At 35.8% G+C, this 61,590-nt stretch overlaps 5 protein-coding genes and 1 long non-coding RNA gene across 7 annotated transcripts; 4 read left to right on the forward strand and 2 right to left on the reverse strand.

Moving 5' to 3' along the window:
* The first annotated feature begins 4,734 nt into the window (after positions 1–4,734).
* Positions 4,735–21,752, forward strand: LOC129895500 (uncharacterized). Its single transcript, XM_055971223.1, has 24 exons — positions 4,735–5,131; positions 5,899–6,258; positions 7,005–7,134; positions 8,566–8,741; positions 10,207–10,280; positions 10,444–10,479; positions 10,573–10,663; positions 10,737–10,796; positions 11,765–12,029; positions 13,254–13,453; positions 13,598–13,699; positions 13,973–14,083; positions 15,417–15,482; positions 15,576–15,674; positions 16,597–16,827; positions 17,159–17,281; positions 17,593–17,679; positions 18,359–18,670; positions 18,821–19,008; positions 19,086–19,188; positions 19,271–19,416; positions 20,429–20,508; positions 20,789–20,964; positions 21,268–21,752. The coding sequence occupies exons 1-24, from the start codon at positions 4,817–4,819 to the stop codon at positions 21,367–21,369; spliced, it is 3,633 nt and encodes a 1,210-aa protein (XP_055827198.1). The 5' UTR covers positions 4,735–4,816; the 3' UTR covers positions 21,370–21,752.
* A 722-nt stretch (positions 21,753–22,474) lies between these two features.
* On the reverse strand, positions 22,475–31,965 carry LOC129893774 (uncharacterized). Its single transcript, XM_055969160.1, has 8 exons — positions 31,606–31,965; positions 29,976–31,193; positions 26,630–28,315; positions 25,322–26,407; positions 24,858–24,962; positions 24,677–24,766; positions 23,291–23,401; positions 22,475–23,218 (listed from the first exon to the last, which is right to left on the reverse strand). Exons 1-8 carry the CDS (start codon positions 31,663–31,665, stop codon positions 22,679–22,681), a joined length of 4,896 nt encoding a protein of 1,631 aa, XP_055825135.1. The 5' UTR covers positions 31,666–31,965; the 3' UTR covers positions 22,475–22,678.
* A 5,634-nt stretch (positions 31,966–37,599) lies between these two features.
* Positions 37,600–43,294, forward strand: LOC129894290 (heparanase-like protein 1). 2 transcript variants are annotated; one of them, XM_055969906.1, is made up of 10 exons: positions 37,600–37,690; positions 38,842–39,100; positions 39,228–39,264; positions 39,367–39,550; positions 40,041–40,189; positions 40,298–40,531; positions 41,212–41,401; positions 41,484–41,609; positions 41,752–41,851; positions 42,744–43,294. In XM_055969906.1, the coding sequence occupies exons 2-10, from the start codon at positions 38,891–38,893 to the stop codon at positions 43,134–43,136; spliced, it is 1,623 nt and encodes a 540-aa protein (XP_055825881.1). In that variant the 5' UTR covers positions 37,600–37,690; positions 38,842–38,890; the 3' UTR covers positions 43,137–43,294. The 2 variants fall into 2 exon arrangements, with proteins under 2 accessions (XP_055825881.1, XP_055825880.1); XM_055969905.1 differs by having other exon boundaries at positions 37,606–37,893.
* A 344-nt stretch (positions 43,295–43,638) lies between these two features.
* On the forward strand, positions 43,639–44,922 carry LOC129895930 (uncharacterized). The gene is made up of 2 exons (XR_008767881.1): positions 43,639–44,063; positions 44,373–44,922. It is a non-coding gene; the product is annotated as an uncharacterized LOC129895930 (long non-coding RNA).
* Positions 44,923–52,213: 7,291 nt separating this feature from the next.
* On the forward strand, positions 52,214–52,849 carry LOC129895411 (uncharacterized). Its single transcript, XM_055971127.1, has one exon. It carries the CDS (start codon positions 52,323–52,325, stop codon positions 52,587–52,589), a length of 267 nt encoding a protein of 88 aa, XP_055827102.1. The 5' UTR covers positions 52,214–52,322; the 3' UTR covers positions 52,590–52,849.
* A 1,714-nt stretch (positions 52,850–54,563) lies between these two features.
* On the reverse strand, positions 54,564–59,123 carry LOC129895765 (SNAP25 homologous protein SNAP33-like). Its single transcript, XM_055971528.1, has 6 exons — positions 58,963–59,123; positions 57,739–58,295; positions 57,212–57,305; positions 56,922–57,052; positions 55,037–55,134; positions 54,564–54,873 (listed from the first exon to the last, which is right to left on the reverse strand). Exons 2-6 carry the CDS (start codon positions 58,231–58,233, stop codon positions 54,774–54,776), a joined length of 918 nt encoding a protein of 305 aa, XP_055827503.1. The 5' UTR covers positions 58,234–58,295; positions 58,963–59,123; the 3' UTR covers positions 54,564–54,773.
* Between the last annotated feature and the right edge of the window lie 2,467 nt (positions 59,124–61,590).

A 61,590-nucleotide genomic window follows, 5' to 3' on the forward strand; every position in this document is an offset into this window, starting at 1 on the left:
TTGAGTTAGGACGGTGGGAGGTGACTCACAATATTTTTCTATTAAGATGGGACTACATCAGGGATCTATACTGAGTCCTTTTCTTTTTGCCTTGGTGATGGATGAGCTGACGCGGTCTATTGAGGAAAAGGTTTCATAGTATATGCTATTTGTGGACGACATAGTTTTGATTGATGAGACTCGGGACAGAGTTAATGATAGGTTGGAGGTTTGAAGACAAACGCTGGAGTCCAAAGAGTTCAGATTGAGCAGGACCAAAATAGAATACTTGGAGTGAGAATTTGGTGCTGCGATGGATGAAGAGGGCACAGAAATGAGGCTTGTCACTCAACCTATTCCCAAGATAAAAAGCTTTAAATATCTTGGATCCATCATCCTGAGTAGTGGGGACATCGATGATGATGTCACGCACCGCATTGGGGAAGCGTGGATGAATTGGAGGCTTGCCTCTGGAGTCATGTGTGATAAGAAAGTACCACCTAAACTTAAATGTAAATTCTATAGAGTGGTGGTTACACCAGTATTGTTAAATGGAGTAGAGTGTTGGCTAGTAAAGAACTCTCATGTTCAGAAAATGGATGTTGCGGAGATGAGGATGTTGAGATGGATGTGTGGACATACTAGAAGTGATAAGATTAGGAATGAGGTTATTCGAGAGAAGGTGGGAGTGACATCTGTGGCAGGCAAGATGAGAGAAGCAAGACTGAGATGGTTTGGCATGTGTAGAGGAGGGGTGTCGACGCTCCATTTAGGAGGTGCGAACGGTTGGAGTTGGGGGTTTTGCGGAGGGGTAGGGGTAGATCGAAGAAGTATTGAAGAGAGGTGATTAGACAAGATATGACACTACTCCATATCACTGAGGACATGACCTTAAATAGAAATGAGTGGAGGTGGCAGATTAGGGTAGAAGGCTAGTTGAGATATAATGGTGTCTTGCAGTGTGTCGGTTTAGGGAGTCGTAGGTCTAGGCGTGCCTTTATAGTTGCGTTGTTATTGCATTTGATTATCACATTATTTTTCTATTGTTATTATTCGTGTCTTGTAGAATTTGCATCGCTTTTTTGCCATTATGCTATATATATTGTTTGATTTTCTCTCTTAATTGGGATTGTGACTTTTGAGCCGAGGGTTTTTTGGAAACAGTCTCTCTATCTCCAAGAGGTAGTGATAAGGTCTGCGTTTATCTTATCCTCCCCAAACCCCACTTGTGGAATTTTACTGAGTATGTTGTTGTAGTCTCAATACTTTTTCTAAAATAAACTATAACCTATTATTTTTTGGGCCTAAAACGCTTGCCCTTTTTTCTAACTCTATCGAGCTACCCCTGTTGCCAACAGTGGTGGCTGTGGATTTTAGTTGCTTCGACCTGTGACCAACAACTATATATCCAAATAAGTTGACTGTATTATATTTACTGAATCTTCAAACATTTAGATGTCATGTCCATCCCATACTTAGGTCCAATACATGGCCGGCTACAGGGGGGTGAAACAACTAAAGCATGGGTTTTAGGTCCCAAAATTTTGGAGGCCCCATTTTTTAATTATTTTTTAAAAATTCTATGTGGATATTTGTATTAGGGTCTCTAACAAATTGGAATTCATGTCTCGTAGTTTTTGAAATTAAATAGGAAAGTAATATCGTCTGCATCTATAACGACTTCTGATTTATATACACTGCTAAAAGGTTGAATTACTCCTTTATAAGATTATTTTTATTTTTGGACTCGACTTTGATATCTCTGATTAAAATATAAAACAATAAATAAAAAATTTTGTGGCAATTATATATCTATGGTTATGTCTTGTCTCTCTCCTCACTGATTTCCAAGGGATGTAAAGATCTCAGCATATAAAATTGAGAATTCTTTGTCAACATTTATTTATTTGGACAATGGCGCTACGAGCTAACTTGTGCACAATTATTCTGTCATGTATTTGTTACCCCTATCAGTACATATATCAAGTACTATCAGGTAACTCTACTCACCTAAAGTTCGGCAAATTGTAATGGATAGATGAAGATTACAAAGGCTGCTTTACTTCATTACATGTATTGGCATATCTCATATTGGGAAACAATTGACACATATGTTCTTATTAAATCACTTGCCAGCTAAGCTTAGACACCAGGAAGAAACAGAGACACTCTGTAAAAATTAATTAGGATCCATCCTTGTGGCTAAAACTTGTCAAGTAGATTGGTAACATTTTGTCATCAAGTGCAAGGTTGGCTGATAATTTCTTAGTTATGAATCCTGCCTATTTAGTTTGGTCCCCTGTCCCTACTACTATTGTCAATTTTGCAACATGTACATGCATCACATTCTAGTCTCTTCTAAATGGATAAATTTTGTGAAGTTTTTAGCTACAAGAGCGAACATTTCAATAATTTTGTGCGTGTGCTTAGATTTCGTCGTGTGAAGGGTATGTCATGGTGGGCACCTCCTAATTAATTCCAGAAGTGGATTTTTTTTGTTTTCACATTTTCTTAGTGTTTTCATTCATGTTTCTTGGATTGGTATGAGAAAGATTCTTATCTTTGTTCTCCATATTATCCATACTTTAATGAAAGATGCCATCAGTCAGTCATTTATTAGAAATGATTCAGGATGTGCATTTGGACCTCACTTCGTCAGATTACACTCGATATGTCGTTTGTTGTTGATTCAGGAATGACACGTACCTCATTTTCCTCTCAGTGATCCTCCTACAACTGGCATTTGATTGAGGTGGTTGCCTTAAGGTTGAGGAGATGAGAGGGAACTTAGCCATATGTTTATATACATCAAGCCTTGAGCTAATGAGTGTCTTCAATTTTTTGTTTTAGTCTGGTAGCACTACTCGAACGAATAAATGATGGTATTCTTCACCAAATGAGATTATTAGACTTCCTGTCGCTGCCATGCTGATTTCTGGAGAAGCAAATTCATACTAATACAGTTACTAAATCTCATACCATTCCATTTTTGTCTGTTTGACGACCCTCGTAGCATGTGTCATTTTGGAATATTAGTAACATTTTGTTCGACTTAGCTGGTATGTCACATGTTGCAGGGGTCGTCAATAGACAAAAATGGGACTAGATGTGGACTCTGCATCCCTAATACACACTCTATTGACTGAGAGCGACAAGTTTAGAGTATTGGATGCAGGGGCGGAGCCACCTTACAATCAGGGGTTCATCCGAACCTCCTTCAACGAAAGAAAAATTATATTGGTTAAAATAATTTTTTATGTATATATAGTAGATGTCGAACCCCTTTGACTGACTCCGCTACTGATTGGACAGAATATTTCAATGAAGTTAACGAATGTCAAATAGAGATAGACGAAGATAGTAGATTTATTCGAGTGTCATATGGAGAGTTGGAGACCAATAATAAAACTGTTGGCCAGTTCAAAATTTCAGTTGGCACTGCTTAAGATTACATGTATCTGACGGAGTGAAATTCATCCGATAAAGTGGCTAAAACTGCAATGATTTTTCTGTCTATGAAATTAAAGTTGAAACTGCAAATTCATACTATTACAGAGTTTCGTCTAAAAAAAGTTTTGAATTCTAATACGCTGTGATAAGTTTTTTCTTATTTTAGTTAGGAATAATTTTGTTAAAATTTTATTTTTTCTATTAAAAGTTGGTTATTCTTACTCATACTTGGGATTACTAGTATTTGAGCTGGTAAACAAAGCTAAGCTACCATTTCAAATGTAATTAGAATTAATGGAGTGGCAGTAATAAGAATTATGATGGAGTGGTAAGTACTCGTTTGGTGAGATCGCGTTTGGGAGTTCAAACTCTGGATATGAAATTGCCTTTGTTAGAAAATGATTAACCTCAATTATAAAATTTTGACAATGTAGAACTCCAACACTGATATGACATGAAATTTGAAATAGGTACCATATGATACAAGTATGTAAAATGATGTGAAAATGAATATTTTATTGATGATAGATCCTTTGAACTCAAAAACATGGCGAAGTTAAAGGTTGAAACTTTGTGACAATAATTTTAGGTTCGGACAAACTTTGTTATAAAAATTACAACAATGAAAAGAAAACTCTAGCATAATATATTGAAATTTCACTTTAAAAATTTTGGAACTCCAAACACACTTTCAATTTCATCATAATATGATGGAGTTTCATTTTTTAATTTGAACTCATAATACATTGTATTTTCATCTTTTAGGTATAAAATAAGTGAATTAATAAGTGACTAAACATTAAATAGTTTTGAGATTATAACTAGTCCGTTTCCGAAGTATTGCATTTGTTAAAGGCTTAATACATAACAACCTCCTAAACTTCTCATGATATTTTATTTAAACATTCAAAATAATTCATGTTTCAATTAGACACTTTCAGTTTAATTTTTTTCCAAAACCTTTAAGAGGGTTTTTATTTGTTTGTTAGATATGTAATTAAGTTAACCATATGAAACATGTTATCTCCTCTAATTATACATACTAATTAAAATATTCAAATCCTATTGACTTATTGAGACGAGTGCATATAATTAAAAAATATGATATATTTTATGTAATTAAATTAATTATATAACAGATGAATGAAATACATAGATTTTTTTCTTCTAAATATTAAATTGAGAATATTAATTACTAACGTTTCATTAGAAGTTGATGTGTTCAATTAGATAATATTTAATTTAGATGTTTAAATATAATAACTTGACAAGTTTAAAAGACTGACAAAACCCACGCGACGCGGTTCAAATTATAAATTGACAAAACAAGAAATCAAGAATGCCGCGCGGCTTTCACCTTCACTAGTTCCTCTCACCCATCGGAAAAATGGAAGAAGAAATCACTGAAGAGCAAAGAAATAGGGCCGAAGCCAATCGTCTTGCTGCATTGGCGAAGCGCAAAGACCGAATTTCTGAACCCAATAACAACTCTTGGAAGCTTTTCAAATGCAGAAAGCTTTCCGGTAATGATGGTTTCCATAAGCCTCAAACACCCTCTCCCGTCAATCCACCCCAAAGATTTAGGGCCAGGATTGAAATCTGCTCGCCGGACTCGTTCTGTGTCACTCCAGCACCTCTGGAAGGGTTTACTTATCCGGGTGAAAAGAATTGTTTGGAGAAACTCAGAGATTGTCTCTCATGTGTAAGAACTTTTTTCAAGATAGTATGTTAGTTTTAGCAGTGTGAAATTATATGTTGCGTTTGCAAGAATTTCAACTGATAAATGGGTCTGGGTTAATTTTTATGTCCGCAAGAATTTCAAGAACTTGTATGCGTGAGTTGATTTCGTTTCTTCTGTTCATTTGACATCTATGGTATGGATGTTTTTCAATTTTCATATGTTACTTAAAAATGACTTCCCCAATGGAAGTAGGGAAAACAAGTTGATAAGTGATATTTCAAGTTTATCCCAACCCCTTCAACCCCCACTCCTTTACCATCCCACCCCCGAATCCCCATTTCCCAAACACTAGAAAATAAGTAAGAAACACACTTGTTTTCCAGGAAAATATTTTCTAGGAAGTCATTTTCCGTGGAAAACATTTTCCTTCATACCAAACACACGCCTAATGTAAGTCAACATTTAATCTTTTGTGGGCTTAGATGTACATTTACTCCTTAAGTTAATGGATAAGAGGATGGGATTTTGGTCCTTTGAAAGCATTGACAAATTTCGGTAGGAGGGAATTGGTGTGTCTTTAAACCTCTGCGTTCCTCTCTTTCTTTCTCTAACGGCACATTCTCTTTAACTCTTAATTGATCCAAAGCTTCTGTGTCGTAGATTGAGTAATTGATGGATCAAGTAAGTTTACTGGTAACTGAAGCTTTTATCTGTTGGCAGTCATTATTTCAGTTAATTGGTTGCCAAGATATTAATCAAGAACTCAATCATGTTAGTTTTCTGATCAGGTGGCGCTGTTGCATTGCACTCAAACGACTTGCGGGGGAAAGGCTTGTGTCTATAATCTTAGAGATTATGAGGCAGTTCTGAGGTCTATAAAGAACTCTAAAAGCATTGAATGTGAAGAGATCCCTTGGGGAACATTCAATGTAGTCGAGAGACTTTCTAATTCCTCAGCCGCAGGTCGATGGATACCTTGTAGGCCAGAGCATCTTCTCGATGAGAAGGTTGATGAGTTGATCAGTAAACTTCCTAAAAGATTGTTGGATACACTTCATCCTTTTCAGCTTGAGGGTGTTCGATTTGGATTGAGAAGGGGTGGTCGATGTCTCATTGCAGATGAAATGGGACTAGGGAAAACTCTCCAGGTAATGTTACTGAAATAGATAGCTGAATATTTTAGTAGTAGCAGACTTAGTTTCCTGCTATTTAATCTTTGCTTCACCCTTCATCTTGTGCCCATGTAGTCTATCCTGCCCTTGTTAGAACTCTGCGAGTAGTTTATATGGATCTTCTTCATGTTGATGTATGTTTGAGGTAAATAGCTGTTTAGAAAGCTGGACAATCTTTGTCGGTAAGTGCACTTCTTCATGTATTTAACTCATTGTAGGCTAGATTTTTGTCCATTCAAATACTTGTTGAAAAACTACATTGTTAAAATAATTTGTTCAAGTTCTGATACTTGAGTTGGCTTGATTCGACTGAACAAATTTGGTAGAAGTTACGGTAGAACTGAATATCGCTTAGATTAAGGAAAAAAGTTTAAATGCTCTTAAATTGGAAATTTATAGTAACGCTTAAGCATGACTCTAGGCTGATACTAAAGATGAATTCTTCCTTGGAGCTTTTGGCACCATAGGTTGGGGTTGGGGTGCAATACTAGTCTGGTGTTTTTGTGATAGTCAATGAATTCAGTTGTGTATATTTGTGTTAATCCTATAATTCTTTTTCTTTTTTTGCATGTGTCTTAATGTGTGTGCGTTTCCCTACGGGTTTTGCCTCAAACTGTTTGTTTTGAAAATCTAATATTATTTTAAATTCTATACCTTCTTCCGGAGCTTACATTTTATGCAAATAATTTCTCCTCTAATATTAACTCAAATTTTGTATTCAGGCTATCACCATTGCAAGTTCTTTCATGGATGAAGGTCCTATGCTCATTGTTTGCCCAGCTATTTTGAGATATCCATGGGCTGAAGAATTGGAGCGCTGGCTTCCTTGTTTACCTTCTGATATTCATCTGGGTACTGTTTTAAGCTTGTCCACCGCCAATAACCATTTCTCTTCCTTTATCTCCCTCTTTTCCTTTCTGAAAAGTGATGGCTTAGATGATGCCTAGTGAAGTCATAGTCATATGGTCTTTTTGTTATAAAAGCTGTTGTCATGTATATGTTGATTTAAAGATCCTGAAATAGGTATGTCAATGTTGGTGTTTCAGCATATCATTTTTGGGGTTCATTAACTGTTCCATGACTGCATTTGTGTTATTAATGTACTTGAGTTTTTAATCATCTCTTGTCTTCTTAAGAATATTTATTTTTGAGGAAGGTAAAATTGTATTCTTCAGCATTAAGGGTATGCTGGCAACCTCCAAAAGTTACAAGGGGAAAGTAACCATGATTACAAAGAACCTAGGAAGTCTTAACTCTCTCCTTAAGAATATTAAGAGTGGACCTTTCATGTTATTGTATTTTCCCCGTTGCTTTCTTCCTTCTGTTTTCATTTATCTCTCATTCAAGGAGAAGGGTGGTATTGGGAGACTGAAGAACAGTTTGTTTGTGAAAAAAACAGAACTTCAAGTGGTGTATGATAATTAGCACGGGCATACTAATGAAGGTCTTGGTGTAACTTTTCTTTGTTGTTTACCACTGCCCCTTATATTTAGGAGTGAACTGATGGAAGTTTGTTTCAGTTTTGCCTATAGATAGAGTTCTTTTCAGATATCTAACCGGGTATATAGCTCTTATGGCACCTCTTTTTTGAGTAAATTTTAGATGAGTTGGGTGGATAGGTTCTTTAACAAATAACATCTTTACGGTGGCCTGGAAGTCAGGTTTACTTAGGCAATAATTAGATTGATTGTGTTATCCAATAAGTTTACCTACTTTACTTTCATAAGGAGAATACGAGTTCTGTTCTCATCCTTATTTGGATAATTTTTCTCTTTGAATGGTCTTTATGAAGGGTAAGTTTCTTGGGACTATAACTGAAACACTGAACCCTTGATCAGACTCTGTTGTGCATGAATAACTAATTATGGGAAATTCATTGCTAGGCATGAATTGACAGACCTCTTCCCATTTTAATGTGTAAAACAAATAAATCACTTGTTGATCTCAACCTAAAGAAAGCATAGAACATGATTCTTTTATCATTAGTATAATTGCATTAAAAAAGCTGTTTCTTTGTTATCCTTGTATAATCCATTTCTCCTCCTTGTTTCTATGAGGTCTTTTATATCAAGTTCTGATGGAAAACAGCTGTGTGCTATTAACTATATTTGAATAAACAAATGAACAATATACTGTTGGTTTCCTCGTTTTAGAATTTATCGAAATGTATGAATTTCATTCATCTAGAACTAGCATGACTAACTTGGCTGCCCTTAAAGACTTTTTTTCATTTTATGTTTTTAGGTCTGTCATTTATTTTTATGTTTTCATTTTTTCATCTAGTTTTTGGTCACCAAGATAATCCTGCACGTTTACCTAAATGTCCAAGAGTTGTGGTGACATCATTTACGATGCTTCGTCGTTTGAGGAAGAGCATACTGGAACAAGAATGGGCCACCTTGGTTGTGGATGAGTCACATAATTTACGTTGCACAAAGAAAGCAAGTGAAAATGAAGAGGTACAAAGTCCTTTCTGAGAAAAAAATTAGAGAATCTTTAGATGACTTAAGGTCAAGTTATTTTCTAAGTAACTAGTCAAAGCAGTGTTTACTTCAATATTTAATTTTTAACTTTTGGTTTAACTATTTACTGATTGGGATAATACCAATTGATGTTGAGGTGAAAAATGTTGGGGTATTGATCCCTAAACATTTGATTAGTGGCATTAATAACCTTCCGACTAAATACTAATGTTTCACGAGTCTCTTGGTTGGTGAAAGGATGAATTACTATTAATGACACTACACATAAGGTGGCATAATAGCTATCTGTTTAATGGCGCTACTGTGCAATTTATCAGGCTTAAAGCCTTGATTAACTACTTTTTAGCTACAATCTCAAATAAAATCGTTGAACTGAACGCAACATTATCTATGCTAGAGTTTCTCTATTTTCTAGTGATTATAGATGTTGGTGATGCACAGTCAAAACCTGTAAATAGATTAAAGAGAAACAAATTGTCAACTGAATACTTTCCAGTAATGGTGTATGATGGGTGTAAGCTTGATTGGCTGCTAACTCTCAAGTCTCAACCCCAAACTTTGAGGTTGTCATAGATCAAACTATTGTTGGATATTTACACCTCAAACCTGAAGACCCACTTGATGGACCCAGAAGCAATGAATGAAACACTACAAGTCCACAGCTTTTGTATAGTTGCTGATAAATAAGTAGATAGAGAGTCCATGTCAAGTTCGGGTGGAAGTCTCAGACTTGTCATCTTGGTTCTCTGTCATATAGTACATTTGCCAAGAAATAATAGTTCATGGAGGTTAGAGAAGAATATAGGTAGAGCGGACTTTTGAGAGACAGGAAAATCTTGATTAAAGAAGGTGTGTGCTTTCTCTTCAATAACTGTTCCTTGAGTTTATGAGGCATGATGCATTACATTGAAACTTCGGGTTGAAATTGAATTATTTTTTTATCAGTAGTGCTTAGAAATTAATTTCACTAGGAAAAAACGTTTTTAAGTTTAGTGAGTGAAAACTATTATTTCACCTGAAATACTCCACAAATCGGCTCCTCAAACTTCAAAATCTCCATTTCAAGTTGAAATTGAAATAATGGACCAAACTGAGAAGCAAACATTAATTCAAATCTTTGAAATACAGTGCACGTCCAAAGGGGAGCCTCATTTTTAATGATTAGTTACTGTACATACACAATAGTCTCCAGGACTTTGATCTAGTGGTAAGACCACACCACGTGATGTGTGGGTTAGGTGGAGCCACGGTTCGGACCTCACAGACAAAGCTAGGTATTTAATTAGAGAAGGGTAAAGGGGAGGCCTATTATCCACCGAGTCTCGAACCGTGCTCCACTAGTCCTCGGAATTTCTTTCATAAAAAAGTTACTGTACATACAACATACACAATATTTATTATTTTAGTGCATATGCATAAGCTCTATTTTGTTGTTTGACAGATAACAACTGTTCTTGATGTTGCGACAAAGACCAAGCATTTAATTCTATTATCCGGGACTCCATCTTTGTCAAGGTGTGTATTGGCACTTTTACTGATCCATGGTTTTTGAAGTTCAGTTATCCTTAAAAGGCAGTCTCAACATGCTAGTGTACATTTATTTTTTATGTTATGTCAATTTTCTGCATGTATCAACTGCATTCTGATGCTTGTTTCTTGTTTTCCTAAATGCTCGCAGACCTTATGACATCTTTCATCAGATAAATATCGTATGGTGAGTTCCTTATTTCTCCATTTTCTCAGAGTACCTTTTACTCTGTTGGTCTTAAATGATCATTAATTCTCTTCTCATACTTCTTTCATCTAGGCCCGGTTTACTTGGAAAGACTAAATATGATTTTGCAAAGACTTACTGCAACGTTAGACTTGTTCATGGCTGCCAAGGGAAGGTTTTCCAGGTGATTCTTGTTCCTTCACATATTGAATGAGAGGCCATCCCACTGGAAAATGTTCATGGTTTGGTTCTCGCAGGATTTCTCAAAGGGGGTTCGCTTGGAAGAGTTAAATGTGTTACTGAAGCAAACTGTTATGGTATGACCTTGTAGCTCCTTATGGCTTCAATTCATAGTATATTTCATGATGTACTTTTTGTCCTCATTATCCAACTCTCAGCTACTCTTCTGTAAGTACCATGGTGTCAAACAACTGATGTCATGTTGCTGTTGGTTGGTTTACTATCCACTATTTCATTTCGACAGACTGAAGATTGTTGTACAGTGGAGTTTGATATTTAATGATGAGCCAGATATATTTTGAAACCAGATTCGCTCAATTGCACTTTTAATTGGTAAAGCCCATATGTTGTGATTATATTTTCCCATATATCAGGATCAGCTTTTGCTAATGACAACCAATAACAATTACCGGATTTAATTGCACCTTAAAATTCTCATAATTCCCATATCTTTATCCCCTTTTTATAACTGTTTGGCAGGTTTTATTTAAGTTGAGGGTCTATCGTAAATAGCCTCTCTATCTCTACGAGGTAGGGACTAGGGGTAAGGTCTACATAAACTCTACCCTCCCCAAACCCCACTTGTGGGATTACACTGGGTATGTTGTTATTGTTAAAATTCTCATAATATATGTCCCCTCCTTCCCAACAAGTAACCTATTGATTAATTTTTTGTCTCAACTTACATAGATACATTTATTTTCTGTAACATACTGTACGTGATGTACTTTCTGACATATACATTAGACCTTAAAAAAATAGTAATTTAGAAGGTTGCAGTTGAAGAATAGTGTTTTGACTCTTGAGATAGTGAGCCAGGTCGTCATGTTTTCCATGGAATGGAGTAGCATGGATTCATGTACACAAACTCTTGCTATCTTAATACAGAGTGCTTTCCACTGAGATAATGAGAATCTAGTTAGATAAGCTGAATTATTAGAACTAGAAATGCTGCACTGTTATTTCTTTTGTTTCCTACTACTTTTTTTCCCTCCAGATGTTGAAAACTTAGCTCTTATTCTTCCTTTTTTTTTATATCATCCAGATACGTCGTTTGAAGGAGCACGTGCTGTTGCAGTTGCCGCCCTTGCGACGCCAAATTATTAGTTTGATTTTAAAGAAATCAGATATTTCTCAGGCGGTGGCTACCATTGACTTGTTGAAAGGCAGAACATCTGGGAACAGTAGTGCTAAAGAGGCTGAAGGTGTAATCAATGATGAGTCATGTGCTAAAGATGTAGAGAAAGCTTTTGAGAATTTAAAGTTTGTTGCTGAAGATGTGCAATTGGAAAATCCTGAAAGAGTTGATGGTATGTTTTAAATGTCCCTAGATTTTCGGACTAGATTCTGTTGTTTGGTGCTATTCCTTGTTCGCTTTCATCCATTTTCCCAGTTTTTATGTTTTATATGAAAAGCAACTAGCAATAGTCAATATTACTTTTTAAGGATAATAATATTTTTGGTCCCTCAATTATTGGTAAATTCTAATTTTGGTCCTTGTGATATTAGGAAACATATTATAGTTGGACTATAATGACACATGGATAATTAAATAGTTGGATGGTTAATAATTCTAGAAATTTGTGGATATTCACAAGCAAATGGATCGAAAATACACATTTAAACTAATTGAAGATTTAATGTGTTTAATCAAATATCACTAGGACAAAAATTAGAATTTTACCAATAATTCAGGGGCTAAAACTGCTGGTAGCTCTACTTTTCATTTAGCTTATTGTTACCTTATACATGGAATTTTTTTGCTTCTTTAAAATGGGGATGACTGAAGAGAACACAACTTGTCACCAAAGCTAAGATATGGATACATAGGCCACTTTTTCGATAAGGTCAAGTTTTATTAATAAAGCACCAATGGTACAGGAATTACATACATAGGTCACTTTTGAATCATATCCAAAAAGAATAATAAACAAATAAAGAAAATGAAAAGTAATGTAATTAGGTTCTTTGGTAAATTTAAGGGCAAATTATGGCTGTGCTAAACTAATTGAAACTGATGTGGATTTTCAAAGTGGAGGAAATGAACCTGGAAGAATGTGAAGATGACACATCACACACTATATTATATGGACCTTTTGACCATAAAGTAACTATCAAGGCCTTAATTTCTCAAGGGATTGCAGCACTTTCTGCAATACAGGCAAAGGAATGAAAGGTCAGGCTATTTTGACAAGGCTTTGAGTGTGATTCATGGATCAGTGCTACATGGTTAAGACCCCTCCTAGCTCTTATGTGGGTAGTCTGAGGAGGAATAATCTTTTGCATCTGAGGAATAGCCTCTTGTTTCAGATTTACTATTGATGCACCCTTTAGTTCCTGGTTCGTATAGATGATTGTGTGGCTTTTGCAAATAACCATGTTTAATGTAGGCTTTCTACTTTTTAGTATAATGCTTGTATACAGTGATTTCTCCAATATCAATAAAATTATTTACCTTACGGAAGAATTACCTGTGAGGTTTGTATTTGTTGAAAGGCTTTTGACATAATTGCACCTCTCTGTCTTCTTGTCAGATGATACTGGCTGTTCTATATCTTTAAGAGAGCTCTATGACGAAGCGCTTGGCATTGCAAAGTTGCCAGGATTCTATGAGTGGCTCTCTATGCATCCAATCATTACTGAATTGGATGGTGAAGAAACGATGGAAGCAAGCCGCAGTTGTCATAAAATGATAATATTTGCTCATCACCATATAATTCTTGATGGTGTACAGGTGGAATCCCTTGTAATACATGCTAAAGTAGACACCACATGTCTATATGCATGGACAAATTGCTCACTTCTTTTTGCTGTATTAACGAAGTCATTAAATTTCTCGTGGTTTGACTCGCTCCCATCATTGTCGTTTCCTGTGTAGGAGTTTCTTTGTCAGAAAGCTATTGATTATATTCGCATTGATGCAAATGCATTGCCCGGTGATAGACAGTTAGCTATTCAATCATTCCAATCAGCAAATGAGGTTCGTAAATCCTGCTCTAGGTAATTTAGCATACATCATTACTCGTCACGAAGGCAGTCCAAGCAAATTCCTTTGCCTGCCCATGTGATACTAATCGAAGGCTTAAGCAGCGTTTACAATTTCATGAATGAAATGGATTTCATTGGATATAGATCGATTTCTTCCTTTTGTATATTGGTGTTGATGGTTCTCTGTTTCTGCCATTAATTTGGATGTAGTTATGCAGTTGAAAGGAAGACAATTTGGCTGATCTGTTTTGATTTTGATAACCAGGTTAAGATTGCGCTTGTTGGAATACTCTCAGGGGGCTCTGGACTTAACTTAACATCAGCGCAACATGTCGTGTTCTTGGAGTTGCCTACGAAACCAGCTCACATGCAACAGGTGAATCTGTTAAACCCCAATATCAACATGTTGTAACAGTGAAGAAAATGATTTACTTAGAAGTCTAATCTACTTCATACTCTTTTTCTTTTGCTATCATTCTATTCGATGGTGGCACTAGGATATACATGTAGCGTTTATGTAAAGAGGCTATGTTGTGTAACACTATGGATTTGTCTCTCCATGTATGATTTATGTGTTGATTTTTTGGTCAAATTGTGCTCAGAGGCATCTCCAGCCTATTAAGCAGAGGTGTAAGTTGGTAAAAATCTTTTATTGAGAACCCGATTTCATTTGTTTCCAATCATATCTTTTAGAAAGGAAGAAGGTTAGCGAGGTCATTATATTGAAAAATTAGATCTCTCTTTCTGCTTACTTGTCTTCTTCCTTCCCCGCTGCACTATGTGTTGCCCTTTTCCCAGCTTCTCTTTCTTCTTCAGCAGATCTAAAACTGCTCTAAATACAATATTCTGTTGCAAGGTCAAAGGTTTGATCCTTGTTTTGAACAATATCCACTAAAACTGCTCTAAGAATTCAAAGATGGCGCACACACTTGGGATGTGCCTGTTTAGTGGAGCATAAAAGACGTATATCTGACCAGTGCTCTTTAGATTTGTTTTGTATGGTGCAATGGAGCTCTGTGGTAAGCCTTACGGGCCAGATGTGTTAATTTCTTTTCCCTTACTGAACTCATCATTACATCTTCCTCGGGAATGCTCAACCCAGAAAACTAATAGAGATAAGCATCACTTTAGAACTATTGACAATGAATGAACTGATCTATGATTTTATAACATCCCTTGAAATCTCTTACTTCACTTTGTGCTGCACACTTGTCTGACTGGGAGGTGATTTTTAATAAAATTGTACAAATAAGTGTGAGGCGCCAGCACCAATAGAATACTACAGATAAAACTTGAATTTCACTAAGCAGTTCTGACTTACATAGGCTGTTCTCAAGCATGAATACACAGTACTCCTGCACATTAATGAAGCCAGATCATAAGCTTTTATATTTCAGAATGCAGAGGTTTACATGGTAATCCTAGGAGAGGTAGCCCTTAAAATTGTCCGCGTAGATTGGAAGCTGAAGTGTACTAATATTAGACACTTTTGTCAATAGTGAGTGTTCCCAACATAGACTTCTTTCTTGATTTCAATTTTCCTTGCTGGTGGTTACATGCTGTGGGTGCCAATTATTCTCCATTATCAATGTCAACATTCAGTGTCCCATTCAATGGCCTGTCCATTTTTCTGCAAGATCTTCTAAATGTTGAAATATTTAGTTCTTGTCTGATTGTTTGATGCTTATATGCAGTCTAAACATTTGTAGGCCGAATGTAGAGCTCATAGACAAGGGCAAACAAAGGGAGTAAATGTATATATTTTCATTGCAAAGGTGATTTTCTATTTAATATATATTACATATTTATGTTAGAGTTTAACTTGGGAAATTATTTTTTGCTAATTTTACTTGATACCTTCTTTCCAGGATACTTCAGATGAGCTTCGATGGCAAAAACTTAATACAAGTTTGCGTCAAGTTTCATCTACAATGGATGGGAAGTATGATGCTTTACAGGCAATAGAGGTATTATTGGAGTACTCGTTCATTTTTGCGCATAACATGGTTCTTTACAATTATAAATTTTTCTATTTAAGTTGAGCCTTGCGACTGGTAAAACCCATGCTTTTTCTTTACTTCAATTTAAAACCCTACAATTTTAGTAGAAGATAATATTGAATCTACTCATCTAGAATATATAACATCTCACTTAAGAAAAACTACCATGAAGACTCAGGTCTCCTTACGAATATCTGATGAATTCTATGGTTATTGGTTTGTGCTTCTTTAAATAAATTAAAGAACAAATCACATTCTTGTAAACTCTTGAAAGTTAAAGTTGTTGCTGTGGAACAATTATACAATCTTTGATCAAACAATAAATTAAAATTCTTTGAAAAACAGAAGCTAATCAAATCTTCCAATTTGGTAGTGAGTGGTGAATTTCTGAGTCTATTGTGCATGTGCTCTCCATTGGGTTGTGCAGTTAGGCTGTCTAGACTGGCTTTTATAAACCAATTAAATTAAAATGTCATCCCATTCCTGAATGTTAGCGTTGTGGTTCTTCTTTACTGTTTATCTGGTTCCTGAGTAAGGTTTATGTTGATAATCATGTGTGTCGGGTTTAACTTGCATCATATATTTATTGATCCATGGAGATTATTTTATTCTCTGTACTCTGTAGGTATTTGTTCATAGTCTAGTCCCCTTTAAGGTGCCCTTAATGATGTGTTCTTTGGTACTGTTTTTTTAACCTTAAAAGGTATATGCAACTGACACCTATCTTGTGTAACTCTTGACATTATTGTTTGTTGTATTTCTCTTAAAAGCTGACAGTAAGGTCTGTTACCTCCTGTTTGACTTTATTAGTGTAACTTTGTCCTTGACTTTTGTCTTTGGTATGGATGATGTGATTTTCTATTGACGGTAAGCTTGGTCTGGCAAATAGGTTAATGATGTTTCTTACCTTGAGGAATCGGATGTCAGAGAAAAGAAGAGTGAGCATTTAACAACTGAGAATGCTGGAAATGGTCAAGTTGCTGGAGAAAAAACAACTGTAACTGAAGTCCAAGGCATTCATCTAGATGTAGATCCTTTTGAAGCTCATTGTGATACCTACAGGATTGATGATAAACAGGACGGAACTAGCTCATTCTTGTCGAAATCAGACCTTCATACGGTATTGCATCGGACGGGTGCCACTTTATGTCTCTACTACATTAAAGCCCCCAATGCCCTAGAGCATCTTCCTTTGCACTCACCTCATTTTTAGCCCATGATTTCGCCACCTTTTTTTTTCTTTAGTTTGAAAAGATTTTTAAAAGTTACTCCACTTAGATTTAGCTTATGATTTTAAGTGATATTAAAGAATTAATCCAAAAATTGCATGCTCTGTGGAGCTTCAGTTACATTTTTATGTGATCAGTCTAGCGTTTTGGTTTATTCGACATGCTTCTTGTTTCTGATTTTTCTTGATATGGCCTTCTTTTGCTTGTCTTGATTATGGGAAGCCCACTACTTCCACAATAGGGCATGAAGAATCTTCTTGCAGAGCTGAAGTTTCTGATGTTGACTTTAGTTCTGCACATTGTATAGATGTTAATGAAGCCAAAGAACAGGACTTACAAGACAAGGTATTTACCTGGATTTCTGTTCTTATAACATTGAAAAATCGGAAATGCCCTTGAACTATGCGAAATTGAACAAAAATGCCCTTGCCGTCAATAGTTTGGTCCCAAAATACCTCTATTTTTAGACCAAACTATTAACGGAGGACATTTTTGTTCAATTTCACATAGTTCAAGGGCATTTTTAATCCTTTTCCATTGAAAAATTAATCATACTTCTAATCTTTTATTTCTGTGCACAGTTCTACCCTCTTTCTTGTATTTTGGAGGGTTGTATAGACCACACTTACTCTGTTACTCGTGAATTGAGAATGTAGGGCAAAGGTGTATCCCCTGAATTAGAAGTAAACGGCGACATACTTGTAACAAGCCGTTCTATCCAAGTAGAATCGCTCCGTTTTGAGGTAAAATTACATTGATTTTGTCTTAATTGGCTATCTCCTTATCACCTGCTTTCCCCTCAATCCAGCTGAAATGTTGGGAAGGAGTGCAGGGATGAAGGTTTGGCTGTTACCAGAATCACAATGTTCCTAGTTGATGAATATACATATCAGCATAAAGCTCATTCTCGTTGTCATAAAGTGCTTGCTGCTTGATATGAATGGAACTCATGCACTTCCCTTGTTTAACTTGTGGTTATAATCTTGAATTTGCATTTTTTAAGATCATTTCTGCTGTTAAAAATGGTATCAAAAGCATAACAAATTGGTGTTGGCGTAGAAGAAGGGTTATATTTTGGATACCTAAATTTTGTTTGGGTCTTGAGGCTTCTTTAGGATATTACTTTAGAAGACCTAGATATCCAATTAATTATACAGATTACAGATTGTTCAAGGTCAACTTTCCATCGAATGGTAATCATTATTTAGCTTTCTCCACATAGTAAAGAAAGAAGTAATGAACGTCAACTCAGTCAGGATTTGAACTCATGACACTTCGGTCAGACTAGTGGTTTCTTGACCAGTAGCCTCCTCCCTACTGGGGAGGGGTGGGTGAATGGATTGGGATGTACATCTGCAATTTGCTTCGTTTAAGTTGAGTTAGTTTTGATTTGTTTGTGTGCTTGGACTTCTATGGTTTCAGGTCAGCCAATATACAGGAAGGATTCACCTGTACTCATGTATTCCTGGAGTTGATTCCAGGCCAAAACCACTTTTTAAGAATTTCCGGCCAGAGGAAGTTTCTCTAAAGCTGCCCCCTCTCAAGGAAGTTGAGAAAACAGCTTATATTAATATCAACGATGATATGAGTTGTCGGTACGCTCTAGTGGAATTCCTCAAACAATGGAGCAAGTTGAGTGCAATCGAACGAAGGAAACTGATTGGAAAGGCCTTGCAACTTCCGTTATGTGTTGAGTTGTCCTATTTAAATGAAAACCTTAACCACGATAATGGGGTATGTTATTTGCTTTTCTTTTGTCTTTGGGTTTGTTCCCTAATCATTAGCCTTTCATTAGTGACTTACCTCTGGTTATATCTGTTTTTGACTCATCAGAATTGGAAGGTGGTTTTAACTCTTTAGTATGTATTGGTGTTATTCTTTCAGGGACTGCTGAAAGGTAGAAGTAAGAGGAGAACTACACCGTTGCATGAAATTAGCTATCCCTTACCGCCAAATGCTGTCTGGAGGAAGATCCATCTTTGTAATGGGAAAGGGAAACAAGAGAAAATGTACACACAGGGGTGGTCCGACAAGGATGAACCACTCTGCAAGCTCTGTCAAACTCCTTGCAGGTGAGTTCAAATGTTTATTTTGGGTAAAAATGAGGATAATGTTTGGGTCACTAATGCTTTGTTGACTTTATGTCCAGGAATGCCAATGCTAAAACTCCTGACTACTTTGAAGATCTCTTCTGTAACTTGAACTGCTGTGAGGAGTATCACCTTAGAACTAATAATAGATCAATTCGTAATGTATGTTTTCACTTATATTTTTACTAAAATGAGTTTTGCTCATGCAAGAAATCCTTTAATTGTTTAACCTTGGTACTTCTAGGCGCTTTTCCAAATTGAGCGTGGCATTTGCACAAACTGCCAACTAGACTGCCACAAACTCGTGGAGCGGATCAGAGCATTGTCAATTGAGAGTCGCGAAGAGTATATTGGCAAAGTAGCCCCAAATTTGGTAAAGCATAAGAAATTGTAAGTCCACAAATTAGAATAACATTCCATTCATGCCAAGGTCTTATGTTTTTCCTCATAGTTTTTCTTCTTGGTTTATACATATATGTGAAATCAATGCATGTGTGTCGAGGCAATTGTTTTAAGCCATAATTAAATATGTACTGACCATCTCAAGAAAGAGAATGTAGCACGCCTGTATCAGTCACATGTCAATGTGTAGCTTGTGTGCAGCAAGGAGCATTCCTGTTTTCCTGTACCCTTCTTCGTTTAGTTGATTCTTTGTTTTCCTCCTAGTACTAACTTCATTTTCTTCCTTTTTGTCTGTTTATGTCCTTATTCAACTATTTTGTTTCATTTTCCCCCCTTTCTGATGTTATTTTGTGTATAGTTTTTGGTGTAAACTTATGATGAATATGTTCAGCTAGTAAGAATGTACATGTTGGTTTTTGTCAGAGGGAAGAAGAATCTATCCTAGGCATATTGAAATAGCACCCCTTATCCTAGAACATCCTGGTTATTTACTCTCTTGTCCTTCTTAGCTATTTTGTGTTCCAATTGGTATTATCTTAAGATGCGTGGAGGTAGCAGTGGCATGACAACTAGTCTTCAAGAACATAAAAGAATTCCAGTCTACTGATTTAGGAACTACATACATATGTACCTTGATGGGATATACTTCACTTTAAGAAGTTATGCTTACTTTAAGAATTCCAGTATACTGATTTAAGATGCGTGGAGCTTTTCAGTAGTTATGCTTACATCCCCCATCCCCCTACACACGTATAATTAACTTCAATCCTAAATGTTAAACTAAGGGAGCTTTTGGGGAGTTTAACTACGTGAACAGTTCTCATTTGCTTAAACACGCCCCCCCCCCTGCGCGCGCACACACAAACATCACATTTGTGTTGGACAAAACCAGAAAATTTGAAATGTGTGTAAGGCAAATAACACAAAAAAGCTATCAGCTTTAGTTTGCTAGTGGTCTATGTATTTGCTGGAATACCAATTAATTGTTTGCATTTGGCAGATTTCAAAAGCTTGTTCAGGACCCTGTTGATGGCAATGCATGGCATGCGGATCACATTATACCTGTATACAAAGGGGGAGGTAAATGACGAGAGAAACTCTTCCTCTTCTTGCAAAGTTTTTGTTCAAGGGTCATCCTCTTGAAGTTTTTGATAGATTTACTCGGATGACCTCTGGTTCTCTCTACTCTCTTCTCATTTCTATTTTTGTGCGAACAATTTTCCTTTCTCTTTCCCCTCGCCCTCTACCTTTCTCTTTCTACTTAGTCCCTTCATTTTTCTGACCTTTTTATGCATCATGCATCTACTTTTTCACTTGAAAATTCACACTCCCATCTTCTTGTCTTTTGAAATTCTTGCAGGTGAATGTAGGCTAGAGAACATGAGGACATTATGTGTTGCTTGTCATGCTGACGTCACTGCTACACAACATACAGAGCGGCGTTTGACTAGACTTGTGGCAAAGAAGAAACTCAAAGCTGTCATGAGCAACCTCAAAACTATCAATAAACCCAAGCAAAAAGTGGATGAACCAGAGGTATGTGGTTTTCTAGACATCACTGGTTAATTAATGTGTAGCTTTATTGAGTTTGCTCCATTTGTCAATAGAATACTCATATGATAAGCTAGATTGTTCACAAAAAGATCTCGGATAATTGGGGGGATAGTACAGATATTTATCTCTGTGAGTAGGATGTATTTGCAAATTAATTGTAATTTATATCACTTTGGCCTATTGATGTAACAATCTTATTTGGGGCACACGGTTCTGGGTTGTTGGCAACGTTATGCTGTTACTATGAGATTGAGTTCTGTTTTCTATTTTGCTGTTTATTTTCAGGGTTCACGGCATTCTGATGTTGAAGAGAATAAAGATGAGGATGAACTTCTAGTGAATGTTCCAGGAAGTGCATATTCAATTAGCACTGTAAGTCAAGAATGAGGAAATTCAGAATGAAAAGCTAGCACCAGTGATGTCTTGGGTGAGCCGGGTCATAATGACGTGCTGCCCACTGCACAGAGCTTACCTCGGCCATGAGGAGAACTAACTGTAAATTTTTTTGGGGATGTTTTATTTTCTTGAAGAAATAGGGAATGTGAGTGGGTTTCTGGATACTTGCACGATTTATTATTCCATCAGAATTGGTTAGCCAATTGTGTTTTGGGGCGTGTTGTGGGAAATTTTCGAAGTGATTTGCTGTATATCATGCTGCTTTGTTTCAACTTTTATGTATTCAATTTCTTAAAGGAAAGGGTTGAGGTACTGAAAACCTTGTGTATCCACTATATAAATCATTGATATGGTGTGTGAGACACCTTCCTGAAGTTTGGCTGGTCTTGTGTAGCTTATTCAATCACTTGAGCCGAGTTCGTATTTAGTTTCATAAAACAACATACGTAGTGTAATTCCACAAGTAGAGGGAGGATCGGATGCATGTAAACTTTACTCCGATACCTTTGTGGACTGGAGAGGCTGTTTTCAATAAATCCTCGACTCGGAAAGATTAGTGTCATAAAAACCTATGTAATATGTAGAGCAAATAATTACACTAGCCTACCACAAGCTAATGAATTGCACCATCATTAAGCCTCCAACAAACTCCTTTTGTTGGCAGATGATGACCAACGATGCTCCACTTGCCGTTATTTACCTACTCATCTGTTCTAATTTATACGACTCATTTTCCTTTTTAGTTTGCTTAAAAAAGAAAGATTTATTTTTATATCTAGTACCAAATTAATTTTAAAATATCCATTTCACCCTAAAAGAAATGATTTATAACCACACAAACATCTACCATTTATTTTAGACCACAAATTTCAAAAGCAAGTCTTTCTTTCTATAACTCATGCAAATCAAACTACACCATATAAAATGTAAGTCTTTCTTTCTGAAACTCCACGCAAGTAAAACTACATATAAAATGGGATAGAGGGAGTAACTCCTTTGTTTATATCATAGATAGGAAGTTCTGATTGTAAATAAAGCTTTCTAAGGAAAAAATAGCGACTGGCTTTAAAGTTAAGTAGTGCAGTTAAGATATCACTAAAATCAAGCAACAGCTGCTGCAGTAGTCTTATTAGTGCTTAAAGGAATCTACATCCTCAATTTTTAGTTCTTTTTTAGCAGTTCCGAATGAATAACCTGTAGTATCTCACGGTAAAGAAGATTACAGTGTCATATACCATGCTTATTTGGCATTAAGCACTAAAAAAAATGGATACACCTTAAAGCTATACAGTAAGTAAATTCATAATTCTCCATTCTCATTGCAAGTGATTGCAGCAAAAAACTCTTCTGCTTTATCAAGTACGTCAGTAGATAGTCTAGAGTGCAACATCCATGCGGCAGTGCTCTCTGGCACAGGTGAGTTGCTCTTCAGACTCTTGCCTTCACAAGGCTTTACCACTTTGTTCTCTCTTAAGCTTCGGTTCCTGGCAGTTCTAGTACTCGGCAATGTACTGCCTCTCTGGGAAAGGAATCGGGGATTGCGTTGACTGTTGCGGTTTGACTTAAGTGGGAGATCAACTTGAAGGTTTTTAGTATCAGAACCCAGCTGAGCAGATGCACCAGCCTCATCTAGTGATGGATTATTAGGTACGGTAAAAGAATTAGCAGAGGGAAGACTACTTCTACAAGCTTTCAGCAAAGCAAGGAGCATATCGGTGCTTAGTTCTTGCTGAATGACATCCTTGTTCTGCTCACATCCAAAGCAGGCAGCAACCATGGTACCCGCCAAGACTGGCATTAACTCAGGATCACTAAAGAACATGAAAGGAAGGTCGCATACCTGTTTCACACAATCCACAGTTAAATTTCTATTTTTCAGGTGAAGTCTAAGTAGAACGAAAGATATACACACCTTGTGAAGAATAGTAGGGCTCTTTCCCCATCGAAGAACAGCTTGGTTTTCAGGATGGAACAATGAAAAATAACCAAGAAGCGGCAATGATTCTAGCAGCAGCAAACCGATCTGAAACAGAAAACACCCAAATGAAAAAGACTAAATAAATTAGTCCTGTACTCTGTCAACAAGGAAAGAAACCAGAAACCATGTGAAAACAATGAACCCAACAATTATACAAAAATCATTAACAGCTAATGCTGCTCTCTAATAGGAAAATGCAATTACTCTTTAATAATATGCTTGTTTCCGAGGAACATTCTCATTCTATTCCTGGAATCCAAAAAATAAAAAAGTCAAACAAGACTAAAATATCTAAACATCAGAACCAGTGCTACGATAGTGAGACAGCCAATCACCAAGATTCATTTTTGCTGTAGACCCTGTATGCCTAAAATCTTTTATATTTTATGCAAGTGTAAATGTCTTTCCAAGCTATTGTCCATAAGATCTCAAGATCATCTTAATCAGAGAAATTCAGAGGGCGGGCTGTTTGATTGCAGACTTGCTGTTTTTATCATTCAGACTTCAGTCAGGTCAGAAAAGTTACAGAAGGTTCCAAACAAAATAAGATCCATCCAATTCAACCCGCACAACTTTTAGAAAACATATTTGATGATATAACCGAGAAGTTCGTTAATAGTGCTGATCAATTCAGGCCTTCATAGAGTAAAACCTGTCTTGTCTTTACTCAACGGTTGCAATATGTTTTTAGGAACACCAAGATTTTCTTATATTAAACTATACTTTGTTACCAGAGAAATATAATCTATATAAGAAAAGTTGGTGTTCCTGAGAAATGCCCAACAACCATGGAGCAATATACTGACAATTTTTCCTATAGTGCATCAGCTTAAAGAATAGGAAAATGTGAGTTTAGGATCTCTTTCTAAATGAAAATGGACAATTTTCCTTTCTTTTTTTTGGCACCCAAGGGTGTGACCTAGTGGTCAATGAAGTGGGTTGAACACCATGAAGTCTCTGGTTCAAATTTCCATTAGAGACAAACCACTAGGTGATTTCTTCCATCTGTTTTACCTTGGTAGACAGAGTTACCTGGTACCTATTATCGGCGAGAGGTGACAGGTATCCCGTGGAATTAGTTGAGGTGCACCCAAGCTGGCCCGGACACCACCATTATCAGGAGAATAAAGGACAATATTTCAGCTTAAAATATGGGAACTTGTGAGGATCTTATGATTGTACTTTCTTCCCTCCAACCAAATGACAGTGGCTTTCCAAGATTAGCATAAACACTTAAACGGCATTTTTCTATGTTCATTGAATCATATGAGCTGTTCAATCTGAAGGCCAAACATGAAAGCAAAAGCACCAGAGTGTCACCTGGTCAGTTGCTGTGCCCCACTTGCTTGTGCAATAAGAGAGAAGAAAACTCATCAAGTGAAAAAATTCCATTTTCAGATCTGGTCGGGCCTGCGGTCCAGCAAAGAGAATAAAGAGTTCTTCTTAGCATCTTAAACTTTAAGAAGAGAAAGTTGATACAAATAGTTGCAAATTAACTTACTAGCATCTTCTGGATAAAAGATATGTCAATTAATGCTAAATTGTTCAACACCTTCAATACACCAGTTGCGACTTCTTCAAAATTAGATGGAAGGACATAGGAGGCCTGCAAAGCAAGACAATCAGATATAAAGTAGACACAGAACTAAGCAGATCACAAGTAAACCCAAGGTTAGGTTTCAGCTTACTTTTTATAAAGCTAGAAGCAGCCAACTTTATTGTTAACATATGAAGAGTTTCAAACAATTACTTCCTGGTACTAGAATGAATCGATATTACACGCTTATGAAAGAGAATTAATAAATAAGAACAAAAGTAGCAAACAAATATCGCATTGACGACATCCTAATTATAGACAAGGCCCAGTAAGACTCATGAACTTTTGAATTTGCACAAAATCTGAATCCTGCAGAAAACCTAAAAGCTAGATTTTACAAACAAATTTAATGGGATCCACAGTTTTACCTGCTGTTCAGAACATCTATTATTAGCCTGTAATAATACAGCTGTCAACATGGATGGAAGACAAACTAAGCCAGTCTCAGATATAGCAGAAAGAAGAAACTTCACAGCCGGCTTCATCACTGACTCATTTCCACCAATATGACCTTTATTATTATCTTGAGATTGCTTCTCGTCTGTCTGAAGATTATTGTACGTCATGTTGCTTGTAGATTCCTGCAGTACATTTGCAGTTTCCATCCTAGCAGCAACTGAGTCAACTTTGTCAGAGCTCAGATCATTTACAACTGCACCCTGATGTTCTTTTATTTTAGGGAATTCATCCAGAGGGCTATCCTCCGGTACATCCGGCAAACACAAGGCTACACCTCCATTTACTTCAGGAAATACCAATTTACCATCATTTCGGGAATTACACAAAGGAGAAGAAGACTTCAAGTCCCCAGCTTCAGCAAGTTCAATGTCATTCTTTTCATTTATATGAGTTGATACACTAGGAAAGTTTTTACATGTTAATGAAGACGCATTTCTGAATCTGAATGTAAGAACCGCCAACAGATTTACACCAAGAAGAATTGATGAAGGGAAAGGAGAACCTTCTACAGGTGGTCTATCATAAAGTGCAAAAAGATCCCGTAACCTGTGAATAACTTGATATGCAATAACAAGCTCTATTAAACCATCTTGCAGTTGAAGGGCACGTTCATCCGTACTTGTATGACCAATAATTGCTGCTGCTGTCCAAAGGAAACCATCCAGAACTTCAGACATTAACTCCAACCTTTCAGTTGATGCCTTACATGTGACCAGGTTGGCAGAAGCAGAGCCATTTGATGAGGCTGCAATTTTGATGTAGGTTTCAAGAGCTGCCGCCAACATGGGGATGATGGGGGGCAGTAGATTTTGAGCAAGAAAATAAGACTTGTTCGCAGCCACGGAAAGTACAACTTTCAGAAGCCTTAAAAGGCAGACTGTAACCTGGCAGCTTTCTGGTTTTGATGTGTGAGATGCGGGAAGTGCAGAAGCAATAAAATCAACCAGACCAGCTTGACGAGAAGCCTGCAGCTCAGCATCCCTTCCCTCCAAAAACTAGTTGCAACAGAGTGCCAGAAGCAGTTAGTAACAAATATTCATGAACCAAAATTGAACTATTAAAGCCACAATAGTTTCAAGAACTTATTCTAGTCAAAATGCTGTTTATGTTGCAGTTCTTCACAGTGGAATAAAGTAACTATTTATCTTAATGCCACTAGATTTGTCATTGTGAACAGGAATGCAAGTGAAACAAACTTCACAAGTGTAATATATCACCTTAATTATTTCAGCTGTTATTAGTCCAAAGCTCGCAGCCCCTTCTTTTCTTGCTTGGCGAAGTCTTTGAAGTTCTTGAAGCCACTTCGCAATTTTCGCCCTTGCAGTTGCCACTGCAGTTCGATATACAAAACCTGCATTTTCTGTACTGATTGAAGGTTCAGGACAATCATACTTCAATGCCATAAGTCGTTGGCGGATTTTTTTGATCCTTCGTTTTAACGAATGCTGAGTAGTGATGTGGCCAGTAGCAAGCATCGAGCCTTCAGGAGCAAAGCCATTGCTTTCGTTATTATCCTCACAGTTATTGATCGGTGTAGCTCTACCTTGACCCTCCTTAGCCACAGAACGACGAAATAATGGTGAAGACTGATCTCTGAAATCCATTGAAGCTCTTTCCCGTATTTGCTCCAGATAAATTTTACGACGCTGTTCACTTTCTCTGAGTCTTTCAGCTAACTTCTGGGCCAGGAGTTCAGCTTCCTCCTGTTGGGCTTTGGCTCGAACCTCCTTTCTCCGCATCTGTTCCATCGTCTTCGCTTCGCGTGCGGCACTTGATGCTTTACGCTCCTCTTCCCTTCTTACTTGTGCCTCTTCCTTTTTCCTTTGTGTCTCTGCAAGGCGCTGCAACTTTTCTGCTTCAATTAGTTTCTTGCGTTCCAAGACAGCTTCTTCCCTTGCCATATCTTCTTTTTGTTTAGTTTTCAGCACTTGAAGTTTCTCAGCCCTCCTCAACTCAGAATCATGGAGTTTCTGGCGCAAGATGAGCTTTTTGTTCTCTTCATTGAGTGAAGTAATGAATCGAACTTCATTTACTTTTATGCTTTCATCACCCGCCCTTCTTACTACTTCAGCTAGGTGAGCTTCATGGCGGGATTCACTACGCTGGTGCCTAGCGTACATCACTTCTCGCAATTTCATACTACGCACGGTTTGCCATTCACTTACACGGTTTAGCTTTTCAGATGTTCGCTGAAGTTTTTGAACTCTCTCTGTCTCAAGTTCAGTTCTAATTCTCATTGCACGTGCATGTTTCTCTTCCGCTTCTTTTTTTAAGTCAATAGCTGACTTCTTCTTTTTCTCAGGAGACATGAGTTTGTCGTGCAAAGTGCGTGCACGCTCTGCACTTCTTCTACTTAAGCCAGGTGAATATGAGAAGCGAGATGAAACTCGGTGTGGTGTGGAGAGTACATCTTCCCAGTTCCTCTTCTCCTTCCAAGCATCCATTGATCTCCAGGAGCTTCCATTTCGCTTTTCCTTGTCTCTGTCATAATGTCTTTTCAAGTGATCTATAGGCTTTAGATTTTTCTCATTATCTCTCTTGTTCTTTCCATTGACAGATGTGGAAACCCCCTCCTTAGAAGCTAATCTAGATGCATGAGAAGCAGACCTTCCCGAGTCAACATGCCTCTTCTCTCTACTCAAATTTCCATGAGAAGGATTTAACGCATTACTCTGCTTCCTACTCCTCTCTAATGATTCATTTGAACAGCTTTTTTTGGCACCTTTCTCATTAAAGGTCTCCAAAACACTAGTACTTCCACAATGATGATCATAACAATTAGGGCCCATTTTCTCCACACCTGTAGCTGACAAACTAGCTCTTTCATGTTGAATTTTTCGAAAAGCCTCCAGAGATGAAGCCAGTATTTCTGCCCTGTGCGGTGAAGTTGTCATCCGGCGCACCTGCATTCAGAAGAATGATAGATTTTGTGAAATTGAAAACGGAGTAGATAATAAATTTATCCACGTGTCTTTGTGTGTATGATATGCATTGATACTTCTAAAAGATGCTGTAATGCATTGATACTCCTAAAAAATGCTGCAATTATCCAGGCCACAGATGAAGCTACTTACCATATTGCTTTGAAAGCCTTGCCACAAACAAAAGAAAAAGATTGCTTATTTAGAATACAGGAAATTCGAGAAATGGTCACAAGAGGTTTCTCGCTTCATTTAGAATGAGAAGTTCTTGGGTTTGGTGTAAAGTCTCCTGTTTTAGCTTTTCATTCCATAGCTTTCATTTCCCAAAAATACCTCATATTTCCCTATGTGTCCTTTTCCCACAGATCTTTGTACTGATTATTAATGACGTAAAAGGCATTTCCTACGCAACACTACAGAAGGGAAGCAGAAAACAGTAAACATCCAGAAACAACTGCGCTCCATCAGCAGGTATTCCTGTAGTTTCCCAACATGAAAACACCACACACAATCCCAAGCAAGTCAAGTTTAGTCTGTGTTCTGCTTCACCAATTACTGATCAGCAGAACAGAACTTCAGGATAGAGGCGAAGGACTTTTTCAATTTTATATGCTAAATAGAAGGCTGACGTCTAATGCCAAAATTACAGGTTCTTTTCTTTTAGCTGATTTCAGCCTTCTTAGAAAAGCTAGAAACTCCTCCACATTCAGGCAGTGCATCTTCTTTGATGCACTTTTCGGGTATTTTCTTTCCCAGATATCAAAACCAGTGTATATTCATTAATTGATGTCAACATTTTTATTTTCCCCCTCAAGTTCTCTGTTTACTCCTCTTAAACTAACTCTTTGCAAGTACATTATAATCCAACAGTTTTCTGTTAGTACTGAGAGTTGAGTTCCTAATATTGGCATCCATCACTGCGCTCATTTTCTAGCTAATTTCTTTTTTGATGACGTATGGTATTTCACTAGAGTGTTTCTATCTAATTTCTTTTGAGTAGAATTCTGTATCTCAGGTTTTAACATGGGGAGAAGAGAATCTTGTCCTCTGTGTGAGAACCTCCAAAGTCATCAAGCCGTACTTATGTTGGCAATACTCCATCTGTAATTTCATGTTGTCCCTCATGGTAAATAAAAGTTGGTCATTACTGAGCCAAGGAACTCCAGATACCGCTTCAGCAAGAACAACAATCATGAAAGAATTGCCCCACTTCCCCACAACAAATAAAGGAAATGTGTAATCAAAATCATTTTTCCTCTAATAAGGTCCCGAAGAGGGTGTCCATTTCATGATTGTTCATCCAATATCATATAATAAGTAAAAAGTAAATTATAAGGAAATTTCAGAAGTAATTCCTCCATTTAAAGAATTGAAGGACTTCCCAGCCCCAAACTGTGTGTGCTGCAGTACCCAAAACAAGGTAAAGCAATTGCAAAACCATTCATTTAGCATCAATAGGTATACATTATGCCTGGGGAGTTGGAATAATAATGACTGGTCTGCAGATATTTTAGATATGCTTGCATGTAATTCATACTACAGTTTTTTAACTTGCAAATGGCAGAGATTGCTTTGTTTATGTGATATTGTTTTAGGGTATCAATATGAAACATTGAAAGATGAGACTAGATAGAGTACTGACCTCCCATGAGAGAGCATGTGGTCTGCGATGGTTAGACTTCATGGTAAAAGGTGTTCCATCAGTCGCATGAGAACTGGATTTTTTCAGTCTCTCAAATTCCTCCACTCTTGAGCTCAATTCTTTAAAATCAGATGTAGCTTCATCAAGAACAAGAATAGATTCTTTTGTTTGCTCCAGGTCACATTCCAGTTCACAGAGTAGGTAGAGTTCATCTACTGCCCGATTAAGATTCTCAAAGAGAAAGCACCAGAGGCGTTGCCTGAACCTTTCTTTACTTTCACCACTGTCTTCAGCATCAATACTGCTCGAATTAGTTTTTGATAAATCCTCAATGATTGAATTAACTCGTTTGTTCCTAAAATCTTCATTAGAAGACGCCAGAAAGGACTGCCCAACGTTTCCTGATCCTCCCTTAGTAGGTGATAGTGACTCTGGATCCTGGGAAACTACCACTGTTTTTATATTCTGTTCAAGACTAGGCACTTCAGGGATTTCCATGCAAGCTTTGTCACATTCGACATTGGGCATACCTACCCCACTAGGCCCTTCTCTGGCAGCACATTTAACCTTTTTGCCAGGACTCGTGCAAGTGTCACCTTTTTCAAGCTGGGTATAAGCAGCAGTAGCATTAACATCTTCTGAAGATAATTCCTTCATATTTGGAGACAAAGTATGAGAGCCGAGAATTTGATGGTTTTCATCCTCAGTGGTTGCAACCAATCTATTTTGCTCTCGATCAGTTGTAGAAGTGTGTGCAAAAGAATCATTTGTTTGATCAGTTCTTCTACTAAGCAGATCATGATTTTGAATGTCACCAAACTTAATTTCTCCTTGGACAGTACTTCCAAAATGAGATGGTAGAGCTCTATCATCCAAGTCACCCCACTTGATTTTTGATAGGATCTCATGGTTAATTCTTCGAGGATGTTCCTGACAGATTCCTTGATTAGAATCTGTTGAAAAACCTAAACTAACAGAAGTACTACCATCACTGACTACACATTTATCATGGACAATCACTGCATCTTCCTTCGGAACGGACGTTTCGCCATCATGTATAATACAAGGGCGACTTCCTGTTGAATGCAGAACAGCCGATTTAAAATCCTCCTTCTTTACAGTCAATGAAAGCTGACTGTCTGGATGGCCCGAAGCAATTCCTTGAGATGATCCTCCAACCCAACCATGCAGCGAAAACTTTGAACTGTTTCTGTGCTTCTGCACAACAAGTTCACACATTGATTAACAAAATAGACAATGATCCAAGAATATGAAACTAGCTTGGCTAATTCACCAGTTTATTCACTAAATGGTCCACTAATATACCCAATTCTAACGCAACCCACTAATCCAATTTCAGAAACATATTGAAAATGACCATCTCTTTATCAAATAACTAAAATGTAGCTAATCCATCTACGTTAATTCAAGACTTTAATCCAAAAGAATACCTAAAACACCAGATTATCAGGCTGTACTTTCTTGATTTAGGCCCATAACACAACTTAAACATGGTTCTTGATGATTTCTGCTATAATTAGTAAACCCCATTTTTCTTAATCATCTTTCAGCTTAAAGACAAAAACTAAAATGATTCAATTGAGAAATGTATGCGCGAAAAAGTTCACACCTTTTTCACTTGCATCCATTCAGAACCTTCTTGATCATCCCCTCCTTCATTGCTCTCCATCAACAACAGAATCTGAACCCAAAAATTACCTCCTTCAATAAATGTGGCTGAAAATTTGAGTAATCAAGGATGAGTTTTGATGTAAAGAAACAATCAGGGAGAAGGAATTTTTCCAAAGAAAACTTCAAAGAGCTAAACTTTTAAGGGCTATTTTTGTTCCTTTTTATTTTTTTCTGTTTTTAGGGTTTTTTTGAGGGTGTGTAGTGAGGACCTCCATTAAAGAACCTAACTGCATAAAAGAATGTGTGAAACCAATTTTTTAGTTGGAAGCATTGTTTCTGTGAGGAAGAAGATGGTGTCTTCATGACCTTTTTTTCTTTTCACTAATATATCCTCCAAATTTGTCCATATTGACATTTATGTCCTCTTCCTTCTTTTTTCTCTCTCTTTTCAAGTACATTAAAAACCGCTTAAAACATGTAACTATTAGTTTGTTTGGTCAAGATTTTAATAGATAATAATTGCTTCTGATAAATAGGCGAAGTTGTCATATTTGTTGTGATTGAGCATTTAAATACATAATAAAGTGTTTTTGCTAGATATTTTTAATGTGTTATCAAATGACCGGCCTTAAGGAGCTCCTTCAACTGCGTCCTTAACTTCTCTAACTTGGGTAGAGCCATGCGGTATGACGGGTATGCGGGCGGCCTTGCTCCTGGATCCAGCTCGACCCTGTGGTCTACCTCGCGCCTTGGATATAGATATCTCAACAACTCTTCGGGCATCACGTCCTTGTTCTCTTCAAGCACCTTCTCTATGTAAGGTGGCAATGCCTCTTTAGCACCATTGTCTTCATCTAAGATCGCAATGGTGGCTACGAACGTCGGCTACCCCTTCTTTAGGCCTTTTACAAGCTGCATGACTGACAGGTGGGCTTGTCCTTCCTTCTTCGGCATCTTGACTAGAGGTACCATGCAGGGTCCCTCTTACTCCATCAATAATAGTTGTTGGAGATAGGGATCGATCATCGTGTGGTACCGTTGGAAGAATTCTTGCCCAAGTATTATATCAAAGTTATCTATGGGGTGACAGTGAAGCTGGTCTTACTTTGCCACTTGCCCAACGTGATGTCCACTCCATGAGCGACTCTACACACAGGAGTCAGTGGGGCATTAATCGTCTTCAGGCGGGTGTTGCTTGGCCCATAACTTATCCCTAACCTAGTTGTCGCTGTCTTGGTCATGATGTTGGCTTCGGTCTAGAGTCCATCATAGCACGAGCTAGCCATCCGTTGATGGATATGTCAATATATTGTGCGGAGTAATCTCCCACCTTCTCAGCTTGCTTCGTGATGGCTCGGCATAGCTCGATCATGCCTAGCTGGGTCGTGTCCGAACTTTACCCTTGGTCCACTTCCTTGTCCTTTTGTTCCTGTAGTATGGCACCAAGGTTCTTCATCTCCGGACACCTAGCATAGACGTGAGGACCTCTACATATATAGCAGCCGCTGCTCTTCGTGGTCTGCTCCTTCCTCTCGGCATAGCCCTGTCGTCCGAACCTCCTACCATCGGACTTGTTGGCATCATGATTCTTGGTAGGAGGGTGTTGCTCCTTGCCCTTATTATGATCTCCCCCACCTTTGGCATGAATACAGTTTGTTTCCTTGTCTTTGTTCTTGTCATGCCTATCATGCCTAAATTCCGTCAGGGCTTCGGCTTGGCTAATGGCCTCATCGATGGTGCTGACTTGGCGACGCTCCAACTCTGTCTTGGCCCAGCTTTGCAGCCCATCCATGAAGTGGAAGAGCATGTCTTCATCGGTGAGGTTGGAGATTTGAAGCGTAAGGGTAGTGAACTCCTTCACCTAGGCCCGTATGCTACTTGTTTGCTTCAATTCCCGGAACTTGCGTTTGGCCTTATAGATGACGTTGTTGGGGAAGAAGGCCTTCTTAAACTCATCCCGGAATTGCTCTTAGGTGTTGATGGTGCATACACCCTTCCCGATCTCAGACTCCTTGCGCTTCCACCATAACATGGCCATCTCCAAAAGGTATAGCACGACTGTGTTGATCCTTGTCTCATCGTTCTTCACTTTGTTACACTTGAAGTAATTCTCCAAGTGCCAAAAGAAGTTCTCCACCTCTTGTGCATCACGAGCACCTTTGAACATAGGTGGCTTGGGAGCCTCAATCTTGGCCTCCCTGTCCGCGCTGGACGTTACGCATCTCCTTGCTTTTACGTTTCCTTGAGTGATGCCATCTCAGCCTTCATGGTCTCTATCGTGCTTAGCGCGTCCATGAGCTGACACTCCAAGAAAGTGATCACCTCTTTCATCTCGTACTCGGCCGCCTTGCGCACATCCAACTCTTTCCGGATGTTGTCATTTTCCTCAAGGGTGAATTCCTCTAGAGACTTGAACTTGCTATCGAACTTGTTCAAGCGCTAGACCAATATCTCTACGGCCTACCGGGCACCATCCACCCTTGCGATCCACTTTATGTCGGGCGTGACATCTACGAGCTCCTCGCCTCACTCATCGTCACTCACCTCAGTGGCCGAGGGTGAGTAGGATGTTAGGGCCTCGCTTGGTGTAGGATCAAGCGGCACCTCCTCATTTCTCTTAGAGTTTTTCTTTCCCTTGCGGTGCTTCCTTCCAACATCTTGCTTGACGTTGCTCTCTCACTTGCCATATCCCTTAGTAGAACCTTGCTCTGATACCACGTTGTCACGGACTTAGACTTTAACTAAGACCTCCGTGCGGCACTTGAAAACTTACTCACGAATCTTTCACGATCTTACAAACTCAAGTAAGCCTTTAAGACTAGATCGCTAAGGGAACGCTAGATTATAAGAAAGACAAGAGAGCTTTTATGAAGAAAGTTTTGTATTACTTGGAAGAATGCTTGATTTTCTGGATGGTTTTCTACAAATGAATGCCCCCTCTATTTATACCAATCCTAAGGGGCTCAAGTGTAAATAAAAATTGCTATACAAGTCCTTCCATATTTACAAAGAAGTTCCTATTCTAGAATTTTCTACACTCTAGAGAATTCCAAGTCTTTCGAGACTTCTCTACAAGTCTTTCGAGACTTCTGTACAAGTCTCTATAAGTTTCTAGAGTCTTCCATTAACCTCTCCAAGACTCTAGGTTCTTTTCCCTTCTTCATGATCAAGTGACGGGTCATAACACTAATGCATATAATATGATATATTTATATAGTTAACGTGTCTACGAAATAAGCGTTTGAGAGTATATACAAAAAAAATTCCGAAATTTTGAGTTAAAAATATATAATAAATATTTTGTCATGTGTTCAATGAAATAAATCATAGTTTGTGTGTCTATATAAAAATTTGCAAGCAAATCAAGAAATAGTCGGTGCATTCTACTTTCTTTAACCAAATCTTTTGAATCCTCTATTTTCTCCGTGTCAATTTATATATTATTATTTTATAAATAGTTTTAAATAAAAATATAGAGAGAGCGCGCTAAATATAAAATAAATCAAATTAAGCGTAAAAATAAAATTGAGTTACTCAAATTGCCAGAGAGAGTAAAAATTATTGAACTTTAAACTAATCGAAACAAAGCAATCACACTTGTTCCCCCTCTATTTCCTAAGTGGGACCCTTTTGAATTACAAACTTCTGGGGAAGGTGGTAAGTTAGGTATGCTAAAAGAAAAACGTGTATTTATGTACTTACTGATAAAATGAGGTTAAGAAGGAAGAAATTATTTCCTACAATTTTATTATTTAAAATGGTTTAGAAAAAAAATAAGAATAAAGTTTTTTAAAATTAATATTTTTTTATAAGAAATAAGATTATTTTTTTAAAAAAAATATTTATTCGAAAAAAGGGCATTTTTGACTCATTTTGTAAGGGGCGTTTTTGGACCATATTATCAACAACAAGGGCATTTCTGGTATAAAGTATTGACGACAAAGATATTTTTGGACCAAACTATAAATGTAGGATATTTTTGTTTATTTCGCATAGTTTAAGGATATTTTTGAACCTTTTCCAAATAAATTCTTGGATTGAACATTCATTAAGAAAATTATTTAAGTATATAAATTAAAGGTTGCTTTCTACTATTGTTTTTTTGATTATTTTTAAATTAGTCAACGAAAAAATGTAAAATAGTTTATAACTTCATTAAATGATGTGTAAATATGGAAAAAAAATTCAACAATTTTTTATACGTTGAATAATTCACTTATTTTGATCTGTGAAAAAGTCTCAACAATTTACTTAATATGAACTAGACGGAGCATAAATTTAGAACATATTATAATTTAGAATTAGAATTTCAAATTCATAAATTTTAATTTTAACTTGACCTTTATAAATAAATAGTTGTAATAGATATGCTTTAATTCAATTGGAATTTTATTTTTAGAGATCAAATCTTAGGCTCAATTCGCATATTTCATGTGAAATTTTGATTTTAGCTCTAACAACAAAAATTAGCCATGTCGGTGGTTATGCAGATACAGAAGCAAATAATTTTTTTGTGATCAAAATTAATTATAATCAGAGTATTTAATTAATGCTTGAAATTTCCTACTTTAATTACACTCATTGTATATATTTTCAAACACCTTTAAAAGCCTATTTATTCACTTTTCCATATGATTTTTCACTGTGTGCTGCCTCATCAGTGATCAACAGTAATATTCTGCAAGGTATATTTTTCTATTTTATATATACTATATTCTGAAGTTAGTGAGGACATAATCTTAGATAGGAGGATATATTGAGGTCGAGAATTAGGTACTAGTAGATAATCGACATTGTCGAGTTCTCATTATTATTATTATTATTATTATTTCTTTTTTATTGAGTTTTTTTTACTTATTTGTTATCTTTGTTTCGTTTATTGTACTATTTGTTGTTGTTACTATTTTTTTCTTTATTGTTTTGTATATGGTTTCTTCATTAATCTTTTTTTTATTCTAGTGATTTGAATATGCTTTATTTGAGTCTATGATCTATTGAAAATTAAACAATCTTGGTGAGGCTATATACACACTATCCTTCCGTGTCTGTGACATTTTAGTATTTCTTCCTTTCTTCCTATTTAAATACCAATCAATAATTGACTATAAGCTAATGGTTTTGTTTGCACCTGGTTTTACCAAAATCCATTGGATGTTTGTCTATTGATCAGTATATTGACTTCTTTACACTACAAATGTTTATCACAATCTTTACACAACTAGAATATTAACAGACTACAATCACTTTTAAGTAACCATCCAGTACCCAAAATTTCCTATCCGACTAAATTTGTATAGCATTAAGTGTTGGAGTAAAAAATTTCATTAAAAAATATTCAAAATATAAGAAAATAAACATATGAAAAAATAAAAAAAATTCTAACATATATTATATAATACATACAACTTTTTTTTTTTGTACTTGTCTAACACCTTTTAAATAAGGACTGACTGCCTATTAGGGCTATAAAGAGGAAACAACTTCTTATTATTGGTGACTTTTTCATTCTCCAGATTTAAATCTGAAATTCTCAATTAAAAAAAAAGTTTTTTATTCAACTCACCACGTCCGAAATATTATATAGCGTGGTGTATAAGTTTGTAGAAGGACTTTCTTTCAGTAGTGCAAGAAATCATGATTGGTTATATTATTAGTATTAGATGAAAGTGAATAAAAACATAAAAATAGTACGTAATATAATTTCTTGTAAAAACCAATTTGAATTAGTTATGCGCAAGTAGTATCTGAACTATTATTAAATATATATATTTATTTTTTAACTGAATGATGGTGATATTTCTAAGTTAAGTTAAAAAAAGGAAATAACTAATAATTGATGTACGTTTTAATGAAATTTGAAATATGTGGGCGAAACATTTAGCTAGCTTATAGGGTGTAAAGGCATGACTTTAAGCTGAAGACAACTTGGAATCCAACACAAAATAATTGGACAAAGGTCTATCCACCTCATTATATGGGGTATTTAATTATCTTTTCTATTTTTCTCCCATTATTTGTCTGCACTTTACACGAGCCACTGTTTCTGTACATATCTACCAAAACTGAATGAATGAATGATGGCTGTAAGTTGATTCTGACACTTATCACAAAAAAAGCTGCAATTTTTATCTGATTCCTCAAAAATCTGAAGCCAACCCATTTCATTTCACTCACTATTCTTCACATTTACGCTGATTTACCCTGTTTTTCTCTCGGAATTTGTGCTTAGATTAGTGTCATTATGTTGTATTATTAGTGTTCGACGTTCTCATCTGGGGGTTGTGAGGTGAAATTTCGTTCATTTAGCTATGTTGCTCATACTTTTTAAAAATTGATGCCTCACTCGTGTTGAATCTTTAATAATGATATACTTTTGGAGTGATATTTTTGAAGAGTTTCTTGTTTTTGGTTAGTGTTTGGATCTTGTTAGCTGAGTGTATTTAGTTAATTTGTGTATTGTGTGTTAATGTGGATGATAATAGAGTGACTTGACTTATACTGCTGGTGGAGTATTTGTCTTAGACGTGAAGAAAAAGATTTCTGAAAACTAATAACAAAAAGTTAAAAGTCTTTTAATTGATTCTCGATTTATATATGTGGTGTTTAAATTAATTTACATATTTGGAATTTTCTTCTCTATCTTTAATTCTTTATGACTGTTGTCCTTTATAAATAAGTTTCTTGATCTGGCTACATTTGACTGACTCAGAGTGTTCAAGGTTCTTTCTTTTTGATTAGCACGAAACAACAATTTGGTTTGCTTCCTCATTTCCCATTCATATTTTCTTAAATCTACTTGTGGTAAGGTCTGTAACAAGGGTTTGCATACACTTTAACCTGTGTGTGTTGTTGTTGTTGTACTTTCTTAAAGCTACATTTAGTTGTCAAAACACAGTACTTGGTTTATTTTATATACATCCAAGAGATGAGAAATTCAATTTATGATATTCCAGAAGGGTACTGGTATATATAATTGAGTTTTTACTTTTTTATCTAAGCTTCCTGAAAACACCATGAAGTTTTGGATTGGCAAAAATAAATCATTTTGTTAATCTACTTAAGAATAGAGTTGTTAACCTTTTGTATGATGTTGTCCAATGAATGTTACTATATTTGTATGCTTGTTAGAAAGAATAACTTACAATGAATGTTACTATATTTGTATTCTTGTTAGAAAGAATAACTTACCCTTTAAAAGTCTCTTAACATTTATTTGGTTGCTTCCTCTTGGCAGTATATGACTAGGTTCAAACAGGAGTGAATTCGTGGAGGTTAATCTTCTAATGGACTTCAGAACCTTGTTGTTAATCTTTTTGGCACTATGCCCTGCATTATCTGCAAAAACAGTTAAAGAAATAGTACTTACGATTGATGCATCTGTGAAAATTGCCTGGACAGATGCTAATTACATTTGTGCTACCATTGATTGGTGGCCTAAAGAGAAGTGTAACTACAAGCAATGTCCTTGGGATTCCGCATCTATTATAAATCTGGCAAGTCCTACTAGCTTGTTATTGAAGGAATATGTTGTTCTCTAATATCTAATAATATAAATATCTTATCGAATTTCTGGTTAAGGAATAAGTGGTCAGTGTTCATAACTGTGTTTTGATTTGTCAGGATTTATCTCATCCATATCTGGAAAATGCTATACGAGGTTTGCACGTACCATTATGCCATAATTTTTAACTTGATTCCAATTTGTTTATGTTATTACGTGTTGTACTCTTTTCTGATTTAAATTTATTGGTGATAACAGCTTTCAAGGGTTTGAGATTACGGCTTGGAGGTTCTTTACAAGACCAAGTAATATATGGCGTAGGCAACTTGAAATCTCCTTGCGGTCCATTCACTAAGCAAAAGGATGGGTTGTTTGGATTCTCTAAGGGATGCTTGCATATGCAGAGATGGGATGAGCTAAACAACCTTTTTAAGAAGACAGGGTAAGATTGACAAATTTTGTCCTTCTCCTAATGCATGTAACCATGTCCTGGCTAATAATCTGATCTTCTCCTAGGCTGCACGTTCCGGCTCAATTCTTTGTTTGTTCTTCTCTTCTTTTCTTTTCTTTCCATTTACTACTTTCAATCTACAGAAGCTATTGAGGAAACATTCGCCTCCAAGTTTGGTTAGTGCCCAAATTTTCCCACTTTCATCTTTTTGAATGACTCTTTGAAGGTCAAAATTGATGACATTCCACATCCAATCCATGACTCTATTATGTCACTACTTCTGAATCATAAATTTGCATCCACAACTTCGAGAAACCTAATGTGGAATATTGTACTTGAAATCTATATTTCTTTTTACACTGAGGACTATTACCTATACCAAAAAAGTAAAGTAAAAATAACTCTACGACTGTCGAAAACTTTCCATGATTCTAAAGTTCCCCCCTTGAAGTTCATTCTAGTTTCACTGCATTTGCTGTAGAGCACTTGTGACTTTTGGCTTGAATGCACTGTATGGGAGACGACCGACAAATAGGCATGTGTGGGGAGGAAATTGGGATTCCAGCAATGCCCTTGATTTCATAAAATACACTGTTGCCAAGGGCTACCATATACACTCATGGGAATTTGGTATAATTTCTGTCATATTTCTTTCTTCTTGCAACTTTATGTAAATCTCTTTCCTTTACCAGAGCCAGAGAGGTTCCTTTCCTTAATCATGCTTTTCTCGTTTTGTAGGAAATGAATTGAGTGGTAGCGGGATTGGTGCAAGTGTTAATGCTGTACAGTATGGAAATGATGTTATCCAGCTGCACAGTCTCTTAAACCAAGTATATAAGAATTTCCGTGAACGTCCTCTACTATTAGCACCAGGAGGATTCTATGACCCTGGGTGGTTCAGCAAGCTCCTTCAGGTTTCAGGGCCTGGCACTGTCAATGTCTTGACACATCATATTTATAATCTTGGCCCGGGTGAGCTAGTGCGAACCTTTTTCCCTTTAAGATTGGAGTTATATTAAAAGCCTCCTCGACTTAGAAAGTCTAGTTTGTATTGTAAAAAGTAAGCTTCAATTTAATTAAGAAAGGACTACTTTAAACTCATAAAAACCATTGATGAAATCTTAAATGTTTTTGTTTATCACACATGGTCTCCCTTTTGCTGTTATTTGAATTATTTTGTTGGTAAGATCATTTGAGATAATAGAAAGCTGCATACAAATTCTTTTTGCTGGTCAATTTAACTAATCACGTTATCTAATAAAAGAAACTGAATATATTCCTATGGAAAAAGAAGTTTGTACATGTGCGTTGCACATGGAAGAACTAAAGATGAAAATGTAGACTTTAAAAACCATTAACATTTACTTGATAAAAAAACAGCTTTTTTCCTTAAAAAATCTCATACCATCATGGTTTGTTGTTGTTCTTGTTGTTGTTTTTGAAACTTTTAACTAGTGTAATCTTAGTACTCCATTTACATCCTTGAAAAATTGACCGCTTCAATCTATTTCTTCATGTGATTATTTGCTTAGTTGTTTGAAAGACTCTAGAGAGTTATTCTGGTTTATTCTTATGTAGTTTCTTTCTATTATCTAGATTCTGGTGCTGGTAAATTTATTTATGTTAATTAAACCAGAAGTGTTCTGTTTCAGGGTCCGATAGCAAGCTAGTGGATAAAATTTTAAATCCTGAATACCTGAGTAGAATAGCAGGCACATTCCGCAGTCTTACTCAAACCATTCAAAGAAATGGTCCTTGGGCTTCAGCTTGGGTTGGAGAATCTGGTGGAGCCTACAACAGTGGAGGTCCTAATGTGTCTAACACCTTTGTAGATAGCTTTTGGTAAAATTTCTTGCTTAATTTATTTATAGTATTAGCTAGCAGTCAAGTGAAACAATTCCAAAGACCTTTAATATGGATATAGGTACTTAGATCAGCTTGGGATGGCAGCCAAGCACCATACTAAAGTATACTGCAGACAGACGCTTATAGGTGGAAATTATGGGCTACTTCATACCAATACGTTTGTTCCAAATCCTGATTATTATAGGTGAGGTGCTTGACTACTTTATTCAAGTTTGGCTTCACTCTTTCATTAGAAGGAGCAGGCTGTTAATTTTCATATTTATGTATTGAAGTCCGTGAGAATCTGAGAAAAAAGTTTTGATCCTTCTGTTTTCAATTTGATACAGCGCACTTCTTTGGAATAGACTGATGGGAAAAGAAGTTCTTGATGTTGTCAACAGCGGAGCACCACATTTGCGCTGTTATGCCCATTGTACAAAAGATAGAGTATGTGTATATCCTGATTCACTTATGTAACATTAGATGCATTACTACGTTGGAAAATTGTCTTGATAACAAGTGCTTTAAACTTCTTTATTTGTTTTCCTTCTGTTGCATAAGCTATCATGTCAATGTAACATATATTGTGGAGGCTCAGACATCAGATATGCTCTTAGTTAGACTAACAAAGATGCAATTACTCAAGTGTTTCTCTGATATTGTTTTGGAATCAAAGTTCTGACACATAAGGACCATAAGCTATTTAGGTTTGTGAACCCTACAGGGGAAGTTATAACTAGATGAATTATGTTGCACTCCTCCATTTGTAGGCTCTGCAATAAGCCTTAGTTGATTTTTCTTCTCCTGAGGGAACACTGTCTCGGTATGAACTTATCTGCAACTGGTGTATACACTAAACCAACTAATGTAAGACGTGTTTTTCATACATGCACTTATCACTTAGCCATGGTTAAATAATGTGTTTTTCAACTTTTAACTTTTCACTGTCAAGGATAAATGATTTGGTTTTGGTGTAAACACTGGGGCAGTTGAGTGTTTGCACACCAACTCTGCCATTTGCCTTAGTTCGAAAACCAACCTTCATATTCTTGCATATCAGAATTGCAGCCAAATGACTCAACTTATGCACTGTGCTACTTATATTTTGCTTTGTTCTGAAAAAAGGATCATCCAAAATAAAGGATTATACTCAATTCCCTCCTGTGTATATATCAAATGGCCCAGTTTTGGTGTTGCTTAGTCCACTTTCCTCTCATCTTTTGTTCTCATTTATGTGTATGTGCTACTGTCTTCAAAATCTCTACTTGATTATTTGCATCTCGTACTATTGCCATTGACCATAACCGCGTATTAACTCACTGATGTTGCCTTTTTGCAGGCAGGTGTGACTTTACTTCTGATAAATTTAAGCAATCAGATTCAATATGCAATCAACATCCAATCTAGTGCAGATACCAGCTTGCAAGTTGGTGAGAAAAAGGATCACAATAAGAAGTCACTCGCGCACAGTATTAAAGAAAGTGTTTCGTGGGTAGGAACCAAATCATCAGATGTTACATTATCTCGAGAAGAGTACCATCTAACTCCCGAAGTTGGCAACATTAAAAGCAGAACAATGCTCCTCAACGGGAGATTATTGCGACTCACAGAAACAGGAGACATTCCAAGTTTGTCTCCAATACTTGAAAATCTAAATTCTCCAATATCTATTGAACCATTGTCCATCAAATTCATTGTATTTCCCAATTTTAATTCTCCCAGTTGTAGATAGGTATTATTGAGAGCTTCAATAAAAATATAATGTGGCTACAATAAGATCAGCCCCTTTATAGTCGATTATAATTTTACATGGAATAACGCATTATAGAATCAAATATGTCAGTTCAACTATTCCTCTCATCTTCATCTACCTATGTTACATTTCTTTTATCCTTTTTTAAATTTAGTTCATTTATTTAATTTATGTTTTTAGCTTTGTGAATGTGGGTTATAATACGGTAAATTAGCAGAATGATGTAACTACCAATTAAAAATCCAACAATATTATCTTGTTTTCCATTTTCATTTAAGCATACTTACACCGACACTTCTCAAACAACTTTGGTTTTATGTTATGACAACAAAAAAGATAAGGTGATAGGTTGTACGTAAAGTTAAAGAACAAGTTTTAGGTGACAATTAAAAAAAAAAAAGAGTTTAGGTGACAATTTATGTATATCTATACTATCTTTTAAAAGTGGAAACTTCAAAATTAGAAAGTTAAATTACTAAAATACCATTTTATTTATTAATCTAAACATTCAATTTTTTAATCATTTTTAAAAAAGGTTACGCGTGAAGAGAAGCCAACGCTTCAAAAAAGCCATTACTTCAAATCACACATTTGTTCTTAAAATAAAAAATTATTCCCACCATCTGTGGTATCACTGACGCACAAACAATTCACAAGAAAACAAACGGTACATATCGAAGTGCTGCATTAATTCCCTGTCGCCGATGTTTCGCTGGCCAAATGCCATCGTGTTTGTTGAAAAGTAGTCCCTAATGGAATGGACTACACTTACAAAATTCTATAAAGGAAGTGACTACACTTATTATAGAATTGAACCAAAGTATTCTATAAAGAAAGAGTAGCCGTTAATTCTCAGGGAACGTTGAAGAAACTGGTTTTTATTCCTTCTCTTCTATTTTATTTTTGGTAATGTTAAACATTGTTTTAAGATTGATATTCTTATTACTTTGAAGTTATATTGTTAATTTGTTTTCTCTACCATGCTTATAAATATATCATGCTAATTTAGTCATCTTAACAAACATTTTCACTCATGAGTCATTACTAAAATAAACACAATATTACAAATTGATAAATTGAAAATATTTTTTTCATTGGTAACCCCATGTAGTGAAAAAAGTAATAATATTAGCTAAAATCATACATCTGTATGTTATAATATATTTGATATTCAAATTAATATTAAGCTCCCAATTTTTTTGGTGTTTCGGGCAGAGCTTTTGTTCATTAACACGATGGGATTCATCGCCTTGTGCTTAGTGTAGACCGCAATGATCAAGCGTAAATGAAATTTTCTTTACGAAAATTTGAAGGCCAGAGTAATACCTGTTGTGTACACTGGGGCAATCAAAAACACATCAGAAAACTCCGTTGATGAGGTTTGTCCCTTCTTCAGCTTCTTGTGGTCTTAGCAGCTCCCGCTGAAGCAATTGTAGCAGCTCCTGCAGAATTCCTCATCTGCGAGCTATTGGGGATCTATTCTCAGGAAGGAATGAAAGGACTGACTTTCTTTACCTAATAACATCTTAATCTACGATCATGTATGATAGAGTTTAGATTTGAGTACAGACAGTAGGAGGGGACTCGCAACACTTTTGTGGAGGTCACAAATTAGGGTAGAAGGTTAGTAGATAGTAGAATGTTGTCTTGCTTATGCCCTTCCATACAGATAGTCATGATATTTCTCCAGTAGTTTTTAGTCCTTTGATTTTTGTTTACACTCGATTGTCTTTTGTACTTCAATTATCGTACTATTTTATTATAATTTTTGCTCGTATTTTCAGAATACTTGATCATGTTTTCTATAGGTAGGGTAAGATTTAAAAGAAAAAGCCCCTCTACTTCCCAATATAGGATAAGATTTGCGTACACTTTCCCATTTATGGAATTACACTAAATACATTCTTGTTGATTCGAAGAAATTTGACGAGAAATTTAAGTGCTTAATGTTGACAGATTTACGGAGAATCCTTAATCTCATTTACGGTCAATCAAAAAGATGGATTGTCCTTATGCTCATTTTGTAAATGTTTCTTTTACTTAGTTCAAATATGATCCTTCAATTTCTTTAGCTTGTCTCAGAAATTGTTTTCTTTGTTTCATTCATTTATCTCACTCAAAGTGCAATACACTCTTGGTTCCTTGATACTCACTCTATTAAAATTTATTGCCACTGTGAACTTTAATGAAATCAATATTTTAAAAATATTTTTCCCATTATATTAGCATGGGAGAATTACAATTTATAGTACTATGTCATTTTATATCTAAATTATAAGATCTAAAATAAAAGTATCCACAAAATTGAAGGGTCATATGGTGCTTTAAAATTGACTTAATACATCACTTAGTCTTGTCATTAAATTTTATTTAGATACTCGTTATGTTTCAATTGAACATCTGAACACATGATAAAGGGTTACTATATATTAGACATTTTTTATTCAAATTTTAGAATTTTTATTGTCTGTGTTCTCAAACATCTATTAGATAGTTAAATTAACTACAAAACATATGTCACCTCTTTAATTATGCATATCAATCTCTCTTGGAATAAGCATGAGATTTTACGACTTATTGAGACCAATGTGTATAGTTTAATAAAATTACATATTTAAGCAATATGAGCATTTTGGGAACACACAAATCTTCTTTCAAAATTTGAGTTGAATGTGTTTAGTGAAAACAGTTCATTATGTGTTTAAGTGTTCAATATAAACATGACATAGTTTAAGTGGATAAATAAAATATACACAAGTTTAAGGGGATATCGATATTTTTTTGCCTTTTCGATTAATTCAATCCACAATTTGTATAAAGGTGCACTGAGGCATACAACTCATGGGTTCTATATTTATTCTTACGAGTTTTTAGTTAATAGTTAAAATTTAGAGATGATGAATGTTTATTTGAGTTCAAAGTTTATGAGGCATAATTTTTTCTATTTCTTTGATCCGTTTTACTGTTCATATTCATAAGTTTAGATAATATATACGGAAGTTTAGATAATATTCAATTATTTTAGCCTCAATAAAATATGTCATCATACTTATATTCCTAAGTTTAGATAATATACAATCATTTTAGCCTCAATAAAATATGTCATTATATGACGATGCAATCGTTCACAAAAACCTTACATTTTATTCTATGATAAATAGGTTAGTTACCCCAAATTTTATTTAAGTAATATTGATATTATATTATAAAAATATACACTACATAATATGGCATACACGTGTAAACGATGTGCTGAAAGACTAATTTCTAAAAAAAAAAAAAAAAAAAGTAGTAGTTGGTGGTCAATTTTGGGCCACCAAATTCTGCAACTGATAAGAATGGGGTAAAGCGAAAAGTTATGAGCAATGAGTTTAAATCAAAACAAAGAAAGAATAATTTTCCATTTTTTCTTCCTTTGCAGTAAAGGAAATTTTCCAATCAAGAGTACGTCAAGGATTATTAGTGGGATGTAGTGTCTCAAATTTGAATTTGGAACTAAATTACTTAGTCAATTTTTAGTCTTCTATTGAGGAATTCAAAATCATATATAAAATTTTAAAAAATATCTTATATATATAGTATAACTTTTTGTATAAGGATCCGATGAACCTCCTTACATCTTCTAAATCCGCCCTAGATTGTTGGAACAAAATATTGTTATAAAAAGCATTTAATATAATATAATATTAATATTAAAAAGTAATAATGGATGTCATTTTTCCATGTGAGGCCCACCTAACTTGCCCAATTGTTAGTGAATTTCAATTTGTTTTCTACCTTCTATATTGGCTAAAATAGCCGTGTTAGCAAAATAATAGGGATACACTGATACGAACTCTCTCTCTGATCTCTCTCTTTCTCTTATTTTATTTTTCTCCTTATTTTGTGAAATTAGTTTATTTTATAATACGTTATCAACATGAGCCTCCATCGTTTTGAACTATATTTTTAAGAAGGTAACAAAATGGGTAAGAATTTTATTTTCTTAAAATGTCTAATATTTTTAAACTTGAATTTGTTGCTCTTGACATATCTGGAAAAAGGCTACTCATCATGGATACCTGATGCAGAAATACATCTAGAATCGATGGGTTTGACAGACAACATTAAAGATGAAAATACAACATCTAATCAAGACCGTGCCAAAGCCATGATATTTCTCCGTCACCATCTTGACGAGGGATTAAAATTACAGTACCTTACATTAAAGGATCCCCTTAAACCGTGGAAGAATTTTAAAGAAAGATATGACCACTTGAAGTTGGTCATCTTTCCACAGGCACGTCATGATTGGCTAAATCTGAGATTAATGAATTTTAAAAATATAACTGAATATAATTCTGTCTTGTTTAGAATTATAGCTCAGTTAAATTTATGCTGAGAAGAAATCACTGAGCAAGATAAACTTGAAAAAAACATACTCCAAATTTCCACCCGCGAATATGCTCCTCCAGCAGCAATATCACGAAAAAGAGTTTAAAAAATATTCTAAATTACCTTCTCACCTTCTAATTGCTGAGCGCCATAACGAACTGATAATGAAAAATCATGATAATCTGTCTGTTGGTTCTTTTCCACTCCCTGAAGTGAATTAGAAAAATTATAACTAATGAGAAAGAGGTCATGGCCCCATAGTGGTCGTGGTCAAAAAAGAAATTATAATCATAATGTTCGGCTGACACCAAAAAATGATCAGCAGTACAAAAAGAAGAGTGAAAAAACAGAATCTTTAACAAAGAAAAATTCATAAAGTTTATATCATAGATGTGGAGGTATGGGACACTGATCGCAGACTTGTCGGTCATCAAAACGTCTGGTTCAATTATATCAGGCATCCTTGAAGAGAGCAAAAAATAATCAGAGACAAACTTTATCTCTGAAGATAATATTGAGCATATGCATCTAGATATAGCTGATTTCTTTATTTTTTCAAAAGACAATATGAATATTGATAAGCCTAATAATATTTAAATAATTTTCTTTTTATTTGTGTGTACTAAATAATATTTCTAGTCCATGTAAATAAATAAAATTTGTGTAATGAGCCATATATTGATTATAATATTTACTTTATTTCTTTTTGAAAAAAAATATGAATATGCCTCAAATTTTACTTGGATCAATGATCAATCATGAGGATATTTGTGTAATTGATAGTGGAACAACTCATGCTATTTTTAAAGACGAGAAATATTTTTCAAACTTGCTTAGAAGAAAAGCAAATATTACTACAATTTCTGGTAATTCAAAAATGATTGAAGGCTCTGGAAGAGCTACTATATTTTTGTCTAAGGGGACAAAGATTGTTATAGACGATGCATTATTCTTTTCTAAATCCCCAAAAAACTTGTTAAGTTTTAAAGATATCTGCAGAAATGGATATCATGTTGAGACACTAAATGAAATGAATACTGAATATCTTGATATAACCAAGAGTGTCTCAAGCCAAAAGTATATTTTTAAAAAATTATCAACTTTGTTGTCTGCTTATATTATGCAAAAATTAGTGCAATCGAAACACATATGATCGTAAATCAGAAGTTTATTGATCTAAATATATTTGTGTTATGACATGATCGAATATGTCATACTAGATCAATAATGATGAGACGAATCCTTGAAAATTAAACATGACATCTGTTAAAGAACCAGAAGATTCTTACGAATGATGAATTTTCATGTGCTGCTTGTTATCAAGGAAAATTAATTGCCAGACCATCGACCCTAAAGATTGACATCGAATCTCCTGACTTTTTAGAGCGTATATATGGAGATATATGTGGACCTATTCATCCAACTAGTGGATTGTTTAGATATTTTATGTTCTTAATAAATGTATCATCTAGATGGTCTTATGTGGGTCTTTTATCATCTCGCAACTTGGCGTTTGCGAAGTTATTAGCACAAATAATAAGATTAAGGGCGTAATTCCTAGATTATCCAATTAAGGCTATTCGCCTTGATAGTGCTGGAGAATTTACATCCCAAGCTTTTGATGATTATTGCTTATCAATTGAGATAAAAATTAAACATCATGTTGCTCATGTTCATACTCAAAATAGCCTTGTAGAGTCATTTATAAAGTGCATACAATTGATAGCACGACCTCTACTAATGAAAATAAAATTGCCAATTACCGTTTGGGGTCATGCTATCTTACATGCAGCAACACTTGTACGTCTCAGACCGACACATTATAACAAATACTTTCTGTCACAATTAGTATTTGGACATGAGTCAACTATAACCCATCTAAGAATTTTTTATTGTGCGGTATACGTGTCTGTAGCCCCACCACAACGTACAAGGATGGGCCCTCAACGAAGATTGGACATATATGTTGGGTTTGACTCACCCTCTATAATTCGATACCTTGAACTGTTGATTGGAAACTTATTCACTGCTTGATTTGCAGATTGTCGGTTTGATGAAATAATTTTTCCGTCATTAGGGGGAGATAAAAAGGAATCGAAAAAGAAATTGCGTAGAAAATTTCATCACTATCTCATTTTGATCCACGTACCCGCACATATGAGCAGGAGGTCTAGAAGATCATCCACTTACAGAAAATAGCAAATCAAATGCCAAATGCATTTACTGATTTGAAATGAATAACTAAGTCAATATCCCTGCAGTGAATATGTCTATCCGAATTGATGTCCCAAAAGGACCATCTACTAGTATCATAGCTTCTAAATCCCAAACACGCCTGAAGCATGGTAGGCCACTGGGTTCAAAGGATAAAATTCCTAGAAAGAGAAGTGTGATGAATAATAAAGATGATACTACACAAGAACCTCTTGAAAAAGGTCAAGATTTGAGTAATCTTATTATTTTCGAAGAAATCAATGAACCTAAGACTCAAGTGAATGAAGAACTTTCAACAAGTTCTATCGGTGATGAGATAAATTTAGATCGATCGAAAATTACGATGGATAATATTTTTGCATATAATGTTGCACTTAATCTCATGCAAGATAGTGAAAGTCTTGGACCTGTAGTCCAAACCCCTGAAGGTGTAAAATCAGTTGGCTATAAATGGGTTTTTGTGCGAAAATGAAATGAGAGAAATGAAATTGTAAGATACAAGACACGTTTTGTTGCACAAGGATTCTCTCAAAGACCCAGGGTCAACTATGAAGAAACATATTCTCCTGTTATGGATGGAATAACTTTTCGATATCTCATCAGTTTAACTGTATATAAAAATCTTGAAATATATCTAATGGATGTAGTTACAACTTACCTTTATGGTTCAGTTGATAGTGAAATTTACATGAAAATCTCAAAAGAATTAAAAGTGCCTGAAACATGTACTAAGTCTCGGGAGATGTACTCAATGAAACAATAAGAATTATTATATGGTCTGAAACAATCAGGGCGTATGTGGTATAATCATTTTAGTGAGTACCTGATAAATGAAGGTTATATAAATAATGTCATTTGTCCATGTATTTTTATTAAGAAAATGGAATCAAAGTTTGTTATACTCGCCGATTATGTTGATGACATAACTCTCATTGGAACCCCTGAAGAGGTTTAAAAGGCGATTGAATATCTAAAAAAAAAATTGAGATGAAAGACCTTGGAAAGACGAAACTTTATCTAGGTATGCAAATTGAATATTTAGGAGACAGGGTCTTTGTCCACCAATCTGCCTACACTGAGAAAATCTTAAAAAGATTTTACATGGACAAAACACATCCATTAAGTACTCCAATGGTTGTTCGATCACTTGAAGTGGAAAAAGATTCATTTCGACCTCTAGAAGAGCATGAAGAACTTTTTGGTCCTGAAGTACCATATCTCAGTGCTATTGGTACACTTATGTTCCTTGCTAATGCAACCATACCTGATATAACATTTTCTGTTAATTTGCTGGCAAAGTATAATTCATCCCCAACGCGAAGACATTAGAACGGTATCAAACATATTTTGCGATACCTAAAAGATACTATTGATATGAGTTTGTTTTATACTAACAAAAGTTATGTAGACCTTTTTGGTTATGCAGATGCAGGTTATTTATTAGACTCACATAGAGCTCGATCTCAAACAGGCTATCTATTTACACACGGAGGAACTGTTGTATCATGGTGATCTACAAAGCAGTCTATTGTTGCTACTTCTTCAAATCATGCTGAAATAACAGCAATTCATGAAGCAAGTAGAGAATGTGTGTGGTTGAGATCGATGACACAGTTCATTAAAGAAAGATGCGGCCTGAAAAATGATGTCAAAGTACTCACAGTTATATTTGAAGACAATGCTGCGAGTATAACTCAATTGAAAGGTAGCTTCATAAAAAGAGACAAAACGAAACATATTTCACCAAAATTATTCTTCACACATGATCTTTAGAAGAATTGTGATATTGATGTACAACAAGTTCATTTAAGTGATAATCTTGCAGATTTATTTACAAAGGCATTACCAACATCAACTTTTGAGAAACTAAGATATAAGATTGGAATGCGTCGTCTCCAAAATATCAAATGAAGTTTTCATCAGGGGGAGTAAAATACGCATTGTACTCTTTTTTCCTTAACCATGATTTTGTCCCACCGGATTTTTCTGGTAAGGTTTTTAATGAGACAACATTCAAGGCGTATTACTAGATGTGTGTACTCTTTTTCTTTCACTAGGATTTTTTCCACTGGATTTTTCCTAGTAAGATTTTAACGAGACACAATATATATGGGTGTTCAGGATATTTGTTCTTTCACTAGATTTTTTTTTATATGAACATTCAAGAGGGAGTGTTAAAAAGTAATAATGGATGTCATTTTCCCATGTGGGGCCCATCCAACTTGCCCAATTGTTAGCAAATTTCAATTTTGCTTTCTACCTTCTATATTGTCTATAAATAGCTGTGTTAGCACAATAATATGGATACGCTGATACGAACTCTCTCTTTCTCTTATTTTATTTTATTTTATTTTATTTTATAACAATTAAAAATTAGTTGGAACCGACAAAAAATAACGAGTGAAAATGTCATAATGATTTGTAGCACCAAAAATGATTGCTCGATATGTAAGGGACCAAATGTGGAATATTGAAAATATTTTTCTTTTTTGGTTTTAGAACCTGAGATTTTTCTTGATAAACCTCAGCGCCGCATCGACAAACACAATCGTACTCCTGAAAACCTTGTAGAAAAAAATGGCATCGCCGTCACGCCGGGAAGTCCTTACTCTTTTCCGGTCACTTCTACGTACGGCGCGTGAGTTTCCCGATTACAACGTTAGGGAATACACTAAGCGCCGAACAATCGATGGGTTTCGCCAGAACAAAGACCTCTCAGATCCTTCTAAGGTCACCGCTGTTTTCTCCGATGGTAGGGCCCAGCTCGAGGTCGCCAAGAGACAGGCCGTAGTTTACTCTCTCTACGCACCCAAAGTCAAGAGCGTTATGGAATTGAACCAGTAACTCCATTGAATTTTCGTCATTTTTAATCCTTTTTTGATAATTAAAACAATAGAATAATTATGTGAACGTTGAATAGTTCAGCAATGATGGATGTGAATCTCTTGAGTTATGAATGGTGTTTTGTAGAAAGCCCTAGGGTTTTGGTTCTCTTTTTTGTATCATCAAATATCAAATGTGATGAATGTCACTACCCTGTATTGTTGATGTTCTTTAACTGATAGTACTTGGTTATGTATTTGAAAGAAACGATTTTCCATAAAGATCTAACCTTGTTTTGACTTGAATGCTTTTGTTAGCTTAGCACAATTTGATAGACAATATTTTGTAGATAGATTAGAGGTTGTTGTTTTCATGTGCGCGGTGAATACTAGATTGCTAGCACAATTTGATAAACAATATTTGGTAGATAGATTAGAGATTGTTGTTTTCATCTGCCCGGTGAATCTTAGCACAATTTGATAAACAATATTTTGGTAGATAGATTAGAGATTGTTGTTTTCATGTGCCCGGTGAATTGCTGGTTGCTGTATTGTATGCCCTTATGGCATTGTTGGCTGGCCATCTATCATAGCTCTTGGTTTCCAGATTGTTTGTGTACATGGATTCGGTTAAGTTCATCAGTTTGTTGACTGAGTGACTGTGGGAGTAACTTGATTCAGATTTAGCTGATGTTGCACTTGTTTGTTGTATAAGCACTGTAGAATTAGCAGTGTGTTCTGCTTAAGTTTGTTACTTTTGATATTATGCGGGATAAGGAAACTGCATGGCCAAAAGTAACAAAGCAGTGCAGAAGTTGAGTTTGCCTTGATGACCGAAGGCAAACTACTAAAACCTTAGCAGCTTTAACCAACTACTGAGGGTAGCTTTAAGAAGTACTTGAACCTAGAAATTATAGTTTGTGATAATGTTGTTGAGGTTGCCAAGGTTTTTTTGGAAACAACCTCTCTATATCCATGAGGTAGTGGTAAGGTCTGCGTACATCCTACCCTTCCCAAACACCACTTGTGGGATTTCACTGGATATGTTGTTGTTGATAATGTTGTTGAGGTTTTCGAGTATCTGGACACTTGGAGAATTGAACAAAGGTGCACTCATGTTTGTCATGTGGAGTGATCTTTCTGTCATAGGAGTATATGTAAGTCCTCACTTGGATTAAAGAAGTTGGAAGAATAGCAATTGAAAGGGAAAGGCCAAAACACAGAAGGTTACAACATCTCTATCTTTCTCGATTTCATTATCATCCTCTGTTTAAATTAGGTTGACAAGAAATTTACTTTTTTTTTGGATGCGTATACGTCCTTTTTCCATGCCCCTTCTCAAACTTTCAGCCTCCTTGTCTGTTTGTTTAGGTGAACCACAGTAAGAGAAGTCTAACTCTGAAAACCACTGCCTTTGCTTAGCTCATCCTTTCTTGTTTTCTCATGGACCAGATGACGCATAACGACTGTTTTCCATAACTTCTCTCTTCTTTATCCAAATGTCTTTTCTCAATATTGTTTTCAAAAACGATGAGAAGGGCTCTAACCAGCTTATCTTGCCAATTTATGCTCAATATGATGATGGCAAATTCCCTCTAAACCAAGTTACAGTATGCCTCAAGTGTATGTTACTCTACAGAGAATACAGCAATTTTACTGTGACCACACAAAGATCTTAATAGCAATGGCTTTATAGAGTTCTTGCTCCAATAAACAAAAGCTATGAAGGCATTCTCTATATGAAAATTTCTTCTTTTTTCCAGTGTGCGCCCCGTTACTGGTATTTCAATTGCTTTATATCTTGTGTGCATGAAATGGAATCCTACGGCGTTTAATCTTGGAAAGCAACAAGAATAATTCTCATTTGTGCAAAATGGTGCACGGAATGTTAATAAGGTATAATACGCTTGGTATCCTTCAGTAACTGACAATATGAGGATGAATCGGGGACCAAATGGCACCAATTCTAAAGGTGCAAAATGGGAAAACGAGAAAATTGAAATAAGTAAATTTCAACAAATCTGTTGATCTGCAACATAATTACCAGGAAATTAATATCTGATCTTCACCCGTGTACAAAAACTTCAGAAGTAACAGATGAAAAAATTGGCATTATGAAGAATTCAGAGGAGTAGAAATAACAAAGTAAAAAAGAAAAGCATGAGCACGCTAATATCTAGTGCTAATAGATGAGATAAATGCTAGGTTATTTTCCAAGTAAGTGGCGACCATGCCGGTTGGCCCCTTTAACTCGGAAATTGAGCTCATCTACATCATCTTGAAAATGATCCAGGGATTTGTTCTGCCTGCAATATCCAACAACATATGCAGAAATTCTTAGAAGTGATTAAGAGGAATAACATAGTACATGAAACTTGAAAGTACAATAAGAAGAGGAAAGGGGCAGGGGAAAAGAGCAAGGATGCTTATGATCCTTTTAAAGAAGATTTCACTATCTTGAATACCAACCTCTCGATTTCAGACCCCATGTCAATAGCCATATGTTTGAGCTCTCCTAACAGGTTACTGAGATCTGATAATGCGTCATCTTGCTTCGCGTGCTCAACCTGTCAAAATTTCAAAATGGTTTAGAGTTGTTTCCATCGCTTTCCCTTAATGCGTTAACAAAAGAGGTTCTTCTGTAGTTTAATGAGATGCAAGAGGGATTCTCTCCATTGTCCAACTCACGATCACTTATTTCTCTACCCCTCCGAGCAGATCCACTCTTTCATTCCACAAGGAAACACAAATAGAATACTCCTTCCCAATACCCTGGAAAAAAAGGTGGAGATATAGCCCATGAAGTCCTCTGTCAAATGTAACTTTTCCTTATCCTCTAATTCCTTATATTTTAGCTAATAGTTGAAGCTAGAAAGCAGTAGCAACAACAACATACCCAGTGTAATCCCACCAAGTGGGGTCTGGAGAGTATAGAGTGTACGAAGACCTTAACACTACCTCGAAGAGGCAGAGAGGATGTTTCCGAAAGACACTCGGCTCAAATGCATCAAACCCACATAAATTAAGAAAAAAACAGTGAAAAACATAGTCGATAATAATGAAAGCAGTGTAAAGTCCACGAGAAGGAAGCAATAATAATGGCGCAATATGAGATAATCTAAACAAAATACACAACATATGGCAAGAACTACAAGGATAAGACTAGTACTACGATAGACACTAACAAGCCTAAACTTATGCACTCCAAGACAATACTCCACTCCTACTAGCCTTCTACTCTAATACGCGACCTCCACTCCTCCCTATCTAGAAAGGAGTAGGGTTTCTATAAATCATCAAATGTTATTCTGCTTTACAATCTGGAATCAGGACTTTCAACTCAAGAAACAAGTTCTCTAAGAACACTAGAAATAAACTCAACAACATACCTAGTATTGACAAGAGAGAGTTGCTCGGATGGTAAGTACCCCTCACCTCCAAACCTAAAATTGAGGGTTCAAATCTCCAAGGGAGCAAAGAGGGTGGAAGCTCAGGGAGGGGTTATAAAAAATAAAAAATACCTAGTGTTGTCCCACGAGTGGAATCTGGAGAGGGTGAGGTGTACGCAAACCTAAACCCTACCCCTCCGATAGACCCTCGACTCAAAAAAAAAAATTAGAATGAGGACATTCCCATAGATATGAAAATAGAAAATGATTTCCAAATCCAAACAATTACTAAACCTATAACAAACCAACTGCTGCTAAGTCAGCAGCCATGCAACAAAAGACGATGTTGAATCAAATTGGTCATACGTGGTGCGGTGAAGCTTTCTCCAACCCCACCCCATCGTCCGGTATTTCGCAAATTCTAAGCTTTTACATCTAGGTTTTGCAAAGTGCACAATTATTAGTCAAATTGTTGACGAATTATGGTACTATCAAACTAATTTGCTTTGCTCATTCAAATAAAGGGGAACTAAAATCCCTGTTCTGTTTAGGGTCGCTTGCCAAAGGGAATGGACTGTCCAACAGGTTAGGGGACACAAGAGGTTGGGTCTTATTGGGATTTGAAATTCAGGACGAATTTCCAGAATTGAGAGGTGACTAAGCTTCAGAGATTGCTAACCTTACTTCATAAGCAATGTGAGCCCAACGATAGACCCAATCAACTTGTTTTAAGACTTGGAAGCATAAGTGAGAGCAAGTTTATCTTCCTATTATGCAACAGCCTAGAGCCAATATCATTCTCTGAACCATTTATATAAAGGAAATTTTAATGCCAGTCACTATTTTGTCCCAAAGTTTTATCTTCCTAACATGCAACAGCCTAGAGCCAGTATCAATTCTCTGAACCATTTATTTAAAGGAGTTCTTAATACCAGTCTTTATTGTTTCAAGTAACATGTATGTACCTCAACTTTCTGCAGTGCATTAGTAGGTTCTTGAGGTGGTGTTCGTGAACTCGAGCGTTCCTTAGGTGCAGAGCTCAACCCCAACTTTTCTCTCTGCTCCAGGTGGTTACCCCTTCTTTGAACTGGATCATCTGCCACAATAACAGATAATCAGCAGTTTTCTCAATAGCCACGACCTCCCCATATTTTTTTAATGCCTTCTATATCTTAATGCCCTGTTAGTTTTTTCTTTCCCTGCTCACAAACACCAAAGCATACTTGATGAGCAAGAACAAAATCTGATGAGTTACCTCTAGTAATTATTGGCCCTGTAATTGAGCGTATCTTCTTAGGCTTCCAAGTCTTAGAAAAAAAGCCTCCAAGAGTACCCAAAAGTTTTTCACCCTATAATTAAATTTGAAGCTTTAGTTTCCAGATGATAAGCACAATATCAGAAGGAAATAACAGATAAAATCTTCCAGATCAAGAAAGTGGTAACAAAGAATTTTGTAGTTATGAGGCAAATGTAGGTTAAGGAGGTGGAACGGGTTGAAGCAGACTAGTTTATGTATGCATTATAAAAGTTTAAACAAAATCTATATGCCCTGCTAAAGACTATGTAAAGTTTCATCTCAAAATGATCAAGGAAATAACCTACCATTCAGCATAAATTTCAACAATATTATGAACCGTTCAATGAAATGACTGAAGAATGAAAATTTGCAAAAGCAAGAATGACAGATGGTTATTGGTAGTCCATGATGATATAACGGGTAATGCTAATCCACAACAAGTTCTTCTTTTGCAAACTACAAAATGCAAGACTTAAAAACCATACTCTGCTAAGGTCATGCTCAATGTCAGCTGCAGTTAGGTGGGATCTTGTAATTTGTTCACCCTGCTGATGTAAGGCGATTACAGTTTTTGTTGCATCTTGTCTGATGTCTTCTGCAATCCTCACGCAGTTGTTAACAGTCTTCGTTGTCTCTTCAGCCTTGTGTACTGCATAGTTTTCCAACTCCTGTACAGTTTGGTTCTCAAATCCTCCAGAGTCCCTGAAATCATTCTTGTATCTGTTTCTTTCTGTTGATGTCGCAGAGTATGCAGATGAATGAGTCCGTTTGATATCATCATCATCAAAAGGGTTTGTACTCAAGTGTGGGCTAATTAGAGAAGGCTCTGATGAAGTTCTCCTAGCAGGTTTTATAGTTTGCTTGTTGTCAGATTCGTTGTCAGAATCAAAAGGATTAGAACTCGAATAACCATTGAATCCAGGATTCACAGAGTGATTCCTAGCACTCCGATGCAAGGGCGACTTCTTTAGCCCGAACATTTTCGAAGGATAAGAGGTAACCTTGCTTTGGTAGGAAATATTCAACTAATTAGGGAATGTACCTGGAGAAAAAAGCAAGACAAAGCTATCAACAGTGTTTTATAACAGTTCAAATTAGTTATCAAGAATCATCCATAACGAGAAAATTCACTTGACCATACTGCTGACAAACATTGAAAGTGAAAGTTGGTGGATTCTACAAAGATTCACAAACCGCTTTCGAAAATGCAGAAACTATGACAAGAACACTCAAGACTTAAATTCCAAGATTTAAGCACATAAACTAGTAGTTATTAGTATATTCTGAACAAGAACAATAAAGGGTCCATTTTTGGGTTCTGAAGGGTACTTACAGAAAGGGAATCAAAAAGGGACCAAAACACCCACCAAAAACCGTCTTACAACAATGATCTGAATATTCAAGGAATATCATGTCCGGTTCTAAATGCAACTCCTTTTACAGTTCCATCCCTTTTTTCCCCCAAATCAAATGAAGGATCAAGAAAAATCCCAATTAATCTGCCGTATTCCTTCATACTGAATCCTCAAAAACCCAGAAATCAAGACAAAAGTGCAGATTATTTCACTAAAGAGTAGAAAAGATAGCCGCAAGTGATAATTTCGGAAAAGAAAGTTGAGATATAAATCACAGCAAAAAGGAAAAGGCAAATCAGTACAATAAGCTTTGCGATTTGAAGAGACCCAGATGAATAAAAAGATGAAAAATACCTGCAAATGAAGGAACACTGTGGATTAGGATTTTGGAGCACCGAGATTAACGCCCCTCTCTCAGAGAACCAATCCACCGAGAAAATCTAGAAAGAGAGAGAGAGGGGGGCAAAGAGAGAAATAGAGGAGCCTATTAAATTCGAAAGTGGGAACACCTATATATTTAATGTGTCAAGAAGCATGCAAATAAAATGAAATATGTCTTTTTAACTTTTATTGGGTGGACAAAATTGAATAAGCAGATACACGTATTTTATGTGAAATAAGATATAAAATTATCATGTAGGACGAATGTGTTTATTTATTTAAATTTTGAATAGTTAAAATGCTTATTTATAAAATAATAAAGATATAAGTCATATTTATATAATATGTCAAATAAAAATAATACAAACATTAACATAACTTTTTAGGAAGAAATTATATTTTGAGATATATTACCGAAAAAGGGTTGGTGAATAGTGTTGGGTATTTCCAAAGGGAAGTCATGGATGGATTTCGTCGTGAATGCCGTCTCACTCGAATTTATTACACTTGACTTGTCTAATATAGTTTTATATTTCGTGTAATTTGCAAGTTATTGTATATGAGCAAATTTATTTAATGCACTACAATTCTCGGAGGTGCCGGAAAAAATTATATGAACTTTCAATTTGTTAAAAAAAAAAGAATAATAAATAAAATAATAAAATAAGCGTGTATAGGACGACTTTGCCAATTGGGCAAATTGGACCGTTTCTTCTCCATATTGCGTAAGACCTGACCCGCTCCACGTCAACAAAAATTAATTAATTATTACCAATTTTTTCATAATAATTTAGAAAAGAAAAAAGAAAAAGAAAAGGAAAGTCCAATAATTTCAGCAAATGATCCATTGTTAACAAATTGCTTTAATTTGTCTTCTTCCATATCTTCAAATCGATGCCAAATATCAACGGAAGTTATATCTTCCTCATCACTTTTGCCATTTTGCTTGTCCCATTTATCATCATATTGAAGAAAAAATTCGTTTGTTGCGCCGAAGAATCGCCGCCACATTCGAATAATGCCGCCGATGGAATCTCCTCATGTCCGCCGGAAAATGGAGCTGGTGAAGTAGCGATTGGTATTTGCGATGTAGTGAAAAACAGTGATTGTTCAATTTGTATAGCGGAAATTAAAATAGGGGAGATTTGTGCGATTCTTCACCCTTGCTGCCATGGATTTCATGTTGCTTGTGTTCGTCGTTGGTTAGAAGATAAAGAGACGTGCCCTTTATGCCGGACTACTGTTAATACTGACTTGTCACGTACAACACGGTATCGAAGAAATCTCGCATCATGACTTGATTTCTAATTAATGGCTAACTTAGCTAGAGCTACGTGGTTCGAATTGAATCTCGTGTAAATTCTTTTCTATATATACATTAAATTTTTTTTGCTAACTTTGTATATATAAAGGCGAGCCACGGTTTGCAGGTTGTTAGTTCCTGCTACAAGCAATTTTGCTAACTTTTAATTACATTGATTGTCGTAGAATTGTTGCATCCATGTTGAGTTATTTGAGATTCTACTACGATTTCCACTGCATTAGCTTCCATTTGGCTTTCAGTTTTTGAAATTGTGTTTGGACATTTTTAGTTCTTTGAGATTCTACTTCTATTTCTAGCACAATGCTTTTGTTTGGCCATATGTTTTGAAGTAGAAATTTGAGTTGTTGAAGTTTTGATATGGAAGACTTTGATATAGGATTCGGCATGATCTTTGAGTACAAACCGGGAGGACCAATTGACCAAAAGCTACATAAATGTTGGGACCTTTTTATCTTTTACCAAAATTTCCTTGTTCTTTTCCGCAATTTCCACTATACATAGAGCTCTTCAGAAACCCCTTAAGTTTCAAACTAAGATCTGATTATGAGTTATTTAATAGTAAGATGAATAAAAAAAAAATTCAATTGGATGGCATGTTCCTAGAGGGCACAATGAATTTGGTGTCGTTCCTCGTTTACTGTTATATTTATACTTCATTCTTTTAACAATTCATTACTTTCTAAAGAGTCAGGCCTGCCCCTCAGTTTTTGTTTCCAAATGTGTGATCCATCGATTTTTATACCCACAAGCCACAACTTTACTACATTAATAGAGTAGCTCTTTGCACTTGCTCATTCTGATCTTTCATCTCCCCAGAAGAATCTTGTCTCTTCGTATATGGCCAAGAATGTGGACTCTCCATTTGAAATTCCGTCCAATGTAATCTGTTTTGTCTTAACCCCAACCAAAATGCTTTCAAGAGAGTAGGTAGTTTGTTTTTAGACACAGTTTGGATTGACTTGTAAGTTATTTTCAGCCGTTTTGAGTGTTTAACTGATCAACTTAAAATCATTTTGTGCTTAAAATAAGCTAAAAATAATTATTGAATATATTTGACTTAACTTATTTAAAAATAGAGGCAAAAAAATAAGTTGGGCTACCTAATATATGTTTGTTGTTGTGGGTCACACGAGGGAGAGGAAAAAATGAACAAAAAGGAACGGAAATTGGGTCTTAGATTTTTGGTAAGACTAAAGTTTTTTGTGAATAGAAGAACTTTAATTTGAAAAAAAAACACTCTCAACCGGTTTCCAACCACCTTCCATGACTATAGATTT

The sequence above is a fragment of the Solanum dulcamara genome, chromosome 7 (genome assembly GCF_947179165.1).
Source record: "Solanum dulcamara chromosome 7, daSolDulc1.2, whole genome shotgun sequence".
Lineage (NCBI taxonomy): Eukaryota > Viridiplantae > Streptophyta > Magnoliopsida > Solanales > Solanaceae > Solanum > Solanum dulcamara.

Bases quoted from the DNA above. Each gene is read 5' to 3' on its own strand.
- LOC129895411 (XM_055971127.1), top strand. From the start codon at position 52,323: ATGGCATCGCCGTCACGCCGGGAAGTCCTTACTCTTTTCCGGTCACTT.
- LOC129894290 (XM_055969906.1), top strand. From the start codon at position 38,891: ATGGACTTCAGAACCTTGTTGTTAATCTTTTTGGCACTATGCCCTGCA. The intron at 41,610-41,751 runs GTGAGGTGCTTG...AATTTGATACAG, and splicing joins CCAAATCCTGATTATTATAG to CGCACTTCTTTGGAATAGAC. The intron at 41,852-42,743 runs GTATGTGTATAT...GCCTTTTTGCAG, and splicing joins CCCATTGTACAAAAGATAGA to GCAGGTGTGACTTTACTTCT.
- LOC129895500 (XM_055971223.1), top strand. From the start codon at position 4,817: ATGGAAGAAGAAATCACTGAAGAGCAAAGAAATAGGGCCGAAGCCAAT. The intron at 13,454-13,597 runs GTGGAATCCCTT...TTTCCTGTGTAG, and splicing joins TAATTCTTGATGGTGTACAG to GAGTTTCTTTGTCAGAAAGC. The intron at 17,282-17,592 runs GTATTTACCTGG...TTGAGAATGTAG, and splicing joins AACAGGACTTACAAGACAAG to GGCAAAGGTGTATCCCCTGA.
- LOC129895765 (XM_055971528.1), bottom strand. From the start codon at position 58,233: ATGTTCGGGCTAAAGAAGTCGCCCTTGCATCGGAGTGCTAGGAATCAC. The intron at 55,135-56,921 runs GTACATACATGT...AAATTTTGACAG, and splicing joins ATGCACTGCAGAAAGTTGAG to GTTGAGCACGCGAAGCAAGA. The intron at 54,874-55,036 runs GTTGGTATTCAA...TGGATATTGCAG, and splicing joins ATGGGGTCTGAAATCGAGAG to GCAGAACAAATCCCTGGATC.
- LOC129893774 (XM_055969160.1), bottom strand. From the start codon at position 31,665: ATGGAGAGCAATGAAGGAGGGGATGATCAAGAAGGTTCTGAATGGATG. The intron at 28,316-29,975 runs GTCAGTACTCTA...TTCTGAATGCAG, and splicing joins CACATGCTCTCTCATGGGAG to GTGCGCCGGATGACAACTTC. The intron at 24,963-25,321 runs GTAAAACTGTGG...CTTGCTTTGCAG, and splicing joins ATAGATGTTCTGAACAGCAG to GCCTCCTATGTCCTTCCATC.